Below are 70,220 nucleotides of genomic sequence, written 5' to 3'. Positions count from 1 at the left end.
TTAATGCATGTGCAGACACTACGGCTGATTTTTAGGAGGCATGTGTGCATCATTTGTGACATTACAAACAGTTTGGAAGTCAATCTTGGTACTACATTCAGCATACACAAGTGTGATGTGGAAACCGGAAGCCTTTGGTGGCGGAGGCGTCTTGTTTCCAAACCAATCATTCCATTTCACAAGTCTGAGTGGGGATTGTTTGGACAAATTCAGGCATGAAAATAAAGAGGCTCTGAGCAGCCGGGGGGGGGGGCGCTCACCTGTGGCGGTGCTGCTGCTGCTGCTGCTAGTGGTGGAGGCGGCTGTGCTGGCGGCGATGGCGCCCTTCTTAGTCCCCGTGACGAACTCGATCTGTGAAGCACAAAGTCCATCAAAGCACTGATTCTAACTGTGACAAGTATAATCTACAACTAAAACCTTCTTACTCTTGTTTGTTTTCATCTCCATGAGGACTTGCTCAAGGTCACACTCAAAGTTTCTGTCGAGTGACAAAAGCAGAGCATTCATTTCCTGCTTCCTTCTCACATCAGAATCTCTCCCCTCTTCCGTTAACCCGGCCACGACCTGCATGCCAGTGACCGCTTCCCCAATGGGAGAGAAATACAGCAGCCGCTCTAGTGTGCGTGTGGGTGTGTGTGTGTGTGTGTGTGGGTGTGTTCATTCAGGGCCGGTTCTTAATGGAGCTGAAGCTGCAGGAATCATTCTGCTGACGGATCTGTGGACAATCACCGTTCAGTCCCAGCACTGAAAGGCTGGACGATTGTTTATTAAATAAAATAAAAGGAAGTCTGTCCGGAGGAAGCACGCGCCCCCCCCCCCAGCAAACCAAAGGCGAAACACAACAGGCCACGGCCGAGGTGACCCGAGGTGACCCGCGGGCCCGGGCCCGGCCTGAGCTGCAGTTACGAGAACTAAACTTGGACGCGGGTTGGAAAGTAGAAATGAAGTACAGCTGGTGAAGACTTGGCCCCGATGATGAAGGTCTTTTTTTTTTTTATTCACCTTTGTTCGCTCCTTCTTGGCTTTCTCCAGTTTATCCATCTCCACCTTCTGGGCTTTGGCTGCGAGGACGACACGCATGCGTGAGCTCGGCTCGCACAGAGCTGTTGTGAATAAATAACGCTGCTCACCGAGCGCCTCGTAGTACGAGTCCTCGGACCAGCCGTGAGGATCAAACATATCTTTGGGGTAGTTCGTTCCCAGCTGATCGATGCCGCAGTACTGAATCAGCTTCTCGTAGATGCTAAAGGAGAAACGCAGTTCACTTCTGCTCGACAGGCGAGGTGTGGCCGCTGCTTCGGCTGAGCTGCATACCTCGGGTTTCGGAACTCTTTCTTTTTCTGGATGTGGCTGTTTGTGTCGAAATCCCCGTGGAGCTTCCTCTCATACAGCTTGTGGATCTTGTCCTGTTATGAAACAATCAAATCCATCAATGGCATCGGGTCGTCTTTCATCATCACAACATGAGCGCCTCTGCTCAGCGCCGGCTTCCTCCATCTTGTACCCGTATAACCCGTATTAATGGCGGCTCTGCTCGGGCTCGGGCCGCCATGAATGGGGCGATTGTGCATGAAGTCTCTGATGCCCCGAGGAGAAATCTGACATCGAGGTTCAACCGAGCCGCGTGAAGCTGGCATCAAGCTGAATCAGGGCCAACAGCAGCCGGGTGGAAGAAAGGAATGCTGCTCAAGATGCTCCGCTTTAACTTTGTGCTCCTAAAACACCCACTTGGAGTGTTTTCTAGCCCGACACCCTGCTGGGGGGGGGGGGGGGGGATCTGCTGTGTTTTAGGATTAAAACACAGCAGATACTCCCATCTTTGAGTGTTTGTTTAGTTTAAACACAAAACCTGCCCCACAAGGATTTATTTAACGTCTGGATCAAATTGTTCTCCGTATCCAGATGTGTTGAGTGCAGGTCCAACAAGCGAGCCCTTTGAAAGGTCTGTGAATGTTTCGTTTACATCTGTCGGGCCGCTTGCATTTCTCGCCTTTTCAAAGGCTACGGATTAGAATTCATCAAATATTAGCGTCTAAAGTGTGTTGGCGAGACGTGTACAATCAGAGCATTATTCTATTAAGCTCTCACAGTGTTCACCCCCCCCAGAGGGAGACGCCCCCAGAGGCCCCGTGGGAGCGATGCGGCTACCTGTAGTTGGCTCGAGCAGCGTCCCGGGGGCTCAGGGGGGATCCTGATCTCATCGGGCGACATGTTCCTCACCCTCTCTGAGAACAGGGCTGGGAGACAGACAGAAACACACGTGAGGTCTTGTCCTTGGACTGTCCCCCTCTGCCCGTCCCGCAGGTCTTCACACGTCATGTGAGAATCATTCGGAGCTCGCCGCTTGTCGGTTTGACCCTGAAACAAAGGCTCGCCGACGGGAGGACATGGCTGCTGAACGCCCGAGCGTCCCTCCTACGTGGTTTCGTGGGGCGGTGCGATACGAGGAGCAGCCGTCCCCGGCAGGGAGCGGCTGTTGTTGGGAGGCTCCCCTCCACTACCCCCTCCCCTCCCTATGGACCCATCCCTTGTTTTGCACGCCCTGATCCACTCTCTCTCTGCTTTCTCTGACTGCAGGCCAGACATTCCATGAGTTCACCCTGACAACACTCAGACAGTCGATCTCGCTGTGAATTCATGCCGATGCGGTGCGAGTCTGTTCTTTCCAACGTTCTGCACAGAATGTGGACGAGTAAGAACTTGACTGGACGCGGAAAGATCTTCCCCCCCCTGTTAGCCTCGCCTCGCCGTACACAAACAGCGTCCGACTTGTGCGGCGTTCAAACAGATTTGGGACGCATCGCCAGATGAACCGTTTTGATTTTCAGTCAATCCCGAGGTGGAGACGAGAAGAAACGGATTCAACGGCAATCCATCCCATAGTTGTGCGACAGTCTCCCCCCGTCTTTGCTGGAACCACAGATCCGTTCTGGCCCGTCACCGCCACCCTATTGCCTCATCGCTGATACAGCTGTGACTCACTCGCCACCCACCACAGAAGAAGAGGAGGGGGCGGGGGGGGGGGGGCATTAAGCATATAGAGAATGTATTGCCTGAAGCAAAGGATTTAATGCAGTTAGAGGAAGAGAGGCGGTTCTATGTGAGCCTCACATTAATACGCAGGAAAACGCCGTTACCGCCGACAACGAAAAACATGACGAGGCAAGTCAGAGGACTCGCGAGCTTCACGGGGCAGCTTGGGATTTATTTTAACCCTCTGATGGACGGTGGTTTATTGTAGCTACAGCAGGGTTGTGGTAGTTTCCTACTCCAGACCAGACAGCAGGAGATTCAGGTGATACTTTCCTCGCCCTAAACTCCTGCTAAACACCGAGAGAGAGACCGAAGCCTCAAAAGTAGGACCGGAAGTGTGAACCAATCACAGCCTGTGTGAGAAACATCCCGTTTATCAGCATGGTGGGAACATTCTCAGACAAAAGTAGCGCCGTCAGGAAGGACGTGGAGACACGACAGTTAACAGACAGAAGGAGGATTGTATATAACCCCCCCCCCCCCGGGGGGTCTTTCATGGACAGGCAGACAATGTCTGTCCCTTCAGTGCTCTGACAAAGAGCCATTTTCAGGCTGCTGATGGAAGCCGTACTGCCAGATGCACTTTGACATTTCCTGACAGAAGCTCCACTGCAGTTCTGTAAAGAGTCGGGCCTCAAGCCACGACTCACACACGCATCTGTAAAGAGTCGGGCCTCAAGCCACGACTCACACACACATCTGTCAAGAGTCGGGCCTCAAGCCACGACTCACACACGCATCTGTAAAGAGTTGGGCCTCAAGCCACGACTCACACACACATCTGTAAAGCGTCGGGCCTCAAGCCACGACACACACACATCTGTAAAGAGTCGGGCCTCAAGCCACGCCTCACACACGCATCTGTAAAGAGTCGGGCCTCAAGCCACGACTCACACACGCATCTGTCAAGAGTCGGGCCTCAAGCCACGACTCACACACGCATCTGTAAAGAGTCGGGCCTCAAGCCACGACTCACACACGCATCTGTCAAGAGTCGGGCTTCAAGCCACGACCCACACACGCATCTGTCAAGAGTCGGGCCTCAAGCCACGACTCACACACGCATCTGTCAAGAGTCGGGCTTCAAGCCACAACCCACACACGCATCTGTCAAGAGTCGGGCCTCAAGCCACGACTCACACACGCATCTGTCAAGAGTCGGGCTTCAAGCCACGACTCACACACGAATCTGTAAAGAGCCGGGCCTCAAGCCACGACTCACACACGCATCTGTAAAGAGTCGGGCCTCAAGCCACGACTCACACACGCATCTGTAAAGAGTCGGGCCTCAAGCCACGACTCACACACGCATCTGTAAAGAGTCGGGCCTCAAGCCACGACTCACACACGCATCTGTAAAGAGCCGGGCCTCAAGCCACGACTCACACACACATCTGTAAAGAGTCGGGCCTCAAGCCACGACTCACACACGCATCTGTAAAGAGTCGGGCCTCAAGCCACGACTCACACACGCATCTGTAAAGAGCCGGGCCTCAAGCCACGACTCACACACGCATCTGTAAAGAGTCGGGCCTCAAGCCACGACTCACACACGCATCTGTAAAGAGTCGGGCCTCAAGCCACGACTCACACACGCATCTGTCAAGAGTCGGGCCTCAAGCCACGACTCACACACGCATCTGTAAAGAGTCGGGCCTCAAGCCACGACTCACACACGCATCTGTAAAGAGTCGGGCCTCAAGCCACGACTCACACACGCATCTGTAAAGAGTCGGGCCTCAAGCCACGACTCACACACGCATCTGTAAAGAGCCGGGCCTCAAGCCACGACTCACACACGCATCTGTAAAGAGTCGGGCCTCAAGCCACGACTCACACACACATCTGTAAAGAGTCGGGCCTCAAGCCACGACTCACACACACATCTGTAAAGAGCCGGGCCTCAAGCCACGACTCACACACACATCTGTAAAGAGTCGGGCCTCAAGCCACGACTCACACACACATCTGTCAAGAGTCGGGCCTCAAGCCACGACTCACACACACATCTGTCAAGAGTCGGGCCTTAAGCCACGACACACACACATCTGTAAAGAGTCGGGCCTCAAGCCACGACTCACACACACATCTGTAAAGAGTCGGGCCTTAAGCCACGACTCACACACACATCTGTAAAGTCGGGCCTCAAGCCACGCCTCACACACACATCTGTAAAGAGTCGGGCCTCAAGCCACGACTCACACACACATCTGTAAAGAGTCGGGCCTCAAGTCACGACTCACACACACATCTGTAAAGAGTCGGGCCTCAAGCCACGACTCACACACACATCTGTAAAGAGTCGGGCCTCAAGCCACGCCTCACACACACATCTGTAAAGAGTCGGGCCTCAAGCCACGACTCACACACGAATCTGTAAAGAGTCGGGCCTCAAGCCACGACTCACACACATCTGTAAAGAGTCGGGCCTCAAGCCACGACTCACACACGAATCTGTAAAGAGTCGGGCCTCAAGCCACGACTCACACACATCTGTAAAGAGTCGGGCCTCAAGTCACGACTCACACACACATCTGTAAAGAGCCGGGCCTCAAGCCACGACTCACACACACATCTGTAAAGACCCGAGCAGCGTCTGCCCCCGGCTCCAGGCCCGTTTACAAACACCCGGGGAAACCATCGGCGTCTCAAGTGACTGGTTTAGCAGACCGATGTGAGAAATGCCGCACCCCGTAACTCATATCCTGTTGCTCTGATCTGATGTTCAATTTGCACACCTGGGCAGGTTAGTCATCACTCACTCACCACAACCAACTCCCACAATCCATCTGTCAATCAGCAGACACACACACACACACACACACACACACACAGGGCTGAGTGATTCACACATTAAGTGCAGCAACACCCGATTAACACAGATAAAAGTGAGTCTGATACTGCCCCTGTGTGATTCAAATTAGGCTCATAATATATATAGAGAGAGAGAGAGCCACATGATTAGAAAACTAACTACTGGTAAATAAAACTAGTTAAGTAACTAATATCCCGACTGAGCTACATGATGACCATCAGCACGCTTTGATTCCTTTGATTTGTGAAGATGGTTCACAAACTGAACCATCAATCATGATTCACAGCCTTCTCGTTTTCATCCATGTCTGTCCAGCACCATGTATAAAGGGATTACTTTAAAGCTAATACGTGTATTTGGATGAAATACTTGCTGCCTTTACATATTTACAGACAGAGATTCATCAGAGTGCAAGGACAATCTAAACCAGGGAGCTCATGGTGGACGACTGTCTAATAACTTTAATGTCTTCACATCCTTGGACAATAAAATGCTTTCTGTTGGACAATGGGTTTGGGGGATTATATATGGGACTTATTGATCGGAGCCTCTAGTCCTATCCTTGTAGAGATCAACTTTAGTGGACGTGTACTCACCAACAAGCTCATTGGGGTCCTTCCTTTCAGCTTCTGAGATCTGCACAGACACAAGAGGGAGGAAAGGGGTGGAGGAGATAGAAAGAGAGAGAGCGATGGGACGTTTGGGTCTCTAGATGGGAGAATGTAATCATTAATACTAGCAGGACCGGTGGTGGACAGTATTAAACCTCGTTTCCAGCTCCGACGCGGGTAATTACCCTCGCCGAAGGGGAGGCGAGGGTATTGCAATTGGGTGCGTTTGTTTGTTTGTCTGTCTGTCTGTTCGTTTGTCTGTCCGAGGGCATAACGCACAAACTAGTAACCCAATCGACTTGACATTTTTACACAAGCAAGGTTCTGTCCGTGGCTCGGTCCTCCCTGAGAATGGCGTTGATCCGGATCTGGATCCAGACTCTAGAATTATTTTTACAACTGGAATCGTGCCTGTGCTGTAAACTGCCACTTTAAGAGGGAGGGACACGAATGGCATGATGGGAAAAAGAGTCCAGAAGGAGTCTTGTAGTACATTCCGGAGCAGCAAGCTAGAGCAGGTTTGGCCCCTCTGATCCGGAAGCCCTGTTTACTGTCTCACAAGATCCAATAGTCTTTTGGAGGCGGGGTCTGCAATCTCTGATTGTCGTTTTCTAGTTACAGGCTGGAGGGCCGAGAAAGACGTGGAGCTGGAAAACAAAGCTCGCATTCCATCTGAGCCTTCAAACTACAAATCAAGCTCTGCCCTGAATAAAGGCTGACGGGAGCAGGAACCAGAACAGTAAATCTGTGCACTTTCCAACGAATGCTTGGAATCAGCAGGAGGACCGAGTCAGTACAGCCTCTAAAGTATGGCCCTGTGGTCGTAACACAGGTTCAGCACAAAGGAACAGTGTCGTTATTCACAAGCACCCCATCACCGACCAGCAACCGCACAGCCACCGCAAGGGATTTGTCCTGAAGGTGGTCGAAGTACAGGAAGGAGGAGGAGGAGGAGGAGGAAGAGGAGGAGAGGGACAGAAAAATGGGGGCACAGCAGAGAATGCTGGCAGAAATCCAAACTAACCAAGGAAATGATTAACTGAACATCACCTGCTGTTTCAGAACCAATTCAAATGACTTCACAGATCCGCTTCCAATAGACCTCACAGGAAGGTCAGGGGTCACGGCGCACTATAACGCCGGAGCCGGAAGGATTCTGAAGTGAAAGTCTTTTCAAATGTAGCTGAAGTTCCCTTTGTGTTCAACACGACAACAGATCAGGTGCTAAACATCATCGAGCTTCCTGCAAACTGCCGAATGGCAGAGACGATACAAACAATAAACTAAAATCATGATTTGGGTTTTTTGGGGTGATTTAAAAGTCTACCCTTTTCCAACTAAACAAACCCCGGCTCCGACTCAGGTACCGAAAACAGATGTTGGGTTTTAATTGAACAATTTGAAGGTGAACGCTGCAAATGCCCCCCCCCTCACAAACATGGAACTCTATTCAAGTAACAAAAGGTATGCTTTTCTGATTCTCCATTCTTTAACGCATGATGCACGGTTCTTGTAAAGATCCTTTTGGAAGTGAAGCGAAGCGGTAAGTGATCTTCTGGCTTCCTGTGACGCTGCTCAGCAAACTGCATGTCTAGTCCTGCATGATATTTCACATGGTCGTCAGTTTGGAACAGAATGGTATTAAAAAGATACATCATTTTCTACAAGCCTGGCCATGTTAGAAGCTGCAGCTGAGTGGAAGGAGTGTTCGTCAGATATGTGGATCTACACCGTCCACATGGAGATCTGGATCATCATCAAAAGGTTCTAGATTGTTCTTGGTGTGTTTACACACCAACCATGAAGAGTGAAAGTGAATCAGAGTAAACGTGTACACAACTTCTGGTTAGATGCTAAGCGCCATTCCTCTACCTTGTACTTGTGCAACGACAATCAAATTGAACCCAACCTAACTTTAGAAAGCATCCCATTGATCCTGAAATTAAACACCAAACATTAAAATCTAAACCCTCAAGGTTTGTAATCTGACCTCTGTCGCCACACAACTCCTGAGGGCGGAATAAAAACCCAGTAAACATAATAATTGAACATAAGCTTACGTAACAAACAACATGACTTTGCAGGAAAGGTTTCTCTGCCGTGGAACTAGAAACCACAATTACACAAACATTCCCACGAGAATAAAGCCTTCAGGATTTATCCATCACAAGACAAAAGACAAAATCTTATCAGACTATGATCAATCACAAACAGGCTGAAAACAAAGTCTCCCACAGAACATGCGCCGTTTGGTTTGTGACTCACTCTCACTTCACTTCGCTGACCGATGCCGAACAGTGCAGGGTGGGGTGGGGTTAGTGCAGTGTGCCCTGAAACGCCACTGCCGAACAGTGCAGGGTGGGGTGGGGTTAGTGCAGTGCGCCCTGAAACGCCACACTGTTCACTGCTAATGGCTCACATTAAGATGCTTCAGTCAAGCCAGCCTGAAGCATTCCTGAAACACTGACCTGGCCGGGCCAGGGCCTCGTTGTTACGCACACACAAACCCACAGCGCCATCTAGTGAGCACGCTCCTTCATAGCACGTAGCAGCCGCTTCAAAAGCGGCCATCCCTTTCGGTTAGTCCAGTGCTTCTCAATTATTTTCTGTCGCGCCCCCCCTAGGAAGAAAAAAACATTTCGCGCCCCCCACCCCCCCCCCCCCCGAAAAAAAACCACTCTTGTATCCTTATTAACATACAAAGAAATATGAAAAAGAAAGAAATATAGATCAACTTACAACAAAGAATAACTTTATTACCATTTTTTTAGTCTGCAACAGAAAATAAGGAAGTCAAGTCTTTCTTCTTCTCCCACCGTAGATTGTTTACAACCGCTCTTCTTCTGCTAATCCTCCCTGCGCGCACTCTGACAATCAGGGCGCCACTGCCAACTACTGGATTGGATGTGCAATTACACTTTACTCTCGTAAGGCAAAAAAACATTTTCTCCGCGGCCACAGGCGCCCCCCCTGACATCGCACCCCCCACCATTTGAGAACCACTGGGTTAGTCACAAAAGAAAAGAGAAGTAAAAGCGTGATCCGCCTCCATATCAGCGCCGTCCCACACCAGGTGGGTGTTGAAATACCTCAACATCTGCGTCCCTCCCCTCGTCAGACTCGTCCATTTCCTAGAAAAACAAAAATGCAGAACGTTAACACCCTAAGAATCCGAATGGACCGAGCAGACGAATACCAGCACCGAGCCAAGGACAGCAGAACCGCTCAACGATGCAAGTCCTGGATTGGATGAACCAATATGACACCTCAACAGCTCACCAAATAAAATAACCAAGATTACATCTTATTCGTAATAGGATTAGGACAGCCCTCATAGAAATGACTAGAATTCAGTGGAGCGTCAGAGCATCATATTCAACGCTTTATCAAAGCCTCACAGAAACAAAAGCGAGTGAAAACCAACCGAGCAGGCAGTCGAGACGAAGACACCAAAAGTCATAAATCAGACACCAACCGAGTTGCTCTCTCTGCTGTCTTCATCTTCGGACACCTTGTCACTCGGACCTTCAGTTCGGTGCAGGACGTCATCGCCATAACTGTACACCAGACCTCCATGCTCCTCTGGAGACAGGGAAGAGACAGAGGGACACGGGGATGAAGAGACACAGGGATGAAGAGACAGAGGAACACAGGGAAGAAGAGACAGAGGGACACAGGGAAGAAGAGACAGAGGGACACAGGGATGAAGAGACAGAGGGCCACAGGGAAGAAGAGACAGAGGGACACAGGGATGAAGAGACAGAGGGACACGGGGATGAAGAGACACAGGGAGGAAGAGACAGAGGAACACAGGGAAGAAGAGACAGAGGGACACAGGTATGAAAAGACAGAGGGACACAGGTATGAAGAGACAGAGGGACACGGGGATGAAGAGACAGAGGAACACAGGGATGAAGAGACAGAGGGACACAGGACGTTTAAGTCAACCGTTTAAGACATTTAAAGCGTCTCGTTCTGAGCAGAAAGGCATCACGGCAATGAGAAAACAACACTAAGACATAAAATAGTCGATACGATTATAGCCATCAACATTTTAATATTTAGAAAGTGCTGGAAGCAGAAAGATTGCCAGTTTAATCGCATCAAAAAGGTGAAAAGTTCGTCTGAAATAACTCCTAAATCGCACATTGACTTATTTCACAAAGAGGTATTAGTTATCCTGGACATATTCCTCGCGCCGCGCTAGGTAAGCTAATGCTAATGTTAGCTAACCCACGAAGACACGGACTGATATTCTAACTACAGACGCTTTGGCGGCACAGACAGCCAAACAATCACTAAGTCTGTTATCTTCTACCTGTTTCGTCTATTTCGGGGTCGGAGTCGGGCTCCGAATCGTCTCCATAGTCTGCCAGAGAGGACAGAAGAACACTCTTTTTAGCGCTCGACATTGCCGTGTGCGTCGCATAAACGAACGGTCGCGACATAATGACGTCACTGAAAGCGTTCTACGTGAAACCAGCGAGCTCCTCCCGCCTTTGGGAAATGTAGTCCACTAAATGTATGCAGTGAAGTCCTGCGGTGGTTTTGTGAGTGACAGCAATTTCTAATGCTATTATTATTATTATAAGTAAATTAACACGTTTTGAGAGCACCAATATTTTTCATTTCATAATAAATACCACTTCTATACTTCTGCTGCATCTTTTCAAAAATAATGAGACATTTAAAAACACAACAACACATGGATTTAATGATTTTAGGTTGCAAAACATTTATATGCAATAACTGCTTGTAAGTTTTGTTTCAACAGGAGTGATACAGAATAATTCTGCATTACTGTGTGAATAGTGAGATAATTACACAACACACACAAATACAGTCATTCCCACGTTATATGTACCCGGATTGCGTGCAACATCACAGACTATATCACCCCGCGCTTCTTTTGCTTTTTTCCTGTGCCACAGCAGCATCCAAACATCAAGGCGAAGACAACCAGGGACAGAGTCGTCAGCACAAAAAGTCCAATGACAGCGAGACCGCCCGCAACCCACGGCTCTCCATGCAGTCGATATAAGGCCCAGTCCACCCAGTCCTCGGGAGACCCGGGTGATTTCTGCTGCTGTGGAACACTGGATAGGGAGACATGATCAAAGAGAAGCTCAACATCAATGGAAAACAGCAGAGATTACCGGTATGTTAGAGGACCAATGGTTGCTACTGAAGCTTTACAAAACACTCTACTGAAGGTGAAAAGTCTAAAACAGCTCTAAAACAACCCAAATATTACACAGTTTTATCAGCATGCGCCATAGAAATGTACTGATATTTTCAATTGGCATTCTGCTGTTCGGAAGCTCACCTCTCCATGGCCGTGTCCCAATAAACAGTTCTCTCCCAGCTCGGTGACTCCCACCAGTGTGTGGACATACAATACGTGAGAACAAAAGCCTTCAGCTACTGTTTAAATTCACCCACAGCTGTAGAGCTCTATGAGTAGAGCACAAACATGACCAGTCTGCATGTAACTTCAGCGGATCCAAGTTTTCCGTGTGACACTTTCAGTTGCTCAATATGGGAGGGACAATGTAAAAGTAGCCGGACCTGGTTAATGTTTACTATAAATACTGACAGGTAGAGGGGAAGGAGACCTGGCGATAAGCTATGCAAACAAGAGCGCAGAATTAGTGTTAGCATGCATCAAATCTCACTGTGATTCAATGAAAATGCAGCTATTGCAACAAAGCCAGGCAATATTTGGACGGGGACAATAGCAGCTTGGACACTTAAATGTCCAAGCTGCTATTGTCCCCATAAATGTAATCCTAAAAAAGAAACAAGAAATATTAGGTATATTGACCGCAATGTTAACTTAAAATTCAAAGTGATCCAGAATCCAGGATGTCTTCTGGATCATCAGCGAAATGTAATCAACTGTTCCTGGTGCAATTCCCAACATTTCCTGATAATGTCATCCAGATCCGTCCAGAACCTTTTGAGTTATCAGACAGACAAACCCTGAAGTTAGATTTACTCCCTTCTGCTACTGTTTTTAAACATTTGGTGATAAATCTCTGGTCCACAAATTGTAATGGTTTTCAGCTGTTCTCTTTCTTTCTTGTCTTTCATATCTTGTCTTGTTGTAAACTTGTCGTCATTGTAAATGAGGGAAACCTCAATGCCCTTCGAGTATAAATAAAAGTTTGAAATGAAATGAATGAATGAAACAAGTACCAACATCGGCGATTTCATAATCCCCGCCCCTTCGGAGGTAAAAACATTTTTATTTCATTCTTTTTGATGGTTCATACAGTGAATAAAGTATTGCCAAAATCACATAATCTTATATGTTACTGTATGTCATGTAAGGCAGGGGTCCCCAAGCAGTGGGCCGTGGCCCGGTACCGGTCTGTGAGGCATTTGCTACCGGTCCGCACAGAAACAATAAATAATTTATATAATTTCTGTTCTATTGATTATTAGAGTCTGAAAGTGTTTTATTTTGAAAAACGACCAGATTTTCTCCGACGTTGCTGTGAATCTTTACGTGTCAAGATGCTTGTCTTGATCAAGTGATATGTTAGTACAAAAAGATTATCCCTTAAACAAGTGAAAATGAGTAAAAAAAACAAACAAACGTATTTTAGAGCTTCTTTGCAAGAGGAGCCGACGACCTCCAAGAAAAGAAAGCTTCTTTTAAGAGACAAAACAGGAGTCGGACTTAAAAGACTGGTTTATCAGCAGGTGACTCATGCACCAAGTCCGCTCTGCATGTGGAACGAGCATTAAAAATGTTTCAGCACATAGAGACCAATAACCCTGGATTAAAAGGAATTTATGAAAGAAAGAAACATGAACATGAAGGACAGAAGCGATTATTGAGACCACAACTTCAACAAATGTGTGTTAGGTTAGTAGATATTGGTGTAATAATCATTTAATAGTTATTACAAGTGCATACTATAAGGTTTAGTGGTTACATTTACATTTAACCCCCCCGTCTGGGAAAAAGTTACCCGGCATGAATAAGGCCTGTGGCAGGAGAAATGTTGGGGACCCCTGATTGACACTTAAACGTTTCTGCTCCTAACGTGGAACGAGTTGGAATGTCTTGACATTTCCCATTCTGTCATTCACAATCCCGTTGACTGTCATTACCAAGCGAATGTGTAATAACTGCGTCACTGACCTTCAAAAACAAATCAGCTTTCTTACTTTGTCTTTTCATCAATCGCTCAACTGTAAGTCTTTTGTCGTTCAAAGTCGCTGCCACACAGCGTTTCATTGTGGAGCTCAGTGACGAATCTTCACGATGGTCGGTCGTTCGGCTGATTTACACGGATTCCAGCGACATGCCGCTCCGGAGGAGTAAAATGAAGGCGATGCGATGATGTGGGAGATTAGGGAGAAGTGTCCAGGTTGTTTTTCCTGACTGGGTCCAGCTTGCCGTCTGCTTCAGTCAGGCTGTAGAGGCTGCACTCTGGAGCCCTGGTACTTCAGCTTTCCGCAGCAGCAGCAGTGAATGCAGGCCAGCGCAACCATGAAGAAAAACGTGGCTGAAACGGGAGAGAAGACAGGGTGAACGTCAGCGGAAGCTGGACGGAGCAGCGTTTGAAGGAGCGTTTCAAGTCTTTTTCTGTGTAATCTGAAAGGTTTGACCCACAGCTGCGTTTATCCTCCTTCAGCTCATTGATTCGGCGTCATAGCACGCTATACTTTACTGTTCTGGTGCTTTCACCAGGCCACAGCAGTAAACAAAGACTTATTGAACTGTAACTTTAGGACGGAGTACCGCTACTGAGGAAATATATAAATAAGAGTTTGAAAATAAAGTCACGATATTACAAGGAAAAAGTGCCACTCAAGGAAACGTAATGTTACGAGTGTTCACTGCTAATATTATGAAATAAAGTTTTCATTTTATACTTTAGAGGGGGCATATGAAGGTCATAGATCAGATCTGTTAAAGATCAAGTAACTCACCAACAAACAGGACGAGCACGAAAAACGCTCCCAGCTCCAAAGGGGTGGCGTGTGGGAGACCCTGCAGTTTGGTCCACACCTTCTGAAGGATCTCCAGCACCTCCTCCTTCACCGCCATGCCGACGTTCAGTTGCACGTCTCCCGAGGAAATGGCACCAAAAGGAAACAGCTCTACACCTAAAAAAATAAATAAAGACAAACGAACAACGACACAAGATGAATCCATTCGTGAAGGAAGGAGCGCTCCTATCTGGGCTTGCTCTGAAAGTAGACATGAAGATATTTTGATCTCCAGCTCCACCCTCCATTACGTTTTACTCCCACCCTGCAATTATCCCGAGGGAGCATGCATGTCCTTCATTCCTAAGTACACACTTATTATATATCAGCACCCCTAATTATCCGTCCGATTGACATCCTGTCCCAGTGGGTGCGTGAAGCTGCTCCATGTGTCTCCTCTGCAGGCAGTCGGTACGTTGGACGAGGTACCCGGGCACTGCCCAGCGTGTAAGGCTCAAACAGGAAGGACTATTTCAGGCCTGGCATTTCAAGACTGTCATCATCACAGCAGCAGCTGCGAGTGGGTGAGATCCCACACATGATGGGAAACAGGCAGCAGCGGGGACGCAGGGCTGTGAAGCTGCACCAGGACACTGGGTGACATGTGATAGACGCAGGAACTCCGGTGCCTTTAATGTGCAGAATCTTTCATTTGTATATAGATTATGTATCTACTATATTTTCTGTTGTTACTGTATCATCTTGCATGGAAATAATAGACTTTAAATGATGTGGCAGTGCCGCACAGAAGAGGCCAAACCTCTGCTGTGTTCCAACGTTCCACTTTAATTCAATAAAGCCTGACCCTAAAAGAAGCGCCTGGCCCTGCAACCATCATTTATAGTCAACGGATTTGGAGCGTCATTTAAATCCAGCGGATTCTGATCTTTTTTTGGGGATAAAATTCCATACAAGGTGGCGCAGCGGTAAGCGGTGTTGCCTCACAGCAGGAAGGTCACAGGTTCAAATCTGAATATCCATTAAAGGATGTGATGGATGCATGGATGGATGATGGATGTGCATACATGCCACTAGACGTGGATGTTTTCTCGTACTGTTGCACGTCACCCCTCGTACTGAATTGATTATAGATATCGCTGCCGTCCAGATGAGTATTCTGTGTTTACAGAAGCACGTCTGTTCTGGAAGCTGGTAATAAAAGCACCTGCTGGAGTTAGCCTGACCTCTGCCCTTGACCTCTGCTCGTCTTTGTCCTTCCAACGCGTTACTGGCTGACAGGGACATGCTCAAATCAAATCTGAACCCTGACCGTGAAGACGATAACATCCTTCCATCGACTCTGGGAAGGGTTTGTGCTGCTGAAACGGGCTCCTGCAGAGGCTCCTCGGTTTACGTTCAGGAAGCCGCAGCTCCGTTTGCGTTGAGACATTCTGACATTCAACACGTGAAAAGTGCGTCTTACCCGTGTCGCGCTAACGACTGCCGCAGCGCAGCCAATCACAAACCAGTCACAGACCTCGTCTCCTTCTGCTGCTCCCCCTCCCCCTTTCCTTACGTCTCTCATTGCTGGTTCTTCAGTTTGTTTGCTGCTTTCAGGCTCCTCGCCTGATCATCCAGCCCGGACCGAGAGGCCGCCGCCGGATGCTCAGCGGTAACTTGACTCTTGAGGCCGAGCAGCAGACGTAACAGTTCCTCTTGCATATGTGTCCACTTTCACTGAGACTCCTAACTCCTGTTCTCAGGGAGTCTGTGTTCCTCCTCCTCCTTTAGCCCTCCCTTCTCCTTCCCTCCAACCCCTTCACAAGTTCACTGCTGTTTTCCCTGCCTCTCCATCTGAACCCATTCACTCTGAAGACCAGCTGTGCCAGGGCCTCCTTTTGTTTCCCGTCACCCTGGAGATGCGTCTCCTTCTCTCAGGAGCTAGGCATTGTGTGATTATAAATGTTCCCACCAGCTGACTCCTGCATTTCTCGTGAGCATTTACTGATGATGCTTTTGCATTGATAAACCCACTGGAGGCTGAATTCCCACGTTTGATTGGCCACATGTGACCACATTGTGGTGAAAAATTGTGTTTTTGTACAGATTTTTTTTTTTTTACCGAACCAGAGGTAGTTACAGAAAGATAAACCAAAGACGTAGCCGTCCTTAATGCTGGATAATGCCATTTAAAGTGGTAAAAGAGATAAAGAGATCATGTTTTTAGCAAGCAGATTAACGTTACGTCAAAGATGCGTTCTAATTTAAGAGGTTTTAACCACAAGCTAGTTAAATTATAACATTATATAGCTGGTCCTCAGCAAGATGCTGCACCTTTACTCATCTAGCAAGCATGGATTAATGATAGCAGGCTGGATTGTGTTTATAGAATCATGTGTTTATTTGTGTTTAAAGGAGGGTGAGTCGTCATCAACAGCACGATTCAAATGAAGCCTGATATCAAAGTCATTTTAGTGTGTTTGGCTGCATCTTAAAGAAGAAGAAGAAGAAGAGGCTGCTCTCAATATTCATGCCTGTTTTCAGTCAAGAGTCTTTTTTCACTGCTGAAAAATGTTTGTTCTCCAGTTTGTTGCAGCGAGAGCTGGGCAGCATGTGTGTTTGTGTGTTTGTGTGTTTGTGTGTCTGTGTGTCTGTGTGTCTGTGTGTCTGTGTGTCTGTGTGTCTGTGTGTTTGCGTGTCTGTGTGTCTGTGTGTCTGTGTGTTTGTGTGTTTGTGTGTCTGTGTGTGTGTGTTTGTGTGTTTGTGTGTCTGTGTGTGTGTGTGTGTGTGTGTTTGTGTGTCTGTGTGTCTGTGTGTCTGTGTGTTTGTGTGCTCGGCCATCTGAATGATTCCTCTGCTGCACAATAAATAACAGCAACAGCTGGCATCGATGGGAGCGCTGTTCCAGTTCGTGCGTGTCGAGTTCTTCAGCCACAGTTCCCAGAATTGATTACCTGGTTTGTGAACTCTGTTCTAAAAGACATTTTGGATTTGGACCCCCCTCTTCCTCCCTGTCGTACTTTTGAGTTCCCTCCATCAGTCTTGTGTCAGATAATAGTATGTAAGAAAATAATAATAATAGTAATAATAATAATAATCCTGTATATAAATAATAATAAATAAATAAATAATGGGCCTGTTGCAGTAATATGAGCTTATCTGTAGGATGTGTGCATTATTATCATTATTAGGGTTAGGATTCTCAGGTTATTTACACAATCCCTTTAGTAGTTTATGTTGGAATGTAGAAAGAAGTCTTATCTCCCGATGTTCTAGAAAGAGATCTGTATTATGAGATCTTAAAACGGTTCCACTGCAAAATGTTTTTCCCAGTCAAATGTTGCGCTCAGAATAACCCCGTCTGCAGGCAAGCAAGTGCGCCCTCTAGTGGCGATAAAAAGCACACAAAACGCGTTTGCCCTCTGTCGCATTTAAAACTGAAAAATAACGACATGCAATTAAAACAAATCACTGGAATAGATCGGCCTACTTTTGACATAACGTTACGGCAATTGAGACACATTTCATAATACCACGTTAACGTTCACGAAGAATAAAACAGATACAAAATTGTGATTGTGCTTCTTCCGAGCTGCCCCTGAAGGCAGCGCGCCGCTGACGCACGGAGGGAGGGCGTGCTGTTGTTGCAACATCGCTGCCACGTTTGCCGGATCTTCTGCTGCTGCTGCAGCATCCGCGGGTCTGAGCACCGGGATGGGCCGGTGGGGGGGTGACAGAGCGGGGTGGGGGTGACCGGAGGAGACACGGAGGGGGAGACGCGGAGCTCCGAGAGTCTGGAAGGAGGGAGATCCGGTGCTGCGGAGACCCATTGTCGGACGGAGACCCATTGTTCGGACCGGGGGGCTCATTTCTCGGGTCACTCATGCTGAACTCAGGGGGGATGGAGGAATTCATCACCGAAGAGGAAGAACCCTGGTACGACCAGCAGGACCTGGAGCAGGGTAAGACCGGTCAGCTGCTGAATGCCCCCCCCCCGCGACACAAAGGGCCCCGTCATCTCAGAAAAGACAACAAGAATGCACTGAAAACACGCGGATAGTCGGGTTCAGATAGCGGGTACCCCCCCCCTTGTCTTCGTGTTGTCTACTAAACGGGTTGTGCTTCCTGTCATTTTCATGCTTTTATTTCCCACACCTGGGCCTCCTGTCGAAATAGTTTAGTGCCAAAACGCACAATCATTGGCTGTTAACGGTGGCAGGTCGACCTATCGCCGAACAGAGAGCGCTGCCGGCTGATTCCAGAACCGGCGTCCCTCCAGAAGCAAAGTCTGAGACTGAGAGAAAAGGAGAAGGAAAAAGAATCTGATCCCACATTCCTGGGAATCTCAGGGGTGACGTGCACCCAGCACCACGACGCTGTCTGCAGGAAAACACACACACACACACACACACACACACACTCTCGGTCCAGATGTGTTTCTGGAGCATGCAGGAAATGCATCTGTCATGATTATTTCCAGCCCTCTTGCTCTCATCCTGCGTGGATTGAGTTTTGGGTCTGTCTGGAGTCAGACGGGCCTTCATCACCTGAAGCTGTCAGCACAGAGGAGACGGATGTCTGGAGACAGATCTCTGGAGACGGAATCTAGAGATGGATCTCTAGAGATGGATCTCTGGAGAAGGATCTCTGGAGACGGATCTCTGGAGACGGATCTCTGGAGATGGAATCTAGAGACGGATCTCTGGAGACGGATCTCTGGAGACGGATGTCTGGAGACGGATGTCTGGAGACGGATGTCTGTTGGCTGACGGCGTGGACGAGCTCCTGTGCCGCTGTAGGCAGCCGGACGCTTAGCGTGCTGCTCACCTGTCTCACCTGTCACCTGAGAGGAGGACAGGTGAGACAGGTAGACATAACAAGCCCTGAGATAGTCACGAGTTCCTCCCGCACGGTGACACGTAGCTTATTTATTCAGTGTCTCACTCGTGATCAGAAGTTATGTGATTGTGCACCTTCATTTCGTGGTCTCTAAACCTCCATCGGCTGCGTTTGGGTCCTTTCAAGGTAAACTCGCATCCCGTAGGTAAATGGGAGAATCACCTGGAGTTGCGTTTTTGATTTCTAGCAGGTAAAGGTGTAATATTTGCTGCTGATCTGTCTGTCTGGTGCTGGGAAGGCAGCGGGCCGCGGGATTATCCGCGCGTTATGCTGCGTGGGACTTGGATTAACTGTGAAAGTGGTGAAAAAGAACCAGGACATTGAGTCAAAGTATTTGTTGGTCGCTTCTGCTCAGTGACGAATGACTTTCCTAATGTTTAAAGACAAGTATGAAAGCCATTTGATCTTTCAGTTTAATCCAACAACATGGAGACTGACCTCTGAGGTGCTGCAGTGAGATCTCAGTGATCACAGATTTCAGCGTTAGAACTCTGATCCTCTTTCTGTCTCGCTCTCAGTGGAGCGGAGTCTCTTCAGATTATCTCGGCACCAATCTGTGACCTTCATATTCAGCCAGCGGAGAGAAAAGGAGCCGCCGGGAGGAGGACTGGGACCCTGTCCTCCTTTTTTTTTTTTTCTTTCTTTTTTTTACCTTGTCTGCATTCGTGCTCCACAGTGACGGACATAACGTCAGTCACTGCTGGAGTTCTATGCAATTTTTATTCTTATAGTGATTGTGACCGTCACCTGCCCTCTTGGCAGCCTAGCCTATTCCTATTTTATTGATTTTATTACCTGCTTACCACCGTAGAGGGCTGTGCACACCGCAGTGAACATACAACATGAACAAACAAAAAGTGACAAAAACACAGTGTTCTGAGAAGAAAGTGCAATGGATTTATTTGTGCCCCTTAATTCTACCCCTTCCATCCAATCATCACCAAGAGTTGTCCCAATACGCCAGGTTCACATTCGTCTCTAGAGGAAAGTATGGATCATCAAGTTCTCAGATCTGAGGAAAAAGAGAGAGAGCATAGTGAGAGCCACAAGCACTGACCCAGCAACCTCCACTAACTCAGAGATCTGTGTGCGGGGTTGACTCTCTAAATGAGTTTTAATAGGTGCTGGAGTGGTGGATCTGGCATGCGTGAAACCTCCACCTAAGAACGGGGCAGCCATCCCAGACCCAACAATGGCAACATAAGCCCCCAGATCACCCCAAGCAGCTACAGCAACCCAAGAACGACCACCATGGCCCCACCAGAACCACACGCAGAAGAACCAGTCCAGGGCCCGGGGGCGACTTACACCAACACAGCCGACGAAACCTAGGCCAGCGCAGCGGCACGGGGCACAGCGGGCCGGCCTGGCGCCCCACCAGCACCCAACACCACGCCCCCCCCAACCACCCGCCCCCCTCCCAGCACCCTCCACCCATCCCACACACCCCCCCACAGTCCCCCAGCCCCCCCCACCACCGCCGACTGAGACGTGTCCCGTTTGATTTTTGTCCTATTCCAGAACAAAGTACCGGTTCTCCATTCATTGTGGCAGCAGATAATCGACATTGCATAGCTGCATTAGATCTTCATCCATCCCACATTTTATTCCTCATCTCCTCCCCCCCCCCTCTTCCTCTTTGGCAGTTGGTCTTCCTCTCTGTGCTCGTGGTGTACTTTTCATCTCTCTTTGACGTTTCTAGACCTCCATCTGGCAGCAGAGCTGGGAAAGACTCTCCTGGAGAGGAACAAGGAGCTGGAGGACTCCCTGCAGCAGATGTACCTCACTAATGAGGAGCAAGTGCAAGAGATCGAGGTAGGAATTATTCCTGCCAAAGGGCTTTATTGTTTCCTGCATCCGAAAGGTGAAGTGTTTGCCGCTGTCTGTTTGTTTATGCTAAAATGTGTTGGACCCACGGATCAGGGGAAGAGCTCATTTCAGCGCTTTGTGGCCACTGGAGTGTCGTTCTTTTACTATACATTGATTGATTAGGAGAATTTTTGAATTCCAATCCATCCATTTAACCTTTGGAAATTTAATGAAATACAATTAATCCTCTTAATAATAATAGCGCCGCCGACTATCAGAATTTTATATATGTTTTCCAAAAATCATCCATAATTTTTATTTGATTTATTAAATGACTGTAGCGAATTCTATTTTTATTGGGTCAAGCCACACAAAGTTCAGAAAGGAAAACCTCAAGAAGACAAAAAATTGGTTGATGAAGTTTTTTTAATAATTCATTTATTAATTTTTTTGTCTTAATCTGACAACCAAAATAAAAATCATCATCATCAATACTTTTTTTTTTAAGAAAGATGTTTGGAACTGAATAAACAATCAGTTCAGAGCAGTAATTATATATATAATAATATATTTCATTATGAAGACAGCCATGAGGGCGGCTGGACGTATTTCAGCGCACACGGACATCGGTGCTTTCTGTCCTGCAGTATCTGTCAAAGCAGCTGGACGTTCTGCGGGACATGAACGAGCAGCACGCCAAAGTGTACGAGCAGCTGGACGGGGCGGCCAGGGAGCTGGAGAACGCCAACCACGCCCTGGTGGGGGACAGCAAGGCCTCGCAGCACAAGATCGAGAGGTGAGCCTTTCAGTTTCCCGTTTTATCCCGTGCCTCGGTCCCTAAACGTCGGCGTCGCCTCTTGTGCCAGGCTAACGGGGACCATCGAGGCTTTGCAGAACCAGGTGGGGTCTCTCACGGAGCAGGTGGATCAGCTGCGCTGCGTGGAGCAGCTCCGCGTCCGCAGAGAGAAGAGGGAGCGGCGCAAGACCATCCACTCCTTCCCGTGTCTGAGGGAGCTTTGCACGGCGCCCGGGTACGCGTTTGCCTTCCGGCGCGGCGAGTTTAAAGCTCCGAACGACTTCCATCGTTTGCGTGTCGTGCTGACAGGTACGAGGATGAGTTCGTCGTGGGCCGGGCGGAGAGTTTCACCGTGGACCTGAATCCTCAGCCGGTCGAGGAGGAGAACCAGCATCTGAGGGAGGCCGTGTCGGCTCTCCGAGCGGCGGTACGGACTGAGCGGGCGCGGACGGAGGGCGTGGAGCAGGAGTGCAACCTCCTGATCGGCGAGTTCTCCAGGCTGCAGACCCGAGTGCAGGTAAGCTGCAGAGCGCAGCTTGTGCGACCGTGACGTCGCCGTGACAGTAGGTGCGTTTACATGGACAAAATGTCTTTATTCCGATCAGAGTTCAGAGTAAACTTGTGATCCGATGCGCCGTGTTTATGGACCCTAAAAATCCGATCCGATTAGGATTTGCGTGTTCATGCATCACACTTTTGATCGGAACAGAATATTCTGACATGCGCAGTTTGACCAAAAGCACCGGAAATGGTAGAAGAAGAAGCGTAGCGTAGCAACTTCCGCTGTAAACAAATCATCGCTCCGCGCTTTCCTGCGTGAAACGTCAGCGTTATTTCGCTCGTTTTCCCCGTTTTTGCGCTTTTAGTTTCCTACTTTAATGTCTCCGGAAACATGTTTGTCTCAGATATTGACCAGTTCTGTCTTCCGCCCGCCGTGCTTTTCGCTCGCTCTGCTTCAACTAGCTTCCGGCAATAGCAGTATCGCGTGTAGCTGACGTCACAGACATGCGCAGTAAGGACGACTTGTACCGATACATCGGAATAAGTGTTTTCATGCGCCCTGACCGGGTTACAAATCGGTATAAACCACCCCTCTCGATCGGGATAGAATTGTGACCGGATCAGGCTGGATTGGGTTAGACCAGACATGGGCAAACCACGGCCCGCGGGCCGTATACGGCCCGTTATGCTTTTCAATACGGCCCGCCGAACTTGTCCAATGACCAAAAAATTCAAAATCATAACTTTCATTTTGTCCCTGCAATACCCGTGTTTGACCATCGATGGCTTGTAGCGTATTGCTCTGCTTTTAGTTTCGTTTCCCCGATTGCTGGTGTCCCGTCCCCTGTCACAAGACCCTGAAACCGCACTGCAGGAGCTGCAGTTGGAACTGATCGATCTTCAGTCCGACTCCGCCTTGAAGGATAGGTTCAAGTCTCTTAACATGAATGACTTTTATGCCTCACTTAACGAAGCCCCGTTTCCAAACCTCCGGAGGACGGCACAGAAGGTGCTGGTGTTGTTTGGCTTGACCTACGTGCGTGAGCAGACGTTCAGCGTCATGATCAATAAAGCCCGTCATAGATCCAAGTTAACGGACCAACATCTCAGATCTATCCTGAGAATAGAACAGCAAAAATAACTCCAGACTTTGATGCACTGGCAAAAAAGGGAGACCAATGACACTGTTCCCACTGAAATTGGTGAGTTTGTATGTTCTGTTATGAAAGAAAATGCATCTGGAAAGTTTGAACGTGCGTCTTTTAATGAAGTGCGCATTTATGCACAGCAGTGGAACAACAATGAGTGCAGCAGGAATGATTGAGATTTAGTATTTCGTGTTTTGATATGTTTTGAATGTTGAAAGTGATAATCTTTTTTCAATAAATGTTGGTTTATTTAACTTTACGCCTTCAAGTGAAATGTATTAAAAAACAGATGCAATCACCAGGTTTGACAGATCACAGTGTCAGTGCTATTTTAATCTATTTACATTTCTCCTCACACCGTTGTGCCAAAATATGTGTAAATGCCGCACCTTGCATATTCATTAAGACAAACGTACTACCTGGATTAGGGCTATTTTGCACATTTGAAAGACGCAGTTCTTCGTACACACTGTTAGTAAATCTGGTTGTACATTTATCTGTGTGTGTTTACTGTGCCATGAGGTTTGCACACTACACGCAGTGTTTTAGTATATCTGGGCCAAACACTCATCCAAAAGCTCCTGGCCCGGCCCCTCTGTCAAAATTTCAAACCCAATGTGGCCCGCACGTCAAAAAGTTTGCCCACCCCTGGGTTAGACTATTCCGGTTAAGGTGTGTCCATGAAGCATTTTTATTCCGATCAGGATCTTAACCGGGTTAAATGTGTCCATGTAAACGCACCTATAGTGATTGTCTCTGCTCCGAGGACGCCGAGAGCTGCCAGGGGAGAGTGCGGGAGCTCGAAGTGGAGCTCCAGGAGCTGCAGCAGCTGCGCCGGGCCAGGACCTTCCTCCTGGGCGGCGAGGATGACGGCGTGACGCTGACACAGACCGTCCTCAACAGCACGCCGGAGACCGACACCTTCCTGGAGGCGGAGGCGGAGGCGGAGGCCGGTGGAGGCGGGGTCAGGGAGAAGGCCGAGGGTGGCGTTGGCGTCGGAGGGGAGACTCTCCCCGAATCCAGCCCCGTAAGGAAAAGCTGCAGTGACACGGCACTCAACGCCATCGTGGGCCGCGACGCGTCCGGGCGCAGGAGAGGCAGCTACGCTCTCCACGCCAACAGTGTCAGGAAGAGAGGCATGTCCATCCTGAGGGAGGTGGACGAGCAGTACCACGCCCTGCTGGAGAAGTATGAGGAGCTGCTCGGGAAGTGTCGGCGCCACGAGGAGAGCCTGTGTCACGCTGGCGTCCAGACTTCCAGACCCGTCTCTAGAGACCCGTCCCTGAAGGACTGCGCCACGGGCCACACCCCGGCACCTCCCCCGACCCCAACGCAGTCACCCTCCACCCCCGAGGCCATTGAAAGCGTCAGCAAGCAAGTGGAGGCCGTGGATAAGCGGCTGGGACAGAGCGCTCCGGAGTACAAGGCTCTGTTCAAGGAGATCTTCTCTCGGATCCAGAAGACCAAGATGGACATCAAAGCTACCAAAGCGGCTAAAGCTAGCAAGCCTGGTAAATCTGGGAAAGGTCATAAACCATGATGGTGCAGCGCCAGAAGAGAAAGGTCCCTGTATGCTTCCTTACAAAGGCTAAACCACAGGAACTACAGGCAACCAATTAGCCTAGCTTAGCATAAAGACAGGGAAATGGCTCTGGTGACGATGACGAGCTTTGTTTTTCGGGGTTATTAAGAAAAAGAAGCTGCTTTATTGTCATTATACGATTTGTACAATGAAATTACAAGGTCAGAATGGAGATGGAGAATTATTGGCTATAATCGATATTATTGTCGTCGAACTAGAGTCCAAAAACGACACTTGGAGGCCTTTGTAGTTCAGGTGATGAAGGGATGGTTCCTTCTGATGGTTCCTTTCTCTGTTCTCTGGACACTGGCCTTACAGAACATTAAAGTGTTGGCAGCTTCTTCATTCAGGTGTTGAGACTCTCGTCCTTTAATCACAGCTGGACACACACACTGTCAGTAGATGTAGCTTTGTCTGAGCATTTAAACCTTACCTGTAAACACTTGCAGGTGCTCTAAAGATCCCCCCCCTGGCAAATCACTTTTATGCAGGGAGGAATCAGGTTCCCTCCTGATGAAATAATGGTTCATTTATAATCACTTTTATTTTTAAAGCTATGGTTTATGAAGTTATTTTCAAATGACTCAAGCGCGTGGAGAGATAAATATTTGTTAGCATAGACGAAACGGTGGCAAACCATTACCTGCTGCACTTGAAAATGTCCGAAGCCTCATCTTTTGCATATTTAAAATAGCTTGAATGACATTGCACCTCAGTATTTACTGGTGCGTGTGTTGCGTTTGACATTTTCAGTGCCTCTGTCAGTGAATGATTGATCTATTTAATTTGCTTTACTTATATTATCCAATATAAATGTGCATATTTGTGTTTAAAACTTAGTCTGCTCTGGTTTTTGTTCACAATGTTATTAATCCAAAATGTATTTTACTCTGTTAATAAAGCATTCATATAATCCATCCTGTGTTGTTGTTTATTGTATTCATAATCAGGGGAGAGATAAATATGCAGGAATGGAAACATTCCTGTGAAGAGTTTACTTAATAGGGAAATAATAGGGAAACATTCCTTGCAGGAATTATTGCAAACATTTCAGCCCTTTTACATTGCACAAAAAACAAACCAGTCACTGGTCGTGTGCAGAAAGAAGCTGCTGTTGATGACGTCATAAAGGTGAAGATCATCACAAATTGCACGTGTTGCTAGGACATTATAGGAAGAAGCAGAAACGTATTTATGTTTCTGCACAGATCAGTTTTATCCTGTTGGACAACAATAATAAGTTGCTTTCTGCTGGCCTCAGCGAAGAAGTTGTTTAAATGATCCTGAAATGACACATTTAGAGAAACATCCGAAGTAAATACATTATACTCAATAGCGTCACGAACAATATGGTGTTCATAAACAATACAGTGATTAGTTCGAGCTTTATGTGACTGGGGCCCCGTTTTCATTTTCCCGCCTGTCTTTCAGTCGTGTTTGTGTTTTTCATAAGCGAAATGCGTCAAGAATAATTACATGGTTTGACTTCATCCCTTTTTTATACCTTATGCCAACACGGGCCTACACATCGCGACCGCGTGGCCTAATGGATAAGGCGTCTGACTTCGGATCAGAAGATTGAGGGTTCGAGTCCCTTCGTGGTCGCTTTTTGGTTTCTTTTTGTGGTAAAGTTCCTTTTTTATTTGATTTGCGGTTTTTTTTTGGGGGGGGGGGGGTGATGCTTGTTTTGCAGGGATGTAATAATAATTTCGTAACTAAACACGGTGGTGCTAGAAGAGTGGATAAAACATGACCGGCTGTGTCTTCCGTCGGACCGCAGCAGAGTGGCGCAGCGGAAGCGTGCTGGGCCCATAACCCAGAGGTCGATGGATCGAAACCATCCTCTGCTAAGCCTTTTTGTGTTTTCTTTTTTTCATTATTTCACACTTTTTTTTTTTTGCTGGAGAAAGTACGTAATGTCACTCCTGAATAAAAACAAAGTAAACACATATTGTTACGTCCATAGTCAAAGGCCTCTCAACGAATCAGTCAACCCAAAGGAAGGATGCCTCCTGAAGGTTGAGTGGAGCAGTGCAGGTGAGAGAGACTCCTTGCTGAACTGATCACACTGCAGCTAAGAGCGTACAGAGCAGAGAACACTGTTCAGCTTGGGTCAAACCGCAAAGAAGCCACTGGTAGGGATTGACTCATATTAACTCTGCGTCAATGATTAGTGATGCATTAATGAATGGCATGGCAGCAATAGGCACTTCAAATCATGTAAGTTAAAGTTACGCTGTAAAAGCATATCATTTGAATTTTGAGTTAAAGTTACAGTGTTAAACATGAGGAATTGAGATGTTGCTTCCCTTTTTGGTGACTTTAAATGTGTTTCATTTGAAGGTTTACAAGCTGATGACCGATTCCTCCAAGCACAAATAAAAATTGGAGCGAGAAATGAGTTGTTTCCGAGCATGTTTGAAGTTGACCAGGCCCGTTTCAAGTTGGGCTAGAAGCTGGACCAAAGTGAAGGATAAACTTGACACGCATACATTCAGCAAGACTGGCGGGCTGGATAGGTTTATCAGGGGACGACCTCGGACAGGCTGGAGAGACTGTCTCTCAGCTGTCTTGAGAGCACCTCAAGAAGGAATTCTGGAGAATAAAACATCTGTTAAAAGAACTGGAGTCAAGCGAGCGATCTATGGGCGGCACAGGAAGTCCCTGATGAGACTGTTGCTCCAGCGACCCGGCCCCGGATCAGCGGTGGAAGATGGTTGGTCAGAAATAAATCTTGTTGGGAATTTTTAGACTCGATTTTGGGTCACAAAAGGATCACCAACATTTCCATTTCATTTCATTTTCTAACCACTTATTCCGCTGTCGGGTCGCGGGCCAAGCTGGAGCCAATCCCAGCAGTCAATGGGCGAGAGGCAGGGGACACCCTGGACAAGCCGCCAGTTTATCGCAGGGCAACACAGAGACAGACAACCAGCCACACACACACTCACACCTACTGGCAATTTAGTGTCACCAATCAGCCCAGGCTGCATGTCTTCGGTGGTGGGAGGAAGCCGGAGAACCCGGAGAGAACCCACGCAGACACGGGGAGAACATGCAAACTCCTCACAGAATGGCCACAAGCCGGAGACAAACCTGCGACCATCTCGCTGCGAGGCAACAGTGCCTACCACTGCGCCACCGAGCCACCCAGATCACCAACATAAAAATGAAATTCAGAATTTAATGCATTTAAAGTGTGAATTGTAGCTGTGCTGATAATTTACTGATAACATCCTGCACAAATGTGGAGTAAAAATTGCTCCTTTATTCACATTAAATTAAATACACAAGAAAAATGTAAATAGGATATAATTGACAATAAAAGGAGGGAGGATCATGACAATCAATCAAAATCCCCTCGTCTACTCCTCTTGATAACTGAATGGATCTTCTTCTGTTTGAGTCGCTCCTTGCTCCTCTGCTCCAACCTGCGATACATAAAAACAAAGACACCTTTATCAAGAGGGACAGAAACAACACGTCCTGTACTACATGTCAGCCGTACCTGTAGTCCCTGAGAGCTACATCTTCTGCCGTAGGTTCGTGCGGCTGTCAGACGGTCTGAGAGCCAAGAGGAGAAATGTTTCATCTAGAATGATGATGATGATGATGATGAATATATTTATGAGATAGAATGTTAGAGTACAAGTACAGCCACACAGTAGCATGTATTACAGTACAAATACAGTCATCCTGTCTAAGAGGAGCATTTCAAAAAAGCCCTTGCGGTCTTGTTTCCGTTGAAAGTCCTTCGTACATAAATCATCGACATTTAACAGTACAAATGTAACAATACAAATAAAAATAAAACCAATATTCAGTAACTCAATTGATGCAAAGTAACATTAGAAAAATAAAATGATTTTACACCACCGATGCAAAGGACTACAATGTTTAAAAATAATAATAATTCAACATGGCTACTTGTATATTTACCCACTGGAATGTGAATCTGGGAATCCTGGAAAAGCATGAATGAAAGAAATCACTTAAAGACTTGTCATACTCCCGACCATGCAGGCGGCCCTCCGCCGAGATCACTCAGCGTCTCAGCCGTCTTCCTCCGGAAGATTTCCGGAGCGCTTGTGATACCGAAAGCGAGACGTTTGAATGTGTGTCTCCCGAAAGGTGCAAGGAATGTGATGATGATGATGATGATGATGAATATATTTATTAGATAGAATGTTAGAGTACAAGTACAGTCACACAGTAGCATGTATTACAGTACAAATACAGTCACACATCCTGTCTAAGAGGAGCATTTCTAAAAAGCCCTTGCGGTCTTGTTTCCGCTGAAAGTCCTTCGTACATAAATCATCGACATTTAACAATACAAATAAAACTAATATTCAATTACTCAATTGATGCAAAATAACAATAAAATAAAAATAAATGACACCACAGATGCAAAATAACAATAAATTAAAATTAAAAAGACACATAATATGTACAACGTAGGATTGATAGTTTGATTGATTGATTATAAATCTTATAATTTAATAAAAGACATGGATTTCTTATTTATTTTAAATCTTTGTCTGGTGGACAATTTAATCATATTAAATTATAAAATATGTAAACTGTTTTCTTTCTTTTATTTAAAGTTATTGTAAATTCTTCTATCAGAGTGATAAACTAGTTAATTATCTTATTCCAACTTTTAAACTTAAGGAAACGCCAAATTCAACCAATCAGCACCTCGCACATCATTTGGAGCAAAGCCCATTGTCATGACAACGGCTAGTACTGTACAGTATATCGATAGAAACGACAGTGACGTCTGAGGATCTTGCTTCGTTGCTGCTCTTTTTAAGAATTCAACTTCGAGACAACTTCAAATATGACGATGCCGGAAACACCGGAAGTCAAAGCGTCCACTTCACGTGTCCCCGAACGTAAGTAACTTTCCTTTAGTCCAGCAGGGGGCTGAGAAGGGTCGAGCTGGATATTTGTCTGCTGAAGCTGTTGGGATCGATACCAACACGTCCGGTCTTTGCATTAAATGAACCCAAATTTATTTGATGCAAAGACTGGAAGTCTTGTTAAGAAGATAAATATATGTTTATGCTAATATCTGCTGTTTGCAATGCATCAATGTCAAATAATGATTGAAATGGTGCCGACTTTGGGGACAACAGTTGGACTGTTGGACAAATGAAATCCTGGACACGTCCTCGCTGAAAGTAAAGCCTTCGTGTCAATTCAGGATGCTATCTCCTCTGCCATAGTTTAAAAAATATATGTTCTTAATCATCATTCTCTTTTGGGTGGGGGCTCAACCTTTATTTAAACTAGTTTAAACTAGTTACTAAGAGCGTAACGGAAGCTACGACGCAGGCAGGAAGAAACCCAGACGTGATGATGTTATTATTAAATACAATGTTTTATATTATCACAGGAAGGGACGTAACGCCATGCAGGTTATAAGGAACTTTAATATTATTTGTTTTTTGTTCCTTTCATTCAAATCAGTGGCGGTTGGGGGGGGGGGGGGGTGGCAGCTTCGTTTAATCCATCGAGTTTCAGTAATAATTGATCATTAATGCAGAATAAAAGCAGGGAGATTCAGTTTCTTTCCTTTTGCCCAGTAGGGGGTGCCCTTATATCATCGTCAAAATTATGCCCGGAACTCACAATCCGAGTCCCCGCGTTGTCAGCGCTCAGGACGCTGATTGGCTGAGCAGTGGTTAAACAGCGACTATGCCCCGCCCTCTGTGGAGAGAGAGGAGAAGCAGAAAATGTTCCATCGTCTCACGGAAGAGTTTCAGTCTTTGCTGCTGCGATGATTATTTTATCTTGATAATCTAAAATATCTGTTAAAGTCTGCTTTGTGAAATAATGACAGATTCCAGAATCATCTGTGTTTCATGCTGGGGGGGGGGGGTTACAACCACTTGGTTGTGTTTCCCTCCCTCGCTGAGTAAATTCTCTCCATCTTCTCTCATCACCCGAAGCGACTGAGATCCAGGAAGGCCAGCTCCTCCGAAGCGTCTCCTCCTGCTACCTGGTGCAGGAGTTCATCGGGGAAGGGACTTTTGGGAAGGTCAACATCTGTGCCAACCTGAAAACGCAGGAGAAAGTGGCCGTGAAGATCCTGAACAAGAAGAAAGGGAAACTCCACCTGGAGAAGGAGGTGCAGTTCTTCAGTGTGTGTGTGTGTGTGTGTGTGTGCGTGCGTGTGTGCTCCCCCAGAACACGAACCAAGTCTCCCGTCTCTACTCCCCAGTTCCACATGTTGGAGCTCCTGAGGGCCTTGAACCCAGACCGGTCAAACATCTCCAAGGTCATCGAGCAGTTTGAGCACGGGGGCAACGTTTGTCAAGTGTTCGAGCTGCTCGACATTAATCTGCTGGACCTGATGGAACGTCGGGACTGGCAGCCGCTGTCCCTGGATGAGCTCCGGTCAATCGGGCGTCAGGTGTGTGCTGCAATATGACATCAATCACCCTGTTGCTAAGCAGCAGCAGCAGGACACGTGAAACGGTCCCGTCTCTGTCCCTGCAGCTGTGTGTGGCGTTGGACTCCCTGAAGACGCTTGGCGTCGTCCACACGGACATCAAGCCGGACAACATCATGCTGGTGGACCGTCTGGAGCAGCCGCTGAGGGTCAAGCTGATTGACTTTGGACAAGCCGTGGAAGTGTCCGAAATCCGGCTGGGGATGATGCTGCAGCCGTGTGGATACAGGTGACCTTTGGTGGGGGGGGGGGGGGGGGGGGTTGGTCCTCGCACGCAAAGGTGAGTTTTCTCACCTTTGACCTTTTTCCTCCCACCTCAGAGCTCCAGAAGTGTCCCTCGGCCTGCCCTTCGATGAAGCCATTGACGTGTGGAGCGTGGGATGCGTCCTGGCGTCCCTCTACCTCGTAGAGAACGTCTTTTCCATCGACGGCAACGTGCAGATGGTAAAGCGGACCGCAGCGCACGGCCGAGCCGAGCCGGTCTCCACGCCGGAGACTGACGGGACTCTGTTTGTCGTTTGCAGATGAAGGACATTGTGTCTCTGCTGGGCCAGCCGGAGGACAAGCTGCTCTTCGCCGGGGTTTACACCAAAGCGTATTTTAAAAGGGCGCCCCTTTTCGCCAGGCCGAGGTGGAGGCTCAAGGTACGGCGAGCCGCGTTCCAGTGCGTCTGAATGCATCGATTGTGCTCGACATCCTTTGACGCGATCCTCACGTCTTGTCCCCGCAGACCTCGCAGGACAGCTCCGCTGACGTCCCCGTGCGAGGCGGGACACCCGGCGACTGGCGCGGCCCGTCTCTGGACAGCCTGCTGGATGTGAGCGCTCTTTGCTGCAGAACCGGTACCTGTTGATGACCCGTCTCTGAGAGGATCAACTGACCTGAATCCGTTTCCCCATCCAGGTCTATCCGAGAGGCGACCTGGTCCAGTTCTGGGACCGGCGGGCTTTTGTTGACCTGCTCAAATGCCTGCTGCGCCTGGACGCCGCTGAAAGGATGTCCGCCCGTGAGGCCCTGCTGCACCCGTTCATCTCCATGTCCCACCTGACGGAGGACAGTGACTGCAGTGGACAACCGGAGCAAGACGCTGCCGCTCCAGACGCTCCTCCGGCCACGGACAATGTTGCTGCTGCTGGAGGTACGAGCTCTGACGCTCCGGAAGCTCCGGAAGCTACGGAAGCTACGGAAGCTCCAGAAGCTCCGGAAGTTCCAGAAGCTCCGGAAGTTCCAGAAGCTCCAGAAGCTCCAGAAGCTCCGGAAGTTCCAGAAGCTCCGGAAGCTCCAGAAGTTCCTGAAGCTCCGGAAGCTCCTCTGGCCTCAAACGTCGCAGACGACGCTGCAGAAGCTCCGGTCAAGGAAGCGTCTGATGAGGTTCTGCTGGAGGAGCCAGATGGGACTGAACAAGAAGGAGCTTCCAAACGAGATCTAGAAGCTCCTCCGGACTCCACCAGGAGCTTTAAGAAGCGAGTCAGAAAGGCGTTGGGGAGGCTTTTCCGGCGCTGTTTTTGTTGCTTCCAACCAACGACTGTGGAGGACTGAAGTTTTTTTTATTTTTTGTACTTTAATCAAATGACAATCAGATACTTCTTAAATCTTTCTCAGGCCCAAAACGCTTTCTAGTCCCCGTCGTGCCTCCAACGCCGATCCGCATCGCAGAACTTTAGGACAGGAGACGTGGACGGTGGGGGGGGGGCTCTTTGATCTGTGTTGCTGTCGTCCTGCTTTGTCTCCTTCCTCGATGCGTTCGGCTGGTCCCGTTGCCCGTGCAGGTCGTTAGCCGTCTGGCTCTGGATCCCGTTCGCTGGGAGTGACTCGTTCTTTTCCTCGTGTTTGGCCTCTGCCTGAAATTGCCCCCGTGCGGCTCCAGTTTCTGCTCGCGTGTTGAATGTCTCTCCTTCCAGAACGCTCAGATCTGCGTCAATCTGAAATGTAACCGCCGTTGGGCCGATCACAGTCTCAACAGTCCGTTGGTTGCTCTCGCTGCTCGAGTCTGCGACCGCCCCGAGGAAATATGGCGCCCCCCCACCTCCTCTCCCTGCTGGTGCACCTCCTCGGCATCTCGGGATATCGTGACGCCGGTTTACGAGACGTCTCTTTGTCCGGCCTCCATCCGGTCTCTGATGTCCTCGCTGCTTGTCCCGAAGTCACAATGTTCCGATAGTTCAGAGGGCTCTGCTAAACCTTTTGGTTTCCTCGCCGGGCCGCTGCGCTCTCTGGTGGGAACGTGCAAGCTCGTGGATAACGTTCCTTTTGGGGTAGAAGTATTCATCGTAGTTTTCTAACACGACATCAAATTTCTTTAGCTCCGCCTCCTTCCGCAACAGTGAATGCTTTAAAAATGTTCCCGTGCTATAAATCGGGGGACTGACTTGGACTTCACCGTCCTCCGTATTCAGTCTTGTCGCCGCCCCAAAATGCTGGAAACGCTGCTTCCAATCTCGCCGTTCAGTCGGCCGGTCGAACGGGAAATCCTCCGGGGGGGTTCGACTTCACCGTTTCCTTGAAGCCACACGTCCGTCAGCAGCTTCTGACGCCGTGTGAAGCAACCGGATGTCCACACAGTGCTTTGGCTGAGCTAACGTGAAAGGGTTAAACTGGCAGCCGCTGTCCCTGGATGAGCTCCGGTCAATCGGGCGTCAGGTGTGTGCTGCAATATGACATCAATCACCCTGTTGCTAAGCAGCAGCAGGACACGTAAAACTGTCCCGTCTCTGTCCCTGCAGCTGTGTGTGGCGTTGGACTCCCTGAAGACGCTTGGCGTCGTCCACACGGACATCAAGCCGGACAACATTCTGCTGGTGGACCGTCTGGAGCAGCCGCTGAGGGTCAAGCTGATTGACTTTGGACAAGCCATGGAAGTGGGGGGGGGGGTTGGTCCTCGCACGCAAAGGTGAGTTTTCTCACCTTTGACCTTTGTCCTCCCACCCCAGAGCTCCAGAAGTGTCCCTCGGCCTGCCCTTCGACGAAGCCATTGACGTGTGGAGCGTGGGATGCATCCTGGCGTCCCTCTACCTCGTAGAGAACGCCTTTTCCATCGACGGCAACGTGCAGATGGTAAAGCGGACCGCAGCGCACGGCCGAGCCGGTCTCCACGCCGGAGACTGACTGGACTCTGTTTGTCGTTTGCAGATGAAGGACATTGTGTCTCTGCTGGGCCAGCCGGAGGACAAGCTGCTCTTCGCCGGGGTGTACACCAAAGCGTATTTTAAAAGGGCGCCCCTTTCCGCCAGGCCGAGGTGGAGGCTCAAGGTACGGCGAGCCGCGTTCCAGTGCGTCTGAATGCATCGATTGTGCTCGACATCCTTTGACGCGATCCTCACGTCTTGTCCCCGCAGACCTCACAGGACAGCTCCGCTGACGTCCCGGTACGAGGCGGGACACCCGGCGACTGGCGCGGCCCGTCTCTGGACAGCCTGCTGGATGTGAGCGCTCTTTGCTGCAGAACCAGTACCTGTTGATGACCCGTCTCTGAGAGGATCAACTGACCTGAATCCTTTTCCCCATCCAGGTCTATCCGAGAGGCGACCTGGTCCAGTTCTGGGACCGGCGGGCTTTTGTTGACCTGCTCAAATGCCTGTTGCGCCTGGACGCCGCTGAAAGGATGTCCGCCCGTGAGGCCCTGCTGCACCCGTTCATCTCCATGTCCCACCTGACAGAGGACAGTGACTGCAGTGGACAACCGGAGCAAGACGCTGCCGCTCCAGACGCTCCTCCGGCCACGGACAATGTTGCTGCTACTGGAGGTACGAGCTCTGACGCTCCGGAAGCTCCAGAAGTTCCTGAAGCTACGGAAGCTCCGGAAGCTCCAGATGCTCCGGAAGCTCCTCTGGCCTCAAACGTTGCAGACGACGCTGCAGAAGCTCCGGTCAAGGAAGCGTCTGATGAGGTTCTGGTGGAGGAGCCAGATGGCACTGAACAAGAAGGAGCTTCCAAACGAGATCTAGAAGCTCCTCCGGACTCCACCAGGAGCTTCAAGAAGCGAGTCAGAAAGGCGTTGGGGAGGCTTTTCCGGCGCTGTTTTTGTTGCTTCCGACCAACGACTGTGGAGGACTGAAGTTTTTTATTTTTTGTACTTTAATCAAATGACAATCAGATACTTCTTAAATCTTTCTCAGGCCCAAAACGCTTTCTAGTCCCCGTCGTGCCTCCAACGCCGATCCGCATCGCAGAACTTTAGGGCAGGAGACGTGGACGGTGGGGGGGGGGCTCTTTGATCTGTGTTGCTGTCGTCCTGCTTTGTCTCCTTCCTCGATGCGTTCGGCTGGTCCCGTTGCCCGTGCAGGTCGTTAGCCGTCTGGCTCTGGATCCCGTTCGCTGGGAGTGACTCGTTCTTTTCCTCGTGTTTGGCCTCTGCCTGAAATTGCCCCCGTGCGGCTCCAGTTTCTGCTCGCGTGTTGAATGTCTCTCCTTCCAGAACGCTCAGTCTCAACAGTCCGTTGGTCGCTCTCGCTGCTGGCGTCTGCGACCGCCCCGAGGGAATATGGCGCCCCCCACCTCCTCTCCCTGCCGGTGCACCTCCTCGGCATCTCGGGATATCGTGACGGCGGTTTACGAGACGCCTCTTTGTCCCGCCTCCATCCGGTCTCTGATGTCCTCCTGGCTGCGTGTCCCGAAGTCACAATGTTCCGATAGTTCAGAAGGCTCTGTTAAACCTTTCGGCTGCGCGTTGCTTCCTGTACACGCACCGGTCCTCGTTCAACTCGAGGGTCCCGAACAGTGTTGGGAAAGTAACTAAAGTAACTAGTAACTTAAAGCAATATATTACTTTTGACCAGTAACGAGTAGTGTAACGAATTACTTTTTCATTTTGAGTAATAATATTACTTTTACTATTACCGGTTAATATAATATAACCATTAAAGCATTGGTTTAGTGTCAGCAGGCTTCTGCAGGGATTCATGAAATGATCCTTTGAATCACGTGTCCTGGACAAGGGACGTGAATAAACCAGGAAACCACAACGTTTAAATCGGGACCGTATTAATTTAGCACTGAAATCACAACCCGGAATAAAAAGGCATAAACTAGTTGCTGAGTTTAAGTTACCAAATGTTTGTTCTATGGTTAGTTCGACAGTCACCAGGGCTGCATGCAAAGACGAGGATTAAACTAGTGAGAAATAAAATCTAAAAGACACAATTAGTGCACTTTATCCACAGAATATGGGTCTAATTTATACTGAAAAATATATTTATCCTGTATCAGGATTTGCTTTTACGATTTAGACATTTCACATTCAATTTTAGAATACAAAATGTCGATGAATATTTACATGAATATTGGAGATGTATTTAAATTGCAGTAATTGTTTGTAGTATTGATACATTCAGAATGTTCTGATGCACCTTCTGCACAACGTCTGACAGTTAAAATAAATGTTTTTCTTGTTATTCTTATTACACTAACGTGCATATTGTCTGCATTGAAATGCACCAGCGCACGTTGCCTCATGGCCCAGCAGCACTTTGAGCTTCTCTGCTTTAATAAACAACTGAAGTTGTTCAAAAAGTGTGTTTTGTTTTCAGTTTGAGTCCAGATGTGGTTTCATTTAGTGAATTTATGAATTCCTTCAAAGTAAAAGTCTTTGTGTTTATTTAATTCAAAATGAGGGTCCAGATTGACTCAGACGGACTCATCACGTCGTGTGTTCAGGTCTCATCATGTCGTGTGTTCAGGTGTCATCATGTCGTGTGTTCAGGTGTCATCATGTCGTGTGTTCAGGTCTCATGTAGTGTGTTCAGATCTCATGTCGTGTGTTCAGGTCTCATCATGTCTTGTGTCCAGGTCTCATGTCGTGTGTTCAGGTCTCATCACGTCGTGTGTTCAGGTCTCATCACGTCGCGTGTTCAGATCTCATGTCGTGTGTTCAGGTCTCATCACGTCGTGTGTTCAGGTCTCATCACGTCGTGTGTTCAGGTCTCATCATGTCGTGTATTCAGGTCTCATCACGTCGTGTGTTCAGGTCTCATCACGTCGTGTGTTCAGGTCTCATCACGTCGTGTGTTCAGGTCTCATCATGTCGTTTGTTCAGGTCTCATCTGCTAATGTTGAACATGCAAAGTGAGACTTTAGGGGAGAAAGGATGCAATTATTGAGGACGAGAAAAAAAGAGTAACTTAAATACTAATATACATCTGTGTATCCACTCCCGATGCTGCTGTTTGGTGATGTGTCTGTACTTGTATGTTTTTTGTATTTTGTCATTACTGTTACATGTAGCACGACTTCACCGAGAAACGTTCCTAGTCAGTGACCCCTCATTGACAATAAACTACTTCTGATTCTTCTGATTCTTCTTCTAGAGTAATAAGTAACTAGTTACTTTTGGCAAGGAGTAATAAGTAGTATAATGTAATTACTTGTTCCAGCAAGTAACTAGTAATAAGTAATATATTACTGATCTTGAGGAACTTGCCCAACACTGATGATGAGACTGTTGCTTCCGCGTCCCGGCCCCGGATCAGCGGTGGAAGATGGTTGGATGGACAGAAATAAATCTTGTTGGTAATTTTTAGACTTGATTTTGGGTCACAAAAGGATCACCTACATAAAAATGAAATTCAGAATTTAATGCATTTAAAGTGTGAATTGTAGCTGTGCTGATAATTTACTGATAACATCCCGCACAAATGTGGAGTAAAAAATGCTCCTTTATTTACATTAAATTAAATACACACACAAAAAATATAAATAGGATATAATTGACAATAAAAGGAGGGAGGATCATGACAATCAATCAAAATCCCCTCGTCTACTCCTCTTGATAACTGAATGGATCTTCTTCTGTTTGAGTCGCTCCTTGCTCCTCTGCTCCAACCTGCGATACATAAAAACAAAGACACCTTTATCAATAGGGACAGAAACAACACGTCCTGGACTACATGTCAGCCGTACCTGTAGTCCCTGAGAGCTACATCTTCTGCCGTATTTTCGTGCGGCTTTCTGCTGGCCTCGGCGACGATTGCAGAAATCTTCTGGATGCAATCAGACAGGTTCCTCTGCTGACTCCGGCTCAGCTCTGAGGCAACCAGCAGCTCCCCGGCCTTATTAATGCGGTTTCCGTTCTGTGTTTCACAGCAACACGTAAAACAAATGATCAAAGAGCACAATAAAACAATCCAGAGGTTGTTGAAATACGAACCACGCTGACTTTCTGATAGTAGAATATAAAGCGTGATGGGAATGAAACTTCTATTTTGAGACCGACATTATAATTTAAGTTCAAATCAGACCGTCTCTTTTGTCTTGATTTGACGACACGTGAAGACGAACCTTTTCACGGATTTTCTGTCGAACATCTTCCGGGATCCAGTCTGCCGTGTGCAGATGGAAACGGACCTCTGCTTTTGTGCTGGCTGTGGATCGAGATGTCGTTTATTACACAGAAGAACATCCTGTGTCCAGTCTTTAGGTGAAGCTCTGACCACCTTTATTGACGTGCTGACCGCCGGGGCCACTGCTTCTGCTGTAAGACACTGTCAGACGGTCTGAGGGCCAAGAGGAGAAATGTTTCATCGAGAAAGAGGACTACAATGTTTAAAAATAATAATAATTCAACATGGCTACTTGTATATTTACCCACTGGAATGTGAATCTGGGAATCCTGGAAAAGCATGAATGAAAGAAATCACTTAAAGACTTGTCATACTCCCGACCATGCAGGCGGCCCTCCGCCGAGATCACTCAGCGTCTCAGCCGTCTTCCTCCGGAAGATTTCCGGAGCGCTTGTGATACCGAAAGCGAGACGTTTGAATGTGATGATGATGATGATGATGAATATATTTATTCGATAGAATGTTAGAGTACAGTCACACAGTAGCATGTATTACAGTACAAATACAATCAAACATCCTGTCTAAGAGGAGCATTTCTAAAAAGCCCTTGCGGTCTTGTTTCCGTTGAAAGTCCTTCGTACATAAATCATCAACATTTAACAATACAAATAAAACTAATATTCAATTACTCAATTGATGCAAAATAACAATAAAATAAACATAAATTACACCACAGATGCAAAATCACAATAAATTAAAATTAAAAAGACACATAATATGTACAACGTAGGATTGATAGTTTGATTGATTGATTATAAATCTTATAATTAAAAAAATACATGGATTTCTTATTTATTTTAAATCTTTGTCTGGTGGACAATTTAATCATATTAAACTATAAAATATGTAAACTGTTTTCTTTCTTTTATTTAAAGTTATTGTAAATTCTTCTATCAGAGTGATAAACTAGTTAATTATCTTATTCCAACTTTTAAACTTAAGGAAACGCCAAATTCAACCAATCAGCACCTCGCACATCATTTGGAGCAAAGCCCATTGTCATGACAACGGCTAGTACTGTACAGTATATCGATAGAAACGACAGTGACGTCTGAGGATCTTGCTTCGTTGCTGCTCTTTTTAAGAATTCAACTTCGAGACAACTTCAAATATGACGATGCCGGAAACACCGGAAGTCAAAGCGTCCACTTCACGTGTCCCCGAACGTAAGTAACTTTCCTTTAGTCCAGCAGGGGGCTGAGAAGGGTCGAGCTGGATATTTGTCTGCTGAAGCTGTTGGGATCGATACCAACACGTCCGGTCTTTGCATTAAATGAACCCAAATTTATTTGATGCAAAGACTGGAAGTCTTGTTAAGAAGATAAATATATGTTTATGCTAATATCTGCTGTTTGCAATGCATCAATGTCAAATAATGATTTAAATGGTGCCGACTTTGGGGACAACAGTTGGACTGTTGGACAAATGAAATCCTGGACACGTCCTCGCTGAAAGTAAAGCCTTCGTGTCAATTCAGGATGCTATCTCCTCTGCCAGAGTTTAAAAAATATATGTTCTTAATCATCATTCTCTTTTGGGTGGGGGCTCAACCTTTATTTAAACTAGTTTAAACTAGTTACTAAGAGCGTAACGGAAGCTACGACGCAGGCAGGAAGAAACCCAGACGTGATGATGTTATTATTAAATACAATGTTTTATATTATCACAGGAAGGGACGTAACGCCATGCAGGATATAAGGAACTTTAATATTATTTGTTTTTTGTTCCTTTCATTCAAATCAGTGGCGGTTGGGGGGGGGGGGGGGGGGGCAGCTTCGTTTAATCCATCGAGTTTCAGTAATAATTGATCATTAATGCAGAATAAAAGCAGGAAGATTCAGTTTCTTTCCTTTTGCCCAGTAGGGGGTGCCCTTATATCATCGTCAAAATTATGCCCGGAACTCACAATCCGAGTCCCCGCGTTGTCAGCGCTCAGGACGCTAATTGGCTGAGCAGTGGTTAAACATCGACTATGCCCCGCCCTCTGCGGAGAGAGAGGAGAAGCAGAAAATGTTCCATCGTCTCACGGAAGAGTTTCAGTCTTTGCTGCTGCGATGATTATTTTATCTTGATAATCTAAAATATCTGTTAAAGTCTGCTTTGTGAAATAATGACAGATTCCAGAATCATCTGTGTTTCATGCTGGGGGGGGGGGGGTTACAACCACTTGGTTGTGTTTCCCTCCCTCGCTGAGTAAATTCTCTCCATCTTCTCTCATCACCCGAAGCGACTGAGATCCAGGAAGGCCAGCTCCTCCGAAGCGTCTCCTCCTGCTACCTGGTGCAGGAGTTCATCGGGGAAGGGACTTTTGGGAAGGTCAACATCTGTGCCAACCTGAAAACGCAGGAGAAAGTGGCCGTGAAGATCCTGAACAAGAAGAAAGGGAAACTCCACCTGGAGAAGGAGGTGCAGTTCTTCAGTGTGTGTGTGTGTGTGTGTGTGTGCGTGCGTGTGTGCTCCCCCAGAACACGAACCAAGTCTCCCGTCTCTACTCCCCAGTTCCACATGTTGGAGCTCCTGAGGGCCTTGAACCCAGACCGGTCAAACATCTCCAAGGTCATCGAGCAGTTTGAGCACGGGGGCAACGTTTGTCAAGTGTTCGAGCTGCTCGACATTAATCTGCTGGACCTGATGGAACGTCGGGACTGGCAGCCGCTGTCCCTGGATGAGCTCCGGTCAATCGGGCGTCAGGTGTGTGCTGCAATATGACATCAATCACCCTGTTGCTAAGCAGCAGCAGCAGGACACGTGAAACGGTCCCGTCTCTGTCCCTGCAGCTGTGTGTGGCGTTGGACTCCCTGAAGACGCTTGGCGTCGTCCACACGGACATCAAGCCGGACAACATCATGCTGGTGGACCGTCTGGAGCAGCCGCTGAGGGTCAAGCTGATTGACTTTGGACAAGCCGTGGAAGTGTCCGAAATCCGGCTGGGGATGATGCTGCAGCCGTGTGGATACAGGTGACCTTTGGTGGGGGGGGGGGGGGGGTTGGTCCTCGCACGCAAAGGTGAGTTTTCTCACCTTTGACCTTTTTCCTCCCACCTCAGAGCTCCAGAAGTGTCCCTCGGCCTGCCCTTCGATGAAGCCATTGACGTGTGGAGCGTGGGATGCGTCCTGGCGTCCCTCTACCTCGTAGAGAACGTCTTTTCCATCGACGGCAACGTGCAGATGGTAAAGCGGACCGCAGCGCACGGCCGAGCCGAGCCGGTCTCCACGCCGGAGACTGACGGGACTCTGTTTGTCGTTTGCAGATGAAGGACATTGTGTCTCTGCTGGGCCAGCCGGAGGACAAGCTGCTCTTCGCCGGGGTTTACACCAAAGCGTACTTTAAAAGGGCGCCCCTTTTCGCCAGGCCGAGGTGGAGGCTCAAGGTACGGCGAGCCGCGTTCCAGTGCGTCTGAATGCATCGATTGTGCTCGACATCCTTTGACGCGATCCTCACGTCTTGTCCCCGCAGACCTCGCAGGACAGCTCCGCTGACGTCCCCGTGCGAGGCGGGACACCCGGCGACTGGCGCGGCCCGTCTCTGGACAGCCTGCTGGATGTGAGCGCTCTTTGCTGCAGAACCGGTACCTGTTGATGACCCGTCTCTGAGAGGATCAACTGACCTGAATCCGTTTCCCCATCCAGGTCTATCCGAGAGGCGACCTGGTCCAGTTCTGGGACCGGCGGGCTTTTGTTGACCTGCTCAAATGCCTGCTGCGCCTGGACGCCGCTGAAAGGATGTCCGCCCGTGAGGCCCTGCTGCACCCGTTCATCTCCATGTCCCACCTGACCGAGGACAGTGACTGCAGTGGACAACCGGAGCAAGACGCTGCCGCTCCAGACGCTCCTCCGGCCACGGACAATGTTGCTGCTGCTGGAGGTACGAGCTCTGACGCTCCGGAAGCTCCGGAAGCTACGGAAGCTACGGAAGCTCCAGAAGCTCCGGAAGTTCCAGAAGCTCCGGAAGTTCCAGAAGCTCCGGAAGTTCCAGAAGCTCCGGAAGCTCCAGAAGCTCCGGAAGTTCCAGAAGCTCCGGAAGCTCCAGAAGTTCCTGAAGCTCCGGAAGCTCCTCTGGCCTCAAACGTCGCAGACGACGCTGCAGAAGCTCCGGTCAAGGAAGCGTCTGATGAGGTTCTGCTGGAGGAGCCAGATGGGACTGAACAAGAAGGAGCTTCCAAACGAGATCTAGAAGCTCCTCCGGACTCCACCAGGAGCTTTAAGAAGCGAGTCAGAAAGGCGTTGGGGAGGCTTTTCCGGCGCTGTTTTTGTTGCTTCCGACCAACGACTGTGGAGGACTGAAGTTTTTTTTATTTTTTGTACTTTAATCAAATGACAATCAGATACTTCTTAAATCTTTCTCAGGCCCAAAACGCTTTCTAGTCCCCGTCGTGCCTCCAACGCCGATCCGCATCGCAGAACTTTAGGACAGGAGACGTGGACGGTGGGGGGGGGGGCTCTTTGATCTGTGTTGCTGTCGTCCTGCTTTGTCTCCTTCCTCGATGCGTTCGGCTGGTCCCGTTGCCCGTGCAGGTCGTTAGCCGTCTGGCTCTGGATCCCGTTCGCTGGGAGTGACTCGTTCTTTTCCTCGTGTTTGGCCTCTGCCTGAAATTGCCCCCGTGCGGCTCCAGTTTCTGCTCGCGTGTTGAATGTCTCTCCTTCCAGAACGCTCAGATCTGCGTCAATCTGAAATGTAACCGCCGTTGGGCCGATCACAGTCTCAACAGTCCGTTGGTTGCTCTCGCTGCTCGAGTCTGCGACCGCCCCGAGGAAATATGGCGCCCCCCCACCTCCTCTCCCTGCTGGTGCACCTCCTCGGCATCTCGGGATATCGTGACGCCGGTTTACGAGACGTCTCTTTGTCCGGCCTCCATCCGGTCTCTGATGTCCTCGCTGCTTGTCCCGAAGTCACAATGTTCCGATAGTTCAGAGGGCTCTGCTAAACCTTTTGGTTTCCTCGCCGGGCCGCTGCGCTCTCTGGTGGGAACGTGCACGCTCGTGGATAACGTTCCTTTTGGGGTAGAAGTATTCATCGTAGTTTTCTAACACGACATCAAATTTCTTTAGCTCCGCCTCCTTCCGCAACAGTGAATGCTTTAAAAATGTTCCCGTGCTATAAATCGGGGGACTGACTTGGACTTCACCGTCCTCCGTATTCAGTCTTGTCGCCGCCCCAAAATGCTGGAAACGCTGCTTCCAATCTCGCCGTTCAGTCGGCCGGTCGAACGGGAAATCCTCCGGGGGGGTTCGACTTCACCGTTTCCTTGAAGCCGCACGTCCGTCAGCAGCTTCTGACGCCGTGTGAAGCAACCGGATGTCCACACAGTGCTTTGGCTGAGCTAACGTGAAAGGGTTAAACTGGCAGCCGCTGTCCCTGGATGAGCTCCGGTCAATCGGGCGTCAGGTGTGTGCTGCAATATGACATCAATCACCCTGTTGCTAAGCAGCAGCAGGACACGTAAAACTGTCCCGTCTCTGTCCCTGCAGCTGTGTGTGGCGTTGGACTCCCTGAAGACGCTTGGCGTCGTCCACACGGACATCAAGCCGGACAACATTCTGCTGGTGGACCGTCTGGAGCAGCCGCTGAGGGTCAAGCTGATTGACTTTGGACAAGCCATAGAAGTGGGGGGGGGGGGTTGGTCCTCGCACGCAAAGGTGAGTTTTCTCACCTTTGACCTTTGTCCTCCCACCCCAGAGCTCCAGAAGTGTCCCTCGGCCTGCCCTTCGACGAAGCCATTGACGTGTGGAGCGTGGGATGCATCCTGGCGTCCCTCTACCTCGTAGAGAACGCCTTTTCCATCGACGGCAACGTGCAGATGGTAAAGCGGACCGCAGCGCACGGCCGAGCCGGTCTCCACGCCGGAGACTGACTGGACTCTGTTTGTCGTTTGCAGATGAAGGACATTGTGTCTCTGCTGGGCCAGCCGGAGGACAAGCTGCTCTTCGCCGGGGTGTACACCAAAGCGTATTTTAAAAGGGCGCCCCTTTCCGCCAGGCCGAGGTGGAGGCTCAAGGTACGGCGAGCCGCGTTCCAGTGCGTCTGAATGCATCGATTGTGCTCGACATCCTTTGACGCGATCCTCACGTCTTGTCCCCGCAGACCTCACAGGACAGCTCCGCTGACGTCCCGGTGCGAGGCGGGACACCCGGCGACTGGCGCGGCCCGTCTCTGGACAGCCTGCTGGATGTGAGCGCTCTTTGCTGCAGAACCGGTACCTGTTGATGACCCGTCTCTGAGAGGATCAACTGACCTGAATCCGTTTCCCCATCCAGGTCTATCCGAGAGGCGACCTGGTCCAGTTCTGGGACCGGCGGGCTTTTGTTGACCTGCTCAAATGCCTGTTGCGCCTGGACGCCGTTGAAGGGATGTCCGCCCGTGAGGCCCTGCTGCACCCGTTCATCTCCATGTCCCACCTGACAGAGGACAGTGACTGCAGTGGACAACCGGAGCAAGACGCTGCCGCTCCAGACGCTCCTCCGGCCACGGACAATGTTGCTGCTACTGGAGGTACGAGCTCTGACGCTCCGGAAGCTACGGAAGCTCCAGAAGCTCCTCTGGCCTCAAACGTCGCAGACGACGCTGCAGAAGCTCCGGTCAAGGAAGCGTCTGATGAGGTTCTGCTGGAGGAGCCAGATGGGACTGAACAAGAAGGAGCTTCCAAGCGAGATCTAGAAACTCCTCCGGACTCCACCAGGAGCTTCAAGAAACGAGTCAGAAAGGCGTTGGGGAGGCTTTTCCGGCGCTGTTTTTGTTGCTTCCGACCAACGACTGTGGAGGACTGAAGTTTTTTTATTTTTTGTACTTTAATCAAATGACGATCAGATACTTCTTAAATCTTTCTCAGGCCCAAAACGCTTTCTAGTCCCCGTCGTGCCTCCAACGCCGATCCGCATCGCAGAACTTTAGGACAGGAGACGTGGACGGTGGGGGGGGGGTTCTTTGATCTGTGTTGCTGTCGTCCTGCTTTGTCTCCTTCCTCGATGCGTTCGGCTGGTCCCGTTGTCCGTGCAGGTCGTTAGCCGTCTGGCTCTGGATCCCGTTCGCTGGGAGTGACTCGTTCTTTTCCTCGTGTTTGGCCTCTGCCTGAAATTGCCCCCGTGCGGCTCCAGTTTCTGCTCGCGTGTTGAATGTCTCTCCTTCCAGAACGCTCAGATCTGCGTCAATCTGAAATGTAACCGCCGTTGGGCCGATCACAGTCTCAACAGTCCGTTGGTCGCTCTCGCTGCTGGCGTCTGCGACCGCCCCGAGGAAATATGGCGCCCCCCCACCTCCTCTCCCTGCTGGTGCACCTCCTCGGCATCTCGGGATATCGTGACGGCGGTTTACGAGACGCCTCTTTGTCCCGCCTCCATCCGGTCTCTGATGTCCTCGCTGCGTGTCCCGAAGTCACAATGTTCCGATAGTTCAGAGGGCTCTGCTAAACCTTTTGGTTTCCTCTCCGGGCCGCTGCGCTCTCTGGTGGGAACGTGCACGCTCGTGGATAACGTTCCTTTGGGGGTAGAAGTATTCATCGTAGTTTTCTAACACAACCTCAAATTTCTTTAGCTCCGCCTCCTTCCGCAACAGTGAATGCTTTAAAAATGTTCCCGTGCCATAAATCGGGGGACTGACTTGGACTTCACCGTCCTCCGTATTCAGTCTTGTCGCCGCCCCAAAATGCTGGAAACGCTGCTTCCAATCTCGCCGTTCAGTCGGCCGGTCGAACGGGAAATCCTCCGGGGGGGTTCGACTTCACCGTTTCCTTGAAGCCGCACGTCCGTCAGCAGCTTCTGACGCCGTGTGAAGCAACCGGATGTCCACACAGTGCTTTCGCTGAGCGAGAGTGAAAGGGTTAAACTGGCAGCTGCTGTCCCTGGATGAGCTCCGGTCAATCGGGCGTCAGGTGTGTGCTGCAATATGACATCAATCACCCTGTTGCTAAGCAGCAGCAGGACACGTAAAACTGTCCCGTCTCTGTCCCTGCAGCTGTGTGTGGCGTTGGACTCCCTGGAGACGCTTGGCGTCGTCCACACGGACATCAAGCCGGACAACATTCTGCTGGTGGACCGTCTGGAGCAGCCGCTGAGGGTCAAGCTGATTGACTTTGGACAAGCCATGGAAGTGGGGGGGCGGGGGTTGATCCTCGCACGTCCTCTCACCTCAGAGCTCCAGAAGTGTCCCTCGGCCTGCCCTTTGACAAAGCCATTGACGTGTGGAGCGTGGGATCCGTCCTGGCGTCCCTCTACCTCGTAGAGAACGTCTTTTCCATCGACGGCAACGTGCAGATGGTAAAGCGGACCGCAGCGCACGGCCGAGCCGAGCCGGTCTCCACGCCGGAGACTGACTGGACTCTGTTTGTCGTTTGCAGATGAAGGACATTGTGTCTCTGCTGGGCCAGCCGGAGGACAAGCTGCTCTTCGCCGGGGTGTACACCAAAGCGTATTTTAAAAGGGCGCCCCTTTCCGCCAGGCCGAGGTGGAGGCTCAAGGTACGGCGAGCCGCGTTCCAGTGCGTCTGAATGCATCGATTGTGCTCGACATCCTTTGACGCGATCCTCACGTCTTGTCCCCGCAGACCTCACAGGACAGCTCCGCTGACGTCCCGGTACGAGGCGGGACACCCGGCGACTGGCGCGGCCCGTCTCTGGACAGCCTGCTGGATGTGAGCGCTCTTTGCTGCAGAACCAGTACCTGTTGATGACCCGTCTCTGAGAGGATCAACTGACCTGAATCCGTTTCCCCATCCAGGTCTATCCGAGAGGCGACCTGGTCCAGTTCTGGGACCGGCGGGCTTTTGTTGACCTGCTCAAATGCCTGTTGCGCCTGGACGCCGCTGAAAGGATGTCCGCCCGTGAGGCCCTGCTGCACCCGTTCATCTCCATGTCCCACCTGACAGAGGACAGTGACTGCAGTGGACAACCGGAGCAAGACGCTGCCGCTCCAGACGCTCCTCCGGCCACGGACAATGTTGCTGCTACTGGAGGTACGAGCTCTGACGCTCCGGAAGCTCCAGAAGTTCCTGAAGCTACGGAAGCTCCGGAAGCTCCAGATGCTCCGGAAGCTCCTCTGGCCTCAAACGTCGCAGACGACGCTGCAGAAGCTCCGGTCAAGGAAGCGTCTGATGAGGTTCTGGTGGAGGAGCCAGATGGCACTGAACAAGAAGGAGCTTCCAAACGAGATCTAGAAGCTCCTCCGGACTCCACCAGGAGCTTCAAGAAGCGAGTCAGAAAGGCGTTGGGGAGGCTTTTCCGGCGCTGTTTTTGTTGCTTCCGACCAACGACTGTGGAGGACTGAAGTTTTTTATTTTTTGTACTTTAATCAAATGACAATCAGATACTTCTTAAATCTTTCTCAGGCCTAAAACGCTTTCTAGTCCCCGTCGTGCCTCCAACGCCGATCCGCATCGCAGAACTTTAGGGCAGGAGACGTGGACGGTGGGGGGGGGGCTCTTTGATCTGTGTTGCTGTCGTCCTGCTTTGTCTCCTTCCTCGATGCGTTCGGCTGGTCCCGTTGCCCGTGCAGGTCGTTAGCCGTCTGGCTCTGGATCCCGTTCGCTGGGAGTGACTCGTTCTTTTCCTCGTGTTTGGCCTCTGCCTGAAATTGCCCCCGTGCGGCTCCAGTTTCTGCTCGCGTGTTGAATGTCTCTCCTTCCAGAACGCTCAGTCTCAACAGTCCGTTGGTCGCTCTCGCTGCTGGCGTCTGCGACCGCCCCGAGGGAATATGGCGCCCCCCACCTCCTCTCCCTGCCGGTGCACCTCCTCGGCATCTCGGGATATCGTGACGGCGGTTTACGAGACGCCTCTTTGTCCCGCCTCCATCCGGTCTCTGATGTCCTCCTGGCTGCGTGTCCCGAAGTCACAATGTTCCGATAGTTCAGAAGGCTCTGTTAAACCTTTCGGCTGCGCGTTGCTTCCTGTACACGCACCGGTCCTCGTTCAACTCGAGGGTCCCGAACAGTGTTGGGAAAGTAACTAAAGTAACTAGTAACTTAAAGCAATATATTACTTTTGACCAGTAACGAGTAGTGTAACGAATTACTTTTTCATTTTGAGTAATAATATTACTTTTACTATTACCGGTTAATATAATATAACCATTAAAGCATTGGTTTAGTGTCAGCAGGCTTCTGCAGGGATTCATGAAATGATCCTTTGAATCACGTGTCCTGGACAAGGGACGTGAATAAACCAGGAAACCACAACGTTTAAATCGGGACCGTATTAATTTAGCACTGAAATCACAACCCGGAATAAAAAGGCATAAACTAGTCGCTGAGTTTAAGTTACCAAATGTTTGTTCTATGGTTAGTTCGACAGTCACCAGGGCTGCATGCAAAGACGAGGATTAAACTAGTGAGAAATAAAATCTAAAAGACACAATTAGTGCACTTTATCCACAGAATATGGGTCTAATTTATACTGAAAAATATATTTATCCTGTATCAGGATTTGCTTTTACGATTTAGACATTTCACATTCAATTTTAGAATACAAAATGTCGATGAATATTTACATGAATATTGGAGATGTATTTAAATTGCAGTAATTGTTTGTAGTATTGATACATTCAGAATGTTCTGATGCACCTTCTGCACAATGTCTGACAGTTAAAATAAATGTTTTTCTTGTTATTCTTATTACACTAACGTGCATATTGTCTGCATTGAAATGCACCAGCGCACGTTGCCTCATGGCCCAGCAGCACCTTGAGCTTCTCTGCTTTAATAAACAACTGAAGTTGTTCAAAAAGTGTGTTTTGTTTTCAGTTTGAGTCCAGATGTGGTTTCATTTCGTGAATTTATGAATTCCTTCAAAGTAAAAGTCTTTGTGTTTATTTAATTCAAAATGAGGGTCCAGATTGACTCAGACGGACTCATCACGTCGTGTGTTCAGGTCTCATCATGTCGTTTGTTCAGGTCTCATCTGCTAATGTTGAACATGCAAAGTGAGACTTTAGGGGAGAAAGGATGCAATTATTGAGGACGAGAAAAAAAGAGTAACTTAAATACTAATATACATCTGTGTATCCACTCCCGATGCTGCTGTTTGGTGATGTGTCTGTACTTGTATGTTTTTTGTATTTTGTCATTACTGTTACATGTAGCACGACTTCACCGAGAAACGTTCCTAATCAGTGACCCCTCATTGACAATAAACTACTTCTGATTCTTCTGATTCTTCTTCTAGAGTAATAAGTAACTAGTTACTTTTGGCAAGGAGTAATAAGTAGTATAATGTAATTACTTGTTCCAGCAAGTAACTAGTAATAAGTAATATATTACTGATCTTGAGGAACTTGCCCAACACTGATGATGAGACTGTTGCTTCCGCGTCCCGGCCCCGGATCAGCGGTGGAAGATGGTTGGATGGACAGAAATAAATCTTGTTGGGAATTTTTAGACTTGATTTTGGGTCACAAAAGGATCACCTACATAAAAATGAAATTCAGAATTTAATGCATTTAAAGTGTGAATTGTAGCTGTGCTGATAATTTACTGATAACATCCCGCACAAATGTGGAGTAAAAAATGCTCCTTTATTTACATTAAATTAAATACACACACAAAAAATATAAATAGGATATAATTGACAATAAAAGGAGGGAGGATCATGACAATCAATCAAAATCCCCTCGTCTACTCCTCTTGATAACTGAATGGATCTTCTTCTGTTTGAGTCGCTCCTTGCTCCTCTGCTCCAACCTGCGATACATAAAAACAAAGACACCTTTATCAATAGGGACAGAAACAACACGTCCTGGACTACATGTCAGCCGTACCTGTAGTCCCTGAGAGCTACATCTTCTGCCGTATTTTCGTGCGGCTTTCTGCTGGCCTCGGCGACGATTGCAGAAATCTTCTGGATGCAATCAGACAGGTTCCTCTGCTAACTCCGGCTCAGCTCTGAGGCGACCAGCAGCTCCCCGGCCTTATTAATGCGGTTTCCGTTCTGTGTTTCACAGCAACACGTAAAACAAATGATCAAAGAGCACAATAAAACAATCCAGAGGTTGTTGAAATACGAACCACGCTGACTTTCTGATAGTAGAATATAAAGCGTGATGGGAATGAAACTTCTATTTTGAGACCGACATTATAATTTAAGTTCAAATCAGACCGTCTCTTTTGTCTTGATTTGACGACACGTGAAGACGAACCTTTTCACGGATTTTCTGTCGAACATCTTCCGGGATCCAGTCTGCCGTGTGCAGATGGAAACGGACCTCTGCTTTTGTGCTGGCTGTGGATCGAGATGTCGTTTATTACACAGAAGAACATCCTGTGTCCAGTCTTTAGGTGAAGCTCTGACCACCTTTATTGACGTGCTGACCGCCGGGGCCACTGCTTCTGCTGTAAGACACTGTCAGACGGTCTGAGGGCCAAGAGGAGAAATGTTTCATCGAGAAAGAGGACTACAATGTTTAAAAATAATAATAATTCAACATGGCTACTTGTATATTTACCCACTGGAATGTGAATCTGGGAATCCTGGAAAAGCATGAATGAAAGAAATCACTTAAAGACTTGTCATACTCCCGACCATGCAGGCGGCCCTCCGCCGAGATCACTCAGCGTCTCAGCCGTCTTCCTCCGGAAGATTTCCGGAGCGCTTGTGATACCGAAAGCGAGACGTTTGAATGTGATGATGATGATGATGATGAATATATTTATTCGATAGAATGTTAGAGTACAGTCACACAGTAGCATGTATTACAGTACAAATACAATCAAACATCCTGTCTAAGAGGAGCATTTCTAAAAAGCCCTTGCGGTCTTGTTTCCGTTGAAAGTCCTTCGTACATAAATCATCAACATTTAACAATACAAATAAAACTAATATTCAATTACTCAATTGATGCAAAATAACAATAAAATAAACATAAATTACACCACAGATGCAAAATCACAATAAATTAAAATTAAAAAGACACATAATATGTACAACGTAGGATTGATAGTTTGATTGATTGATTATAAATCTTATAATTAAAAAAATACATGGATTTCTTATTTATTTTAAATCTTTGTCTGGTGGACAATTTAATCATATTAAACTATAAAATATGTAAACTGTTTTCTTTCTTTTATTTAAAGTTATTGTAAATTCTTCTATCAGAGTGATAAACTAGTTAATTATCTTATTCCAACTTTTAAACTTAAGGAAACGCCAAATTCAACCAATCAGCACCTCGCACATCATTTGGAGCAAAGCCCATTGTCATGACAACGGCTAGTACTGTACAGTATATCGATAGAAACGACAGTGACGTCTGAGGATCTTGCTTCGTTGCTGCTCTTTTTAAGAATTCAACTTCGAGACAACTTCAAATATGACGATGCCGGAAACACCGGAAGTCAAAGCGTCCACTTCACGTGTCCCCGAACGTAAGTAACTTTCCTTTAGTCCAGCAGGGGGCTGAGAAGGGTCGAGCTGGATATTTGTCTGCTGAAGCTGTTGGGATCGATACCAACACGTCCGGTCTTTGCATTAAATGAACCCAAATTTATTTGATGCAAAGACTGGAAGTCTTGTTAAGAAGATAAATATATGTTTATGCTAATATCTGCTGTTTGCAATGCATCAACTTTGGGGACAACAGTTGGACTGTTGGACAAATGAAATCCTGGACACGTCCTCGCTGAAAGTAAAGCCTTCGTGTCAATTCAGGATGCTATCTCCTCTGCCAGAGTTTAAAAAATATATGTTCTTAATCATCATTCTCTTTTGGGTGGGGGCTCAACCTTTATTTAAACTAGTTTAAACTAGTTACTAAGAGCGTAACGGAAGCTACGACGCAGGCAGGAAGAACCCAGATGTGATGATGTTATTATTAAATACAATGTTTTATATTATCACAGGAAGGGACGTAACGCCATGCAGGATATAAGGAACTTTAATATTATTTGTTTTTTGTTCCTTTCATTCAAATCAGTGGCGGTTGGGGGGGGGGGGGGGGGCAGCTTCGTTTAATCCATCGAGTTTCAGTAATAATTGATCATTAATGCAGAATAAAAGCAGGAAGATTCAGTTTCTTTCCTTTTGCCCAGTAGGGGGTGCCCTTATATCATCGTCAAAATTATGCCCGGAACTCACAATCCGAGTCCCCGCGTTGTCAGCGCTCAGGACGCTAATTGGCTGAGCAGTGGTTAAACATCGACTATGCCCCGCCCTCTGCGGAGAGAGAGGAGAAGCAGAAAATGTTCCATCGTCTCACGGAAGAGTTTCAGTCTTTGCTGCTGCGATGATTATTTTATCTTGATAATCTAAAATATCTGTTAAAGTCTGCTTTGTGAAATAATGACAGATTCCAGAATCATCTGTGTTTCATGCTGGGGGGGGGGGGTTACAACCACTTGGTTGTGTTTCCCTCCCTCGCTGAGTAAATTCTCTCCATCTTCTCTCATCACCCGAAGCGACTGAGATCCAGGAAGGCCAGCTCCTCCGAAGCGTCTCCTCCTGCTACCTGGTGCAGGAGTTCATCGGGGAAGGGACTTTTGGGAAGGTCAACATCTGTGCCAACCTGAAAACGCAGGAGAAAGTGGCCGTGAAGATCCTGAACAAGAAGAAAGGGAAACTCCACCTGGAGAAGGAGGTGCAGTTCTTCAGTGTGTGTGTGTGTGTGTGTGTGTGCGTGCGTGTGTGCTCCCCCAGAACACGAACCAAGTCTCCCGTCTCTACTCCCCAGTTCCACATGTTGGAGCTCCTGAGGGCCTTGAACCCAGACCGGTCAAACATCTCCAAGGTCATCGAGCAGTTTGAGCACGGGGGCAACGTTTGTCAAGTGTTCGAGCTGCTCGACATTAATCTGCTGGACCTGATGGAACGTCGGGACTGGCAGCCGCTGTCCCTGGATGAGCTCCGGTCAATCGGGCGTCAGGTGTGTGCTGCAATATGACATCAATCACCCTGTTGCTAAGCAGCAGCAGCAGGACACGTGAAACGGTCCCGTCTCTGTCCCTGCAGCTGTGTGTGGCGTTGGACTCCCTGAAGACGCTTGGCGTCGTCCACACGGACATCAAGCCGGACAACATCATGCTGGTGGACCGTCTGGAGCAGCCGCTGAGGGTCAAGCTGATTGACTTTGGACAAGCCGTGGAAGTGTCCGAAATCCGGCTGGGGATGATGCTGCAGCCGTGTGGATACAGGTGACCTTTGGTGGGGGGGGGGGGGGGTTGGTCCTCGCACGCAAAGGTGAGTTTTCTCACCTTTGACCTTTTTCCTCCCACCTCAGAGCTCCAGAAGTGTCCCTCGGCCTGCCCTTCGATGAAGCCATTGACGTGTGGAGCGTGGGATGCGTCCTGGCGTCCCTCTACCTCGTAGAGAACGTCTTTTCCATCGACGGCAACGTGCAGATGGTAAAGCGGACCGCAGCGCACGGCCGAGCCGAGCCGGTCTCCACGCCGGAGACTGACGGGACTCTGTTTGTCGTTTGCAGATGAAGGACATTGTGTCTCTGCTGGGCCAGCCGGAGGACAAGCTGCTCTTCGCCGGGGTTTACACCAAAGCGTACTTTAAAAGGGCGCCCCTTTTCGCCAGGCCGAGGTGGAGGCTCAAGGTACGGCGAGCCGCGTTCCAGTGCGTCTGAATGCATCGATTGTGCTCGACATCCTTTGACGCGATCCTCACGTCTTGTCCCCGCAGACCTCGCAGGACAGCTCCGCTGACGTCCCCGTGCGAGGCGGGACACCCGGCGACTGGCGCGGCCCGTCTCTGGACAGCCTGCTGGATGTGAGCGCTCTTTGCTGCAGAACCGGTACCTGTTGATGACCCGTCTCTGAGAGGATCAACTGACCTGAATCCGTTTCCCCATCCAGGTCTATCCGAGAGGCGACCTGGTCCAGTTCTGGGACCGGCGGGCTTTTGTTGACCTGCTCAAATGCCTGCTGCGCCTGGACGCCGCTGAAAGGATGTCCGCCCGTGAGGCCCTGCTGCACCCGTTCATCTCCATGTCCCACCTGACGGAGGACAGTGACTGCAGTGGACAACCGGAGCAAGACGCTGCCGCTCCAGACGCTCCTCCGGCCACGGACAATGTTGCTGCTGCTGGAGGTACGAGCTCTGACGCTCCGGAAGCTACGGAAGCTACGGAAGCTCCAAAAGCTCCGGAAGTTCCAGAAGCTCCGGAAGTTCCAGAAGCTCCAGAAGCTCCAGAAGCTCCGGAAGTTCCAGAAGCTCCGGAAGCTCCAGAAGTTCCTGAAGCTCCAGAAGCTCCTCTGGCCTCAAACGTCGCAGACGACGCTGCAGAAGCTCCGGTCAAGGAAGCGTCTGATGAGGTTCTGCTGGAGGAGCCAGATGGGACTGAACAAGAAGGAGCTTCCAAACGAGATCTAGAAGCTCCTCCGGACTCCACCAGGAGCTTTAAGAAACGAGTCAGAAAGGCGTTGGGGAGGCTTTTCCGGCGCTGTTTTTGTTGCTTCCGACCAACGACTGTGGAGGACTGAAGTTTTTTTTATTTTTTGTACTTTAATCAAATGACAATCAGATACTTCTTAAATCTTTCTCAGGCCCAAAACGCTTTCTAGTCCCCGTCGTGCCTCCAACGCCGATCCGCATCGCAGAACTTTAGGACAGGAGACGTGGACGGTGGGGGGGGGGCTCTTTGATCTGTGTTGCTGTCGTCCTGCTTTGTCTCCTTCCTCGATGCGTTCGGCTGGTCCCGTTGCCCGTGCAGGTCGTTAGCCGTCTGGCTCTGGATCCCGTTCGCTGGGAGTGACTCGTTCTTTTCCTCGTGTTTGGCCTCTGCCTGAAATTGCCCCCGTGCGGCTCCAGTTTCTGCTCGCGTGTTGAATGTCTCTCCTTCCAGAACGCTCAGATCTGCGTCAATCTGAAATGTAACCGCCGTTGGGCCGATCACAGTCTCAACAGTCCGTTGGTTGCTCTCGCTGCTCGCGTCTGCCCCCGCCCTGAGGAAATATGGCGCCCCCCCACCTCCTCTCCCTGCTGGTGCACCTCCTCGGCATCTCGGGATATCGTGACGCCGGTTTACGAGACGTCTCTTTGTCCGGCCTCCATCCGGTCTCTGATGTCCTCGCTGCTTGTCCCGAAGTCACAATGTTCCGATAGTTCAGAGGGCTCTGCTAAACCTTTTGGTTTCCTCGCCGGGCCGCTGCGCTCTCTGGTGGGAACGTGCACGCTCGTGGATAACGTTCCTTTTGGGGTAGAAGTATTCATCGTAGTTTTCTAACACGACATCAAATTTCTTTAGCTCCGCCTCCTTCCGCAACAGTGAATGCTTTAAAAATGTTCCCGTGCTATAAATCGGGGGACTGACTTGGACTTCACCGTCCTCCGTATTCAGTCTTGTCGCCGCCCCAAAATGCTGGAAACGCTGCTTCCAATCTCGCCGTTCAGTCGGCCGGTCGAACGGGAAATCCTCCGGGGGGGTTCGACTTCACCGTTTCCTTGAAGCCGCACGTCCGTCAGCAGCTTCTGACGCCGTGTGAAGCAACCGGATGTCCACACAGTGCTTTGGCTGAGCTAACGTGAAAGGGTTAAACTGGCAGCCGCTGTCCCTGGATGAGCTCCGGTCAATCGGGCGTCAGGTGTGTGCTGCAATATGACATCAATCACCCTGTTGCTAAGCAGCAGCAGGACACGTAAAACTGTCCCGTCTCTGTCCCTGCAGCTGTGTGTGGCGTTGGACTCCCTGAAGACGCTTGGCGTCGTCCACACGGACATCAAGCCGGACAACATCATGCTGGTGGACCGTCTGGAGCAGCCGCTGAGGGTCAAGCTGATTGACTTTGGACAAGCCATGGAAGTGGGGGGGGGGGGGGTTGGTCCTCGCACGCAAAGGTGAGTTTTCTCACCTTTGACCTTTGTCCTCCCACCCCAGAGCTCCGGAAGTGTCCCTCGGCCTGCCCTTCGACGAAGCCATTGACGTGTGGAGCGTGGGATGCATCCTGGCGTCCCTCTACCTCGTAGAGAACGCCTTTTCCATCGACGGCAACGTGCAGATGGTAAAGCGGACCGCAGCGCACGGCCGAGCCGGTCTCCACGCCGGAGACTGACTGGACTCTGTTTGTCGTTTGCAGATGAAGGACATTGTGTCTCTGCTGGGCCAGCCGGAGGACAAGCTGCTCTTCGCCGGGGTGTACACCAAAGCGTACTTTAAAAGGGCGCCCCTTTCCGCCAGGCCGAGGTGGAGGCTCAAGGTACGGCGAGCCGCGTTCCAGTGCGTCTGAATGCATCGATTGTGCTCGACATCCTTTGACGCGATCCTCACGTCTTGTCCCCGCAGACCTCACAGGACAGCTCCGCTGACGTCCCGGTGCGAGGCGGGACACCCGGCGACTGGCGCGGCCCGTCTCTGGACAGCCTGCTGGATGTGAGCGCTCTTTGCTGCAGAACCGGTACCTGTTGATGACCCGTCTCTGAGAGGATCAACTGACCTGAATCCGTTTCCCCATCCAGGTCTATCCGAGAGGCGACCTGGTCCAGTTCTGGGACCGTCGGGCTTTTGTTGACCTGCTCAAATGCCTGTTGCGCCTGGACGCCGTTGAAGGGATGTCCGCCCGTGAGGCCCTGCTGCACCCGTTCATCTCCATGTCCCACCTGACAGAGGACAGTGACTGCAGTGGACAACCGGAGCAAGACGCTGCCACTCCAGACGCTCCTCCGGCCACGGACAATGTTGCTGCTACTGGAGGTACGAGCTCTGACGCTCCGGAAGCTCCAGAAGTTCCAGAAGCTACGGAAGCTCCGGAAGCTCCAGATGCTCCGGAAGCTCCTCTGGCCTCAAACGTCGCAGACGACGCTGCAGAAGCTCCGGTCAAGGAAGCGTCTGATGAGGTTCTGGTGGACGAGCCAGATGGCACTGAACAAGAAGGAGCTTCCAAACGAGATCTAGAAGCTCCTCCGGACTCCACCAGGAGCTTCAAGAAGCGAGTCAGAAAGGCGTTGGGGAGGCTTTTCCGGCGCTGTTTTTGTTGCTTCCGACCAACGACTGTGGAGGACTGAAGTTTTTTATTTTTTGTACTTTAATCAAATGACAATCAGATACTTCTTAAATCTTTCTCAGGCCCAAAACGCTTTCTAGTCCCCGTCGTGCCTCCAACGCCGATCCGCATCGCAGAACTTTAGGGTAGGAGACGTGGACGGTGGGGGGGGGCTCTTTGATCTGTGTTGCTGTCGTCCTGCTTTGTCTCCTTCCTCGATGCGTTCGGCTGGTCCCGTTGCCCGTGCAGGTCGTTAGCCGTCTGGCTCTGGATCCCGTTCGCTGGGAGTGACTCGTTCTTTTCCTCGTGTTTGGCCTCTGCCTGAAATTGCCCCCGTGCGGCTCCAGTTTCTGCTCGCGTGTTGAATGTCTCTCCTTCCAGAACGCTCAGTCTCAACAGTCCGTTGGTCGCTCTCGCTGCTGGCGTCTGCGACCGCCCCGAGGGAATATGGCGCCCCCCACCTCCTCTCCCTGCCGGTGCACCTCCTCGGCATCTCGGGATATCGTGACGGCGGTTTACGAGACGCCTCTTTGTCCCGCCTCCATCCGGTCTCTGATGTCCTCCTGGCTGCGTGTCCCGAAGTCACAATGTTCCGATAGTTCAGAAGGCTCTGTTAAACCTTTCGGCTGCGCGTTGCTTCCTGTACACGCACCGGTCCTCGTTCAACTCGAGGGTCCCGAACAGTGTTGGGAAAGTAACTAAAGTAACTAGTAACTTAAAGCAATATATTACTTTTGACCAGTAACGAGTAGTGTAACGAATTACTTTTTCATTTTGAGTAATAATATTACTTTTACTATTACCGGTTAATATAATATAACCATTAAAGCATTGGTTTAGTGTCAGCAGGCTTCTGCAGGGATTCATGAAATGATCCTTTGAATCACGTGTCCTGGACAAGGGACGTGAATAAACCAGGAAACCACAACGTTTAAATCGGGACCGTATTAATTTAGCACCGAAATCACAACCCGGAATAAAAAGGCATAAACTAGTCGCTGAGTTTAAGTTACCAAATGTTTGTTCTATGGTTAGTTCGACAGTCACCAGGGCTGCATGCAAAGACGAGGATTAAACTAGTGAGAAATAAAATCTAAAAGACACAATTAGTGCACTTTATCCACAGAATATGGGTCTAATTTATACTGAAAAATATATTTATCCTGTATCAGGATTTGCTTTTACGATTTAGACATTTCACATTCAATTTTAGAATACAAAATGTCGATGAATATTTACATGAATATTGGAGATGTATTTAAATTGCAGTAATTGTTTGTAGTATTGATACATTCAGAATGTTCTGATGCACCTTCTGCACAACGTCTGACAGTTAAAATAAATGTTTTTCTTGTTATTCTTATTACACTAACGTGCATATTGTCTGCATTGAAATGCACCAGCGCACGTTGCCTCATGGCCCAGCAACACTTTGAGCTTCTCTGCTTTAATAAACAACTGAAGTTGTTCAAAAAGTGTGTTTTGTTTTCAGTTTGAGTCCAGATGTGGTTTCATTTAGTGAATTTATGAATTCCTTCAAAGTAAAAGTCTTTGTGTTTATTTAATTCAAAATGAGGGTCCAGATTGACTCAGACGGACTCATCACGTCGTGTGTTCAGGTCTCATCATGTCGTGTGTTCAGGTGTCATCATGTCGTGTGTTCAGGTCTCATGTAGTGTGTTCAGATCTCATGTTGTGTGTTCAGGTCTCATCATGTCGTGTGTCCAGGTCTCATGTCGTGTGTTCAGGTCTCATCACGTCGTGTGTTCAGGTCTCATCACGTCGCGTGTTCAGATCTCATGTCGTGTGTTCAGGTCTCATCACGTCGTGTGTTCAGGTCTCATCACGTCGTGTGTTCAGGTCTCATCATGTCGTGTATTCAGGTCTCATCACGTCGTGTGTTCAGGTCTCATCGCGTCGTGTGTTCAGGTCTCATCACGTCGTGTGTTCAGGTCTCATCATGTCGTTTGTTCAGGTCTCATCTGCTAATGTTGAACATGCAAAGTGAGACTTTAGGGGAGAAAGGATGCAATTATTGAGGACGAGAAAAAAAGAGTAACTTAAATACTAATATACATCTGTGTATCCACTCCCGATGCTGCTGTTTGGTGATGTGTCTGTACTTGTATGTTTTTTGTATTTTGTCATTACTGTTACATGTAGCACGACTTCACCGAGAAACGTTCCTAGTCAGTGACCCCTCATTGACAATAAACTACTTCTGATTCTTCTTCTAGAGTAATAAGTAACTAGTTACTTTTGGCAGGGAGTAATAAGTAGTATAATGTAATTACTTTTTCCAGCAAGTAACTAGTAATAAGTAATATATTACTGATCTTGAGTAACTTGCCCAACACTGATGATGAGACTGTTGCTCCAGCGACCCAGCCCCGGATCAGCGGTGGAAGATGGTTGGATGGACAGAAATAAATCTTGTTGGTAATTTTTAGACTTGATTTTGGGTCACAAAAGGATCACCTACATAAAAATGAAATTCAGAATTTAATGCATTTAAAGTGTGAATTGTAGCTGTGCTGATAATTTACTGATAACATCCCGCACAAATGTGGAGTAAAAAATGCTCCTTTATTTACATTAAATTAAATACACACACAAAAAATATAAATAGGATATAATTGACAATAAAAGGAGGGAGGATCATGACAATCAATCAAAATCCCCTCGTCTACTCCTCTTGATAACTGAATGGATCTTCTTCTGTTTGAGTCGCTCCTTGCTCCTCTGCTCCAACCTGCGATACATAAAAACAAAGACACCTTTATCAATAGGGACAGAAACAACACGTCCTGGACTACATGTCAGCCGTACCTGTAGTCCCTGAGAGCTACATCTTCTGCCGTAGGTTCGTGCGGCTTTCTGCTGGCCTCGGCGACGATTGCAGAAATCTTCTGGATGCAATCAGACAGGTTCCTCTGCTGACTCCGGCTCGGCTCTGAGGCGACCAGCAGCTCCCCGGCCTTATTAATGCGGTTTCCGTTCTGTGTTTCACAGCAACACGTAAAACAAATGATCAAAGAGCACAATAAAACAATCCAGAGGTTGTTGAAATACGAACCACGCTGACTTTCTGATAGTAGAATATAAAGCGTGATGGGAATGAAACTTCTATTTTGAGACCGACATTATAATTTAAGTTCAAATCAGACCGTCTCTTTTGTCTTGATTTGACGACACGTGAAGACGAACCTTTTCACGGATTTTCTGTCGAACATCTTCCGGGATCCAGTCTGCCGTGTGCAGATGGAAACGGACCTCTGCTTTTGTGCTGGCTGTGGATCGAGATGTCGTTTATTACACAGAAGAACATCCTGTGTCCAGTCTTTAGGTGAAGCTCTGACCACCTTTATTGACGTGCTGACCGCCGGGGCCACTGCTTCTGCTGTAAGATACTGTCAGACGGTCTGAGGGCCAAGAGGAGAAATGTTTCATCGAGAAAGAGGACTACAATGTTTAAAAATAATAATAATTAAACATGGCTACTTGTATATTTACCCACTGGAATGTGAATCTGGGAATCCTGGAAAAGCATGAATGAAAGAAATCACTTAAAGACTTGTCATACTCCCGACCATGCAGGCGGCCCTCCGCCGAGATCACTCAGCGTCTCAGCCGTCTTCCTCCGGAAGATTTCCGGAGCGCTTGTGATACCGAAAGCGAGACGTTTGAATGTGATGATGATGATGATGATGAATATATTTATTCGATAGAATGTTAGAGTACAGTCACACAGTAGCATGTATTACAGTACAAATACAATCAAACATCCTGCATTCGGTGCCCACCATACCTGTCTTCTACACACCAGCCCCTAATTATTAAGTTTAACAATAATTACACAAACACAAATAACAGAAGACATAACAGGAAGCACCAGCAATGCATGTAGCACAAGATCTAAAGTCCATAAAATACAACATTGAAATCCTTCTTTTGGTCACTCCAAGCTGAGGTTACGCTCAGCATAACATGTCTGCAGCTTCTTCCTGATAGCTTCAGGAAAATCATTCCAAAACGGTTGTCTCCACAGCTCGTCTGAATTCGTGATGGAAACTCTGTTTACTGTCACTGCCTCACAATCAATGGCCTGCCCACTGTGTCCTATCAGTGGCCCATTCACTGTCCAGCCCAGTACGGTCCTAACGGCATAAGGTCCATCGTTCATGCTGTGGATCACCTCCAGTGGCTCCACAGCTTTGGGAACATTAGTCCCTATGAGCAGATCAATCCCTGCATCAATCTGCGGTAAGGCAAGGTGCTGTAGGTGTGGCCACATTCTCAGGTCCTTCTCTGTTGGTATGTTGCTCTGGTGTACTGGCATCGACTCCTGTGTGAAAGCTCTCGGCAAATCAATGAACTTCTCTTCATCCAGTGCAGCTATTTCCAACTCGGGCACAACATAACTGGTCACCACCTTTTCCTGGCCCATAGTTCTCAGGAGAATGCCGGTCTTTCTTCCAGTGAGATGGAGTCTGTGCATCAGATCCTCTGTGCAGAACGACGCTGTGCTACCTTGGTCCAGGAAAGCGTACGTGTTGATGGTTTCACTGCCCTGTCTTGCTTTAACCTGGACCGGCACTATAGGAAGTTTGCAGTTCTGCTCTCCAGCCCCTGTAAGACCACTTGAGACCAAGGTGTTATCCACTGAGAGTGTGATGTTCCTTCCAGTCTGCTCAGGATTACTCACATTGTCCCTGTGCAGGACAGTTGGATGCTTCAGGCCACATTTCAAACAGGTGATCCTCTTGCGGCATTCTTTGCTGATGTGCCCTTTACACAGACAGCCAAAACAAAACCCACTCTCCTTCAAGAAGCCCATCTTCTCTTTGTGAGCCATTCTCTCCAACTGCACACACTCCTCCAGTGAGTGTCCTCCTTTGCAACAGGGGCATATGTTCCTCCTTGGGGGGTGAGTATCCTTGCTCTTACATCCAGACTGATATTTCCTCTCCACAGGGTCTACAGTGGTGGAAAAGCTTGTGGTTTCAATTCCAGAGTGGAGCAGAGCTTCAGGTTTGCTTGCACTTTTATTCCTGGTAGGTTCATCCTGTATGTTGCCAAACACAGGGTCAGCGAGAATCTTCACCTGCCTTTCAACAAAGGTTGTGATGTCAATAAATCTTGCTCTTCTGTTAGATTTCTCCTGTAGATCACAGGCATGGCTTCGCCATTGGTCTCTCATCCTATATGGTAGCCTCCTTATGATGTTCTGCATATTAGATGGTGTGTCCATGTCATATAGGTACTGCACATTCTCCATAGCATTGCAGCAGCTGCGGAGGAAGAGACTGTATTCCTGAAGGGCCATGGCATCTTCTGTTTTGATGTGTGGCCATGACAATGCTCGCTCCATATAGGCTGATGCCACCTTCTGCTCGTTCCCGTACCGTTCCTTTAATAAAGCCTTTGCTCTGAAATATCCACTTTCTGCATCAATATATTGGAAACTTCTCACAAGTTCCTTTGCGTGTCCCTTTGTGTATTGCTCAAGGAAACACAAGCGATCGTAGTTGTTATTTGTGTTGCTTTCTACTCCCATTTCGAATGCTCGGATGAAGGTGTGAAACTTCAGAGGGTTACCATCGAACACTGGGATTTCTCTTTTTGGGAGAGCAGACATGCACTGCTGTTGTATGAGAAGTGATGTGATTTCATTTTGCTTTCTCATTATTTCAAATACACCTTCAGTGTTTGGTGTTCCAGTGTTTGCACAAAATGTATTGCTGTACTGTGTATTTTCAAGGTTTTGAACGGTCCTAGGCTCTGCTGGTGGAAGTATATTCTCAGAATCGTGTTCCTTTGGTCTAACCGAGAGAGATGGAATGAATTCTGTGGTCTTTACAGCGAGAGATTGTGACTTTTCTGGCTGTTGTTGTAAACTTTGTTTTCCCAGGTAGGAGTTCACCCCCTCCGAATGTCTTGATGTACTACGTACAATGCTGCTTTTGTTCCTTAACACCTTCAGCGCTGCCACCTTTTCAGCAATTTCGCTGTCCATTTGAAAACGTTCTCTTCTTTTACGCAATCGCTCCTCTTCATCTTCAATTGCATGTCTTTCTTTAAGGAACTGTTGTCTAGCTTCTAAAGCTGCCAGCTCAGCTTCAGCTTTCCAACATGCAGAAGAGCGTGAGGTTGTGGAGGAGTAACAGGACCGAGACCTTTTACTCCCAGCATTTGAAATGCCGTCCCCAGGCTGCACTCGGTCTCCTGGATCATATTCAGGTGCAGGTGGTTTGTAATCCGTTTGACTCATGTTGCTTGACTTTATTTCTTGTAACCAAACGTTCAAAATTCATAAAAGTCTCATTTAAAGTCCAGAAAAACCTTGCTAATTGAATTCAGGATTTGAACAATTCAACAGCTGGCTCCAGACATCATCAACGCTGCGTAAATGCGCATTGAATCCACTTTCAGAGTCCCTTCATCAAGCGCGGAGAAATGGCGCCTCCAGCAGTGCAATTGCGCCAGTTTCATTCATTAATTCAACCCAATCCAAAGATGCGCGGCGGCATCAACAGGTTGAATCCTCCTCGACAACGTCAAACAGGTGCGCTTACCTGCGTCCTGATGAATAAACTTCGTATTTCAAAGCACTTAGCTGTCCGTTTGTTCTCCAGCGGAAGGCCTGCTCCTTCGGCGTTGGAGTGCGCAGCGCGACGATCTTCACATATTGCCAGTTTTGTTGACAAATGTTGCGGCTTCCTTTCCTGGTTTAGCCGCTGAGAGGTGTGTCGGGTCCTGCGTATTTATCCGACGCGCTAAAATGTCCGTACGGAGACGCGGAATCCTGGATGCGTTCACGGGTGGATTTATTTGAGGCACAAGTACGGCGGTACTGGCGATGAACAAAGTCCAAAAGGTATATTGCACGGATGAATACTGGATCGGTGAAATGAACCATGGAATACAGACAAAGCGTACCAAAGGTGTGCAAAAGCGGTCAACAAAAGTTACGGCTACCCAACTGTCTCTCCCCTAGCTCTGTGTCCCCGGTGAGTGCGCACCTTTAAACCTCATACACGCCCACACGGACACACCCACGGGCACACCCACTCCCAAGCTATACTCACATTCACCACACGGGGCAGCCGACACACACATGCATTCGGTGCCCACCATACCTGTCTTCTACAAAGAGGAGCATTTCTAAAAAGCCCTTGCGGTCTTGTTTCCGTTGAAAGTCCTTCGTACATAAATCATCAACATTTAACAATACAAATAAAACTAATATTCAATTACTCAATTGATGCAAAATAACAATAAAATAAACATAAATTACACCACAGATGCAAAATCACAATAAATTAAAATTAAAAAGACACATAATATGTACAACGTAGGATTGATAGTTTGATTGATTGATTATAAATCTTATAATTAAAAAAATACATGGATTTCTTCTTTATTTTAAATCTTTGTCTGGTGGACAATTTAATCATATTAAACTATAAAATATGTAAACTGTTTTCTTTCTTTTATTTAAAGTTATTGTAAATTCTTCTATCAGAGTGATAAACTAGTTAATTATCTTATTCCAACTTTTAAACTTAAGGAAACGCCAAATTCAACCAATCAGCACCTCGCACATCATTTGGAGCAAAGCCCATTGTCATGACAACGGCTAGTACTGTACAGTATATCGATAGAAACGACAGTGACGTCTGAGGATCTTGCTTCGTTGCTGCTCTTTTTAAGAATTCAACTTCGAGACAACTTCAAATATGACGATGCCGGAAACACCGGAAGTCAAAGCGTCCACTTCACGTGTCCCCGAACGTAAGTAACTTTCCTTTAGTCCAGCAGGGGGCTGAGAAGGGTCGAGCTGGATATTTGTCTGCTGAAGCTGTTGGGATCGATACCAACACGTCCGGTCTTTGCATTAAATGAACCCAAATTTATTTGATGCAAAGACTGGAAGTCTTGTTAAGAAGATAAATATATGTTTATGCTAATATCTGCTGTTTGCAATGCATCAATGTCAAATAATGATTTAAATGGTGCCGACTTTGGGGACAACAGTTGGACTGTTGGACAAATGAAATCCTGGACACGTCCTCGCTGAAAGTAAAGCCTTCGTGTCAATTCAGGATGCTATCTCCTCTGCCAGAGTTTAAAAAATATATGTTCTTAATCATCATTCTCTTTTGGGTGGGGGCTCAACCTTTATTTAAACTAGTTTAAACTAGTTACTAAGAGCGTAACGGAAGCTACGACGCAGGCAGGAAGAAACCCAGACGTGATGATGTTATTATTAAATACAATGTTTTATATTATCACAGGAAGGGACGTAACGCCATGCAGGATATAAGGAACTTTAATATTATTTGTTTTTTGTTCCTTTCATTCAAATCAGTGGCGGTTGGGGGGGGGGGGGCAGCTTCGTTTAATCCATCGAGTTTCAGTAATAATTGATCATTAATGCAGAATAAAAGCAGGAAGATTCAGTTTCTTTCCTTTTGCCCAGTAGGGGGTGCCCTTATATCATCGTCAAAATTATGCCCGGAACTCACAATCCGAGTCCCCGCGTTGTCAGCGCTCAGGACGCTAATTGGCTGAGCAGTGGTTAAACATCGACTATGCCCCGCCCTCTGCGGAGAGAGAGGAGAAGCAGAAAATGTTCCATCGTCTCACGGAAGAGTTTCAGTCTTTGCTGCTGCGATGATTATTTTATCTTGATAATCTAAAATATCTGTTAAAGTCTGCTTTGTGAAATAATGACAGATTCCAGAATCATCTGTGTTTCATGCTGGGGGGGGGGGGGTTACAACCACTTGGTTGTGTTTCCCTCCCTCGCTGAGTAAATTCTCTCCATCTTCTCTCATCACCCGAAGCGACTGAGATCCAGGAAGGCCAGCTCCTCCGAAGCGTCTCCTCCTGCTACCTGGTGCAGGAGTTCATCGGGGAAGGGACTTTTGGGAAGGTCAACATCTGTGCCAACCTGAAAACGCAGGAGAAAGTGGCCGTGAAGATCCTGAACAAGAAGAAAGGGAAACTCCACCTGGAGAAGGAGGTGCAGTTCTTCAGTGTGTGTGTGTGTGTGTGTGTGTGTGCGTGCGTGTGTGCTCCCCCAGAACACGAACCAAGTCTCCCGTCTCTACTCCCCAGTTCCACATGTTGGAGCTCCTGAGGGCCTTGAACCCAGACCGGTCAAACATCTCCAAGGTCATCGAGCAGTTTGAGCACGGGGGCAACGTTTGTCAAGTGTTCGAGCTGCTCGACATTAATCTGCTGGACCTGATGGAACGTCGGGACTGGCAGCCGCTGTCCCTGGATGAGCTCCGGTCAATCGGCCGTCAGGTGTGTGCTGCAATATGACATCAATCACCCTGTTGCTAAGCAGCAGCAGCAGGACACGTGAAACGGTCCCGTCTCTGTCCCTGCAGCTGTGTGTGGCGTTGGACTCCCTGAAGACGCTTGGCGTCGTCCACACGGACATCAAGCCGGACAACATCATGCTGGTGGACCGTCTGGAGCAGCCGCTGAGGGTCAAGCTGATTGACTTTGGACAAGCCGTGGAAGTGTCCGAAATCCGGCTGGGGATGATGCTGCAGCCGTGTGGATACAGGTGACCTTTGGTGGGGGGGGGGGGGGGGGTTGGTCCTCGCACGCAAAGGTGAGTTTTCTCACCTTTGACCTTTTTCCTCCCACCTCAGAGCTCCAGAAGTGTCCCTCGGCCTGCCCTTCGATGAAGCCATTGACGTGTGGAGCGTGGGATGCGTCCTGGCGTCCCTCTACCTCGTAGAGAACGTCTTTTCCATCGACGGCAACGTGCAGATGGTAAAGCGGACCGCAGCGCACGGCCGAGCCGAGCCGGTCTCCACGCCGGAGACTGACGGGACTCTGTTTGTCGTTTGCAGATGAAGGACATTGTGTCTCTGCTGGGCCAGCCGGAGGACAAGCTGCTCTTCGCCGGGGTTTACACCAAAGCGTACTTTAAAAGGGCGCCCCTTTTCGCCAGGCCGAGGTGGAGGCTCAAGGTACGGCGAGCCGCGTTCCAGTGCGTCTGAATGCATCGATTGTGCTCGACATCCTTTGACGCGATCCTCACGTCTTGTCCCCGCAGACCTCGCAGGACAGCTCCGCTGACGTCCCCGTGCGAGGCGGGACACCCGGCGACTGGCGCGGCCCGTCTCTGGACAGCCTGCTGGATGTGAGCGCTCTTTGCTGCAGAACCGGTACCTGTTGATGACCCGTCTCTGAGAGGATCAACTGACCTGAATCCGTTTCCCCATCCAGGTCTATCCGAGAGGCGACCTGGTCCAGTTCTGGGACCGGCGGGCTTTTGTTGACCTGCTCAAATGCCTGCTGCGCCTGGACGCCGCTGAAAGGATGTCCGCCCGTGAGGCCCTGCTGCACCCGTTCATCTCCATGTCCCACCTGACGGAGGACAGTGACTGCAGTGGACAACCGGAGCAAGACGCTGCCGCTCCAGACGCTCCTCCGGCCACGGACAATGTTGCTGCTGCTGGAGGTACGAGCTCTGACGCTCCGGAAGCTCCGGAAGCTACGGAAGCTACGGAAGCTCCAGAAGCTCCGGAAGTTCCAGAAGCTCCGGAAGTTCCAGAAGCTCCAGAAGCTCCAGAAGCTCCGGAAGTTCCAGAAGCTCCGGAAGCTCCAGAAGTTCCTGAAGCTCCGGAAGCTCCTCTGGCCTCAAACGTCGCAGACGACGCTGCAGAAGCTCCGGTCAAGGAAGCGTCTGATGAGGTTCTGCTGGAGGAGCCAGATGGGACTGAACAAGAAGGAGCTTCCAAACGAGATCTAGAAGCTCCTCCGGACTCCACCAGGAGCTTTAAGAAGCGAGTCAGAAAGGCGTTGGGGAGGCTTTTCCGGCGCTGTTTTTGTTGCTTCCGACCAACGACTGTGGAGGACTGAAGTTTTTTTTATTTTTTGTACTTTAATCAAATGACAATCAGATACTTCTTAAATCTTTCTCAGGCCCAAAACGCTTTCTAGTCCCCGTCGTGCCTCCAACGCCGATCCGCATCGCAGAACTTTAGGACAGGAGACGTGGACGGTGGGGGGGGGGCTCTTTGATCTGTGTTGCTGTCGTCCTGCTTTGTCTCCTTCCTCGATGCGTTCGGCTGGTCCCGTTGCCCGTGCAGGTCGTTAGCCGTCTGGCTCTGGATCCCGTTCGCTGGGAGTGACTCGTTCTTTTCCTCGTGTTTGGCCTCTGCCTGAAATTGCCCCCGTGCGGCTCCAGTTTCTGCTCGCGTGTTGAATGTCTCTCCTTCCAGAACGCTCAGATCTGCGTCAATCTGAAATGTAACCGCCGTTGGGCCGATCACAGTCTCAACAGTCCGTTGGTCGCTCTCGCTGCTCGCGTCTGCCCCCGCCCTGAGGAAATATGGCGCCCCCCCACCTCCTCTCCCTGCTGGTGCACCTCCTCGGCATCTCGGGATATCGTGACGCCGGTTTACGAGACGTCTCTTTGTCCGGCCTCCATCCGGTCTCTGATGTCCTCGCTGCTTGTCCCGAAGTCACAATGTTCCGATAGTTCAGAGGGCTCTGCTAAACCTTTTGGTTTCCTCGCCGGGCCGCTGCGCTCTCTGGTGGGAACGTGCACGCTCGTGGATAACGTTCCTTTTGGGGTAGAAGTATTCATCGTAGTTTTCTAACACGACATCAAATTTCTTTAGCTCCGCCTCCTTCCGCAACAGTGAATGCTTTAAAAATGTTCCCGTGCTATAAATCGGGGGACTGACTTGGACTTCACCGTCCTCCGTATTCAGTCTTGTCGCCGCCCCAAAATGCTGGAAACGCTGCTTCCAATCTCGCCGTTCAGTCGGCCGGTCGAACGGGAAATCCTCCGGGGGGGTTCGACTTCACCGTTTCCTTGAAGCCGCACGTCCGTCAGCAGCTTCTGACGCCGTGTGAAGCAACCGGATGTCCACACAGTGCTTTGGCTGAGCTAACGTGAAAGGGTTAAACTGGCAGCCGCTGTCCCTGGATGAGCTCCGGTCAATCGGGCGTCAGGTGTGTGCTGCAATATGACATCAATCACCCTGTTGCTAAGCAGCAGCAGGACACGTAAAACTGTCCCGTCTCTGTCCCTGCAGCTGTGTGTGGCGTTGGACTCCCTGAAGACGCTTGGCGTCGTCCACACGGACATCAAGCCGGACAACATCATGCTGGTGGACCGTCTGGAGCAGCCGCTGAGGGTCAAGCTGATTGACTTTGGACAAGCCATGGAAGTGGGGGGGGGGGTTGGTCCTCGCACGCAAAGGTGAGTTTTCTCACCTTTGACCTTTGTCCTCCCACCCCAGAGCTCCAGAAGTGTCCCTCGGCCTGCCCTTCGACGAAGCCATTGACGTGTGGAGCGTGGGATGCATCCTGGCGTCCCTCTACCTCGTAGAGAACGCCTTTTCCATCG

The 70,220-nt window shown here is 48.9% G+C and overlaps 3 protein-coding genes, 2 non-coding genes and 1 pseudogene across 6 annotated transcripts in view; 3 read left to right on the top strand and 3 right to left on the bottom strand.

Moving 5' to 3' along the window:
• The window catches only part of LOC137913634 (SAP30-binding protein-like), an 11,651-nt gene extending 760 nt beyond the window's left edge, over window positions 1-10,891 (bottom strand). For both annotated transcript variants that reach the window (XM_068757275.1, XM_068757276.1), the window contains exons 1-9: window positions 10,778-10,891; window positions 9,935-10,041; window positions 9,549-9,590; window positions 6,445-6,484; window positions 2,149-2,237; window positions 1,315-1,406; window positions 1,131-1,243; window positions 1,003-1,061; window positions 261-351 (exon numbers count right to left, since the gene is read on the bottom strand). In XM_068757275.1, the coding sequence (XP_068613376.1) occupies window positions 261-351; window positions 1,003-1,061; window positions 1,131-1,243; window positions 1,315-1,406; window positions 2,149-2,237; window positions 6,445-6,484; window positions 9,549-9,590; window positions 9,935-10,041; window positions 10,778-10,871 (727 nt within the window). In that variant the 5' untranslated portion in view covers window positions 10,872-10,891. The remainder of the gene's footprint in view (window positions 1-260; window positions 352-1,002; window positions 1,062-1,130; window positions 1,244-1,314; window positions 1,407-2,148; window positions 2,238-6,444; window positions 6,485-9,548; window positions 9,591-9,934; window positions 10,042-10,777) is intronic.
• A 7,398-nt stretch (window positions 10,892-18,289) lies between these two features.
• On the top strand, window positions 18,290-25,099 carry LOC137913624 (cerebellar degeneration-related protein 2-like). Its single transcript, XM_068757265.1, has 6 exons — window positions 18,290-18,368; window positions 21,008-21,120; window positions 21,762-21,910; window positions 21,981-22,145; window positions 22,220-22,427; window positions 24,326-25,099. The coding sequence occupies exons 1-6, from the start codon at window positions 18,290-18,292 to the stop codon at window positions 25,097-25,099; spliced, it is 1,488 nt and encodes a 495-aa protein (XP_068613366.1).
• A 1,574-nt stretch (window positions 25,100-26,673) lies between these two features.
• Window positions 26,674-26,746, top strand: trnar-ucg (transfer RNA arginine (anticodon UCG)). Its single transcript has one exon. It is a non-coding gene; the product is annotated as a tRNA-Arg (tRNA).
• Window positions 26,747-26,919: 173 nt separating this feature from the next.
• trnam-cau (transfer RNA methionine (anticodon CAU)) lies at window positions 26,920-26,991 on the top strand. Its single transcript has one exon. It is a non-coding gene; the product is annotated as a tRNA-Met (tRNA).
• Window positions 26,992-38,333: 11,342 nt separating this feature from the next.
• On the bottom strand, window positions 38,334-39,216 carry LOC137913623 (large ribosomal subunit protein mL62-like). The gene is made up of 5 exons (XM_068757264.1): window positions 39,180-39,216; window positions 39,029-39,088; window positions 38,874-38,956; window positions 38,496-38,665; window positions 38,334-38,418 (listed from the first exon to the last, which is right to left on the bottom strand). Exons 1-5 carry the CDS (start codon window positions 39,214-39,216, stop codon window positions 38,334-38,336), a joined length of 435 nt encoding a protein of 144 aa, XP_068613365.1.
• An 11,295-nt stretch (window positions 39,217-50,511) lies between these two features.
• On the bottom strand, window positions 50,512-51,394 carry LOC137913622 (large ribosomal subunit protein mL62-like; annotated as a pseudogene).
• Window positions 51,395-70,220: the final 18,826 nt, after the last annotated feature.

This window comes from Brachionichthys hirsutus, unplaced genomic scaffold (genome assembly GCF_040956055.1).
Source record: "Brachionichthys hirsutus isolate HB-005 unplaced genomic scaffold, CSIRO-AGI_Bhir_v1 contig_882, whole genome shotgun sequence".
Lineage (NCBI taxonomy): Eukaryota > Metazoa > Chordata > Actinopteri > Lophiiformes > Brachionichthyidae > Brachionichthys > Brachionichthys hirsutus.
This window is presented reverse-complemented; position numbering and strand designations above follow the sequence as displayed.

Excerpts from the sequence above, each read along its gene's own strand:
- LOC137913623 (XM_068757264.1), bottom strand. The coding sequence starts at position 39,216 with ATGCTTTTCCAGGATTCCCAGATTCACATTCCAGTGG. Across the intron at positions 39,089-39,179 it reads CCAGATTCACATTCCAGTGG|ACCGTCTGACAGTGTCTTAC; the intron begins GTAAATATACAA and ends CTTGGCCCTCAG. Across the intron at positions 38,666-38,873 it reads GACAGAAAATCCGTGAAAAG|AACGGAAACCGCATTAATAA; the intron begins GTTCGTCTTCAC and ends TGTGAAACACAG.
- LOC137913624 (XM_068757265.1), top strand. The coding sequence starts at position 18,290 with ATGCTGAACTCAGGGGGGATGGAGGAATTCATCACCGAAGAGGAAGAA. Across the intron at positions 18,369-21,007 it reads CCAGCAGGACCTGGAGCAGG|ACCTCCATCTGGCAGCAGAG; the intron begins GTAAGACCGGTC and ends TGACGTTTCTAG. Across the intron at positions 21,911-21,980 it reads TCGCAGCACAAGATCGAGAG|GCTAACGGGGACCATCGAGG; the intron begins GTGAGCCTTTCA and ends CTCTTGTGCCAG.